We start from the raw sequence: 72,089 nt of genomic DNA on the forward strand, positions 1-72,089 counted from the left end.
CAAATAGTTAGACAATCAGATACTTTACAAAGTAATCCTCCTGATATTTCAATACTCATCTGACACCATTCATGCTTATTACAACATGATTGACTATATTCTCTATGCTGTACTTGGCATCCCTGTGACTATTCTGTAACTACCAATTTGTACTTGTTGATCTCTTTACTTTTGACCCAGTCCACCAACCTCCTTCCCACTGGCATCCTTCAGTCAGATCTCTGTTACCTATGAGTCTGTTTTAAATTTATTAGATCATCTATTCTACTTTCTACATTCCACATATACTAGTACGTGAAATCAGATGGAACTTTGCTGGAGACCAAGATCAACAGTAACTGATATAAATGTGAGGAGTCTGGCAGAAGGCTGACCAGGACTCCTTTTGACATTCACAGGATGAATATCTACATTTTGTTACCTGCTGCTGACTCAATGGCCTAAAGCAAAATTCCCCCAAACCTGACAATCTTACTGTTTAATAAACAATTACCATTGATATGTCTGTTTGCATTCCTAAAGGCAATTGTGTATTCTAGCTAATAAAAGCAGCCCGGAAAGGAGCAACAGGGAGAACATGACTGCTATGGTTAAGTTGTCCTCTGGTTATCCCAGTATTAAAAATAATATTTCATCTTGTGTATCATTTGTGCATCAGCTCTTCCTCCAAGCCTTTGAACCCTCGAAAGCCACACTGGCTGTGGACTCTCGCAGAACTTATCTTTCTCTGTCTGATTTATTTCACTTAGCATAATACCTTCTAGGCCTATCCATGCTGTCACAATGGTAAGGTTTTGTTTTTTTATGGCAGTATCATACTTTATTAAACAACATAAAGGTTTGACTCAACAAACACATCTGAGAGTGGTGATAACAAATATACATGAAAGTATATATGTTTGTTATTAAAATATCTCAATAATATTCCAATGATTAGGTACAGTGCAGGTGGGTACTTCAAATTTGGAGGGACTGTGATGCAAAGTATATGAATAACCACTATGCTGTCCATGTGAAACTAATAAAAATAATATTGAACAGAAACAATAACTAAAAAGTAAAATAAAATAAAAATATCTTGAAGTGATCATATTGGAATTCTAAGTTCCAAGGTTTTCAGTAAACCATCGAAGATTGCACACACTATAGCACAAAAATAGATGAGTTTAGCTGGGGCTATTTGTTTATATCCCTTCTTTCAGTCATAACTTCCTTCCATTTTATTGTTTCTGGGATGCAATTTATGGGTGTTTTTTAAGTTGATTTTAAAGAGAGCAGAAGGGAGAGGGATAGAAACATTGATGAGAGATAAACATTGATTGGCTGCCTCCTGCACACCCACTACTGCAAATCCAGCTATAACACAGGCATGTGCCCTCACCCTGAATCCAGACAGGAAACTTTTGGTTCATGGGTCAATGCTCAACCACTGAGTCACACCAGCCAGTCTATGGGATATAATTTATATTTAAACCAATGGACTTAAAACAAAACAAAACTCTAGTGCTTATTACATTTTTTTTTAGCAATCTCCTTTATACTTTCACTGGTTCAGAAGGTCACATGTACAAAGCTAACTTAGTTTCCCAATTCATAGGGACAACTAACAGAGAGACATAATTAAAAAACAAACTTGAGAATGTTTTCCTAAACTATTATTTAGTTGATATAATCTACTTAAATATACAATTACATATTTATTTATTTTTTTAAAATATATTTTATTGATTTTTTTTACAGAGAGGAAGGGAGAGAGATAGAGAGTTAGAAACATCGATGGGAGAGAAACATCGATCAGCTGCCTCCTACCTACCTCCTACTGGGATGTGCCCGAAACCCAGGTACATGCCCTTGACCGGAATCGAACCTGGGACCTTTCAGTCCACAGGCTGATGCTCTATCCACTGAGCCAAACCGGTTCCGGCAGAATTACATATTTAGACAAACTCATTTTATACACAAACTTTTTTTAGTAGTGGAAAATGAGAATGGATTAGAGAATTGGTAAAGAGAACAAAATCAAATGAAATTATACCTCTTTTTGAAGTTGAAATTTCTCTTTTTTCCAAGCCAGGCTCTCTACTTTTACCATGTCTATGTCATTCTTAAGCCTTTGTATATCTTGCTGTAGTTCTTCATTTACATACTAGAGGCCTGGTGCAAGAAAATCATGCATGGGGAGGGGGGTCCCTCAGCCCGACCTGCAACCTCTCACAATCCGGGACCCCTCAGGAGATGTCTGACTGCCTCATTGCCCCTAACCATTCTGCCTGCCTGCCTCATCACCCCTAACACCTCTGCCTGCCTGCCTGATTGCCCCTAACCATTCGCCTGCCTGCCTGATTGCCCCTAACCACTTGCCTGCCTGCCTGATCACTCCTAACCCCTCTGCCTGCCTGCCTGCCTGATTGTCGTTAACCACTTGCCTGCCTGCCTCATTACCCCTAACCACTCTACATGCCTGCCTGATCACCCCAAACTGCTCATCTTCCTGCCTGTTCAGCCCTAATGGCTATCCTGTCTGCCTTATCGCCCCTAAATGCTCACCTTCCTGCCTCATCGCCCCTAACCACCTCTTCCTTGGCCTCCGCTGCTGCAGCTTCATCTGGAAGGACGTCCAGAATGACATTCAGAAGGTTGTTCGGCTGTCCAGTGTAATTAGCATATTACGCTTTTATTATTATAGGTACTCCAGGTGTTCTGTCATTGTGCAGTGCAGAGGAACTCTCATCTTTTAATTTAGAGTCCATGCTTTTACAATAATTAGCACTGCAATTATCTGCACATAATGGCTTGTGGAACAAGTCTTGATTTGGCTTTGTTTCCTTATAAGTATTTGTAACAGCAGACATATCATGGCTTTTTAATTGAATCATTGCCACAGACAAGCCACAAATGAAGATTGCTTTTCAGATCACTAGACTGAGGTGTAGGTACAATGCCCAATTTCCATGAACAGTCCAACAGCAATGAAAACTCTACCAAGGCAGGCTCACCTAACACAATAACACACACAAGTGACATTCCAGGAGCACCTACCTCAGGTGATCAGAAAGAATATGCCAATGAGCCTCACAAGACACCTAATACATAAGGCCATTATACCAAGAATGCAAGGCAAAGCAGATCTACCCAATACACAGAAACAAATACAGTGAGGCAGCTAAAATGGTGATAAAAAGAAACATAACCCAAATCAAAACAAAAAAACAAACAAAAATACAAACAGAGAATTCCTCAGAAAAAAAAAAAACAAAACAACAAACAAATAAAACGGAGGAAAGATGTTCACCAGCTACAGAGTTCAAGAACATGGTTACAACGATGATCAAGGAATGTAGTGAGAACTTCAACAAAGAGATAGCAAGTATATAAAAGGACAAAGAAACCATATAAAATAACCACTCATAAAGTATATAATATCTGAAATGAAAAATACACTAGAAGGAATCAGTAGCAGATTAGATGAAGCAGAGAACAGAATCTTTTTTAAAAAAAAGTACATTTGATTGATTTCAGAGATAAAGGGATAGGAAGAGATAAAAACATCAATGATGAGCCTTAGCCAGTTTGGCTCAGTGGATAGAGCATTGACTGAGGGTCCTGGGTTTGATTCCAGTTTATCCTCAGTAGGGGATGTGCAGGAGGCATCCAACCAATGATTTTCTCTCATCATTGATGTTTCTGTCTCTCACTCCCTCTACCTTCCTCTCTAAAGTCAATAAAAATATTAAAAAACAACCATCAATGATGAGAGAGAATCATTGATCATCTGCCTCCTGCACGCCCCACATGCCTAATTTCCAATCCGTGGTATTTGGGGTCATATTTTTTTTTCATCTGCATAGCAAAGTCTTGGTCTTCTTTCACTTCAGACATAACTACTGGGGTCCTTACTTTTTTATTTTCTGTATCATTATAAAAACTCTCCTCATTTTTGTTTAAAACATGTTCAGAGCCTGAAACCCTGGCATATATCCTGACATGGATCGAACCGTGACCTCCTGGTTCAAAGTTTGACACTCAACCACTGAGCCATGCCAGCTGGGTGAAAATAGAATCTTTGATTTAGAAGACAAGATAGCAGGTAATATCCCATTAGTGCAGGAAAAAAACATTTTTAAATGAGGCTAGTTTCAAAGACTTCTGTGACAACAAAAAGTATAGCAACATCCACATTATAGGAGTACCAGAAGGAGGAGATAGGGAGGAGATAGGAGATAGTGTTGACCCAGGAAACAAGAGGTCACTGGTTTGATTCCTTTTCAGGGCACATGCACAGATTGTGGGCCCAATCCCTGCAGGGAACATAAAGGAGTCAGAGGATTGATGTTTCTCTCTCATCAATGTTTATATCTCTGTGTCCCTCTCCCTTCCTCTCTCTCTAAAATCATTTTCTCCAACCACAATGGTATCAAACTAGAAACCAATTACCAAATTAACGCTGAAAACACACAAACACATGGAGGGTAAACAAACTGTTACTAAAAAGTGAATGGGTTAACAATGAGATTAAGGAGGAAATCAAAAGATACCTAGAGACAAATGAAATGAGAATATGACAACCCAAAATCTATGGGACATATGAAAGCAACCCTATATTCACAACAATATAGGCCTACATCAAGAAACAGGAAAAATCTCAAATTAACAATGTAACCTTTCACCAGGAGACATGTTTTAAATGAGTCTATTGGATTGTTTTAAAAGGGGTAACATTATCTTCATTTGACTGATTGATTGATTATGACAGTATTCTTTTTTTAATGATTAAAGTTCACCAAACATAAAGTAAACCAGTAAAAAATTCAGTAGCATTTGCCACATGCACCATGCTATGAAATGATCACCTCTATTTAGTTCCAAAACCTTTCAATCTCTCCAGAAGGAACCTCATTCCCATGAAATAGAGACTTCCCATCCCCCCTACCCAAGTCTCTGACAACCACCTGTTTGATTGATTTGTGTCTCTATGGACCCACCTTTTTGTGGACATTGTATATAAAAAGAACCACGCAATAAAATAAATATATTTTCTGCTCTGGCCTGTGGGGCTTGGTGGTTGGAGTGTTGTCCCATGCATGGAAGGGTCACGGGTTCAATTCCTAGTCAAGGCATATACACAGATTGTCATTTCATTCCCATGATTGGCCATGCAGGAGAAAGCCAATCAACGTTTCTCCTCTCATCAATGTTTCTCTTTCTCTATCTCTCCCAGTCCTTTCCTCTTTCTAAAAATCAATTCAAAACATATTTCCTCACTGAAGGATTTAACAATAATATGACTAATTTTGCATTACAAACATAAAACAATGCTAGGGAAGCCACTAGAAACTTTAAGAGTAAGTGATACACATAATTCAATTCAGAACAGGAAAATTAATTTCACAAGAGATCACTTTACCTTCAAGTCTTCATGGTCTGATGTAGGGCATGAATCAATAATGCGAGATTTGTAGTAAAATATACAACACAAATGAGTGAGTCCATTTCTTTGAAAAAACAACAAAACAATTTAAGTGAAAAATCAGCTATCTATATATCAAATAAAGATTCTTAATATAATTAACACTGGGCCTTAGTTTTTTTTTTTTTTAAAAAAACACTTTCCATTATCTATTTCTGCTGCTACCCCTCCCAACATGTGAGCTATTTAATTAAGACACACTCTGCCTGAGATTAATTTGTTTTCACCAATTAATGGCGGACATAACTTTTATTCCCTAAACTGGAACACATCTGATGACCTAAGTCAAGGTAGGAAGATACACTGTCCCTTCCTCATCATCTGTCTCTGGTCCAAAGACTAAAGGATGTCAGTCAAAAATGGCAGTCTTGCTCCTTTAGCATGGAAACCACCTATTAAGGAGAACCCATTCCTTCCTTTTACCTTAAAACTATACAGGAAGTTCCTGAAATGGTTAAATGTTATATATCCAAATGTCAAAAAACAAATGCTTATGTTGCTAGCCTTCCCACTCCCAGATCACCCTTCTGCAGGCTCCAGAACATTGACATCTTCAGCTTATGAGGGCACAGACTCCTGAAACAAGGGTGGGAGCCCAGCGTGTGGCTGAGACCACATGCTCCTCAGGGGGACCATTGCCCTGAGACATGCCTCTGCATTCTCAGCCACCACAAGTGGATGTGGGGCCAGCCCTTTTGGAAACTCTGTCCTTCCTGCCAGTGTAGCTGAGGCTTCTTCTGTAGATCTTGGGTATAAGACTAATGTTCAGCTAGTCTTCAGGTTGGTAGTTATATAATTTAGTTGTCGTTCCAATTTGGCCCAGGGAGGAGGTGAGTGTGACTTTCACCTCTTTTGCCTCCATCTTGGAGCACCCCTAACAAATTCTGCACTTTAGGGGCTCACTGTTAGGATATGGTGAGGTGAAATATTTTAAGTGAGGAAGGAAGCATCTGTAATGTTAAAATTCAGCTAGTAATTTAATTTTGATAGATTTAGCATCTAATAAATTGTATAATTCCAATAGTGCCAAAATTAGGTGTGAGGGTTCATATTTTTATTTTTATTTAGACCAACGCAAGTTATTATTATTCCTTACTTCTCAGTTTCAATCCTGTGATTGGAAGTAACTAATCATAAATTAAGAATCCTAACAGTTAAATTTTAATTATATTCTAACTTATCTTTGTCCATACTTGATTACTCAAGGATAAATTATTTCAAAAACATATACCCCAACAGCAAAGACATCTGAAAATAAAGCAAGCATATTCATCTTCCACCTTTGCATCTAGAAAAAATGTCTCAAGAATTACAAATAAATAGGGCATGTGACAAAGAGGACACATCTGCATATTCAGGACACCGTTCTGTGCAAAAGGATGAGGAAATGTGCGTCAAACAAGGCACATTAGAGCAGAGGAAGAACTTACTACTTTCGGAAGATGAGTCAAAGCAGAGGTCACATGAATTTTCTGTAAAATTCAAAATGACTGAGTGCCCTGAGGAAGAGCCACTACGTGATAACTCTAAAGAAGGAGCAAGCTTAAGACAAATGCCTTCTAATTTGACAGGTAAAATGCTTGATTGTGAAGGAAAGATGCATTTGGAATGTCTGTCTCTGCAGCATTACAAACATTTCCTGAAGGAGAAGAAACCTCTCTCAAAATTGTTTCTCCATCTCAAGCAGACCCTCGGTCCCTAGTAGACCCTCCCTGGTCATCTTCTGAAAATGATCACAATGCCCTGAGAACCAGAGCCTGGAAGAGGAGCTCACAGGACATCTGGCTGTGAAAATCAGCAGGGCTTCTGCCCTGCCGGAAGAGGTGGGAGTCTGCTAGGAACCCAGGAGCCCTCTTAAAGTTCCGGTACACAAGGTCCCACCACTCACCCTGGGGCCTATGAAGAAAGGGTGGCTCAGAGTGCACTGGGAGTCATGTGAAGAGAGACTGCTTTGTGTGGCTTTGGGAGAGAGCTGAGGGGATGGCCTCTGGGTGCCCTCCCTGTGCTGAGTCCCTCTCCCAGATGCCATCACCCCTGGGTCAAGCCCTCCCTTCCTTATAGCCTCAGCCTGGGGAACGTACATCCTGAATCCTTGTCCCCGACCCTGTAAAGCTATACAGTACAAAGGAGCCAGCTGCCTGGGCCCATGGTGTAGACTTTCATGGAGGTCTCTTAAGGAGGTCGGGATGGACTCAGGGGGTATCAGAGATTGAGTCGTGTGACTTTGGGTTGGGGCTTTTATTCCCTTGCTGGTCTAACTGAGGCCACCATTCAATTCTGCTGGCCTTACCCTAATGACTCCCTGAGGCCCATCAAACACAAAGGTCCACAGATACCTGGTGGGTGATAACTCCCTGAGGCCCATCAAACACAAAGGTCCACAGATACCTGGTGGGTGATAACTGGCATTTGTGTACCAACATGGTAAACACCACTGGCACCTACCTGATGACTCACTTACCTCATGCAACTCACATACCATGGTAAACACCACTGGCACCTACCTGATGACTCACTTACCTCATGCAACTCACATACCAACAGGAGCTCTTTCAGAGACTGGCCCCAACAGAAAGCTGGTAGGTGGAGGTGGATCTCGGAGTGACTTGGGCTTTTTTGCTCAGCTGCCCCATGGGCTTGGTGCTGGTAGAAGGAGGCATTGCTCTGCAGCTTGGCCCCTTCCAGGTGCACCCAGGCCCAGCAGAGGCAGTCACAAGCTGGATCGCTTTGTTGTTCCACACAGGTAGCCCAGGGGAAATCACAGGCAGAGGCTGACATTGACTTGCAAGAGAGTCCCTCCCAAGAGGCCCCAGAACCAACACACTCAGTGGGGGGCTTCAGAGCATGACCCAGTTAGCTCCACAAGCAGAAACCCAAACAGAAATCTGGGCAGGCACCACACCGAGCTGGCATGAATTACTTCACATGGGGTCAGTCTTTGAACAGCAGCTTGTATACTGTGTGTAGCAGCATGAGGATCAACCCCAATTAGCTGATGTGCTTCCCATGTACCCAGAGAGTTGAGCAGGGGAAGGACTAGATGTCACATCAGTAATGGAGTTGGGTAACACACCTATGTAATGAGTGGATCACTCCGACACCATTTAGTTTGTTTTCCAGGGAAATAGCTCCTATTTTTTTTTTTTCCATTTGAGCCCACCCTAGGACTCTAGGACCTAAGTCCCACTCTGTGAGTCAGAGTTCAGGTTGATGCGACCACAGTCCTATTTGTGATCAAAAGAATCTTTCCAGTGGCTCCAATGTTTTAAATATCTTTGTAAAGAAAACTTGAATGGTTCTATTTCCTTCTATTAAACAAAGAAATAGAAGAGTAGCAATCTCTTCAGGACTTCCTTGAGCCTCATGTTTTAATCTGCCTTTCTAGAGAACTCCCAACATCCTATGGCCTTCCTTATTAAAACTTACCTTTAATTTGTCACAAACACCAATATTCTCATCTTCAATCCCAACCTAGTGTTGTTCCTCTTGAAACTTGGGATTCTCCTGCTAATTCCATTTTTACCCCCTATTGACTGTGTTCACTACCACTCCCCATATTTCTATTATGAAACTTTCCTACAGATTTGATAAAGAAGGTAGTGTATTACACTTAGCAACCTGAATTTATGTCAGTTTCACCACCTTATATATCCCAATGAGTCACTTTAATCTCTTTTCATTTCCAGTATTCTATGCCAACAATTAGTTAGCCATGATATTAAACACAGGTTGAATAGCTAGAGGCAGTTTTGTTTAATTAATTACGAGGCTTCCTTAAACTACTGAAATTCTATGTGCCTTTGATTCTGTCTATAGAAAAATGGAGAACACCATAGCTGGCAGCATTGGGGGAAAAAACACAATGAAAGAAACACTAAAAAAAGCAGAGAATAAAATAAAATAAATCAAAAATTCATGGAAGAGGAAAAAATACCATAGGATCAAGGAAAATACCTCATACAACTAGGCAAAGGTCGTAGCCTAAAGAGAAAACCAGGCTGGGAAGTCAGTAAATAGAGGAATTAATTAGAAATATCCTCTAAATACACGCTGAATTTAATTAATATAACATGAACTATACATAGATATTCTTTACTTACAGGTAAGTACAGTGGGGCCTTGACTTACGGGTGTCCCAACTAACGAGTTTTTCGAGATATGAGCCATCTCTCGGTCCATCTTTTGCTTTTAGTTGCAAGCTAAAATTCGGGTTACGAACCAGCTTCAGATACCCCACCACTAGTTGGTGCAGCAAATGTCACAGTGAACGCCACAACATCAGCCCAGCATCACGTGTCTCACTCGTTCACAATTGATTTGACATACTAGTAATTTGAGTTATGAGCTCCGTCACGGAACGAATTAAACTCGTAAGTCAAGGCCCCACTGTAATTCATTCCAAGAAAAATAGATATCATTTTACCTAACAACGCTTGACTGATGAGGCCTTGCTTAGGTACAACCTTTGGTTCTGTGGCCATAGCTAACTGAGAAGGGCCCTAAAAGCTTTGGTAGGAAGAGCAAGGTCCTATTTACCACTACAATTGTCAAGGAGAGTAAGATAAATGCTTAGATTAATTAAGCCTCTTAGGAAATCTCTAAATCAGAGTTAACACACAATCAGACTTCACTTTCTGAGTCGGTCTGATTCACATTTATATCTCAATGCCAGCGCTATATACGAACTTATCAGTGTATGCTGAGGGACAACAGAATAGACTAGGAAGTCAAACAGGTTGACAGTCAAATCATGGGTTGGCCACTTGCTAACTATAGAATCATGGGTCAATTCATCCACCTCCCTGAATTATAGTTGCCTCATTAATAAAAAGTAGGCTACAATACACAGCTACATTGACAGCTATTGTGATGATTATATAACACAGGTTATATATAATATAGGGTCGAGCACATAGTAGAACACTCTAGAACTTTTAGTTTCTTTTCTCTGCTTTCCCTTAGGTAACTTATAGTTTTTAAAAACCCATAAAATCCTACCTGCATAAAGCGTCTTCTTCAGAGAGCTCATGCACTATTAAGGAAAAAAGTAAAATACATTTCATTTTAAAACAACAATAGAAAAATACAAGACACTAAAAGTATCAGAGTAATGCTTTGTTATAAAGTATTCCTTTAGGACCACACACAAAGATTATACCAGAGGGACTATTAATTATATTATTAGCAGGCCATTAACAACACTTACTTTCTCCTTTTAAATATATCAAATCCAAGAATAAAAGAGAATGGGCTCTTTCAAAATTTGATACCTACCTATCAACTGCTATCTACAATGAACATAATCCCAACCAAATCCCATAAGGCTGACAGAAAATAGCAACATTAGTAGAAGCAGAATCCTATATAATAAAAACCTAATATGTTAACTGTCTGGTAGTCTGGTCAACTGTTCAACCAATCAAAGCATAATATGCTAATGATATGCTAATGCAGCTCAACTGCTCGCTATGACCTTCACTGACCACCAGGGGGCAGACACTCTAACCAATAGGTAGCCTGCTCCAGGTGCCTATTAGGAATGAGTGAGATGGGCCAGACACACCCTGGAGCCCTCCCGAGGTCCCTCCCAGCCCTGATTATGTACTGGTGGGGTCTCTTGGCCTGGCCTCACCCTCTCATAATCTGGGACCCCTTGGGGGATGTTGGAGAGGCAGTTTCGACCCAATCCTGCAGGCCACTCCACTCAGGAGGGCACCAGATTCAGGGCTCAGGGATGGCAAGTACGAGCCTCTCTGGATAGGGACTAACTGGGCAGTGGGGCAGTATGAGCAGGGGTGGCAGGTAAGAGCTACAGGCAGAGTTGGACTGTGGGTTTCAGCCCGATCCCCACAGGCCACCCAAAGGGACTCCTCCTGTGCATGAATATGTGCACGGGGCCTCTAGTCATAGAATAACAATGTCAAACTTAAATAGCATTAGTTTTCTGGACTCCTTCCCTTAGGAGCAGTTACATTATTTTGCGTAGCACAGTATGACTTCTCCAGCTCTTCAGTGAATACAGCCAGTTTAGGATGGAACACTCCATCAAAAGGAAGCTTGGTCACTAGACACTACACTTTCCAGCACAGCAAAACATAGGAAGCAGACTCTTTCTGGCCCCATTTCCAATCTATAATAATAAAAGTGTATTATGCTAATTAGACTGGACATCCAGACGTACTTCCAGATGACCTTCCGGATGAAGCCATGGCAGCAGTGGCCGAGGCAGAGACTGCTGTTGTGGCGGGCGGGGGCCGAGGCAGCCTCCAAAACGGCGGGTGCCGGATCCATTGCACCAATTTCATGCATCGAGACTCTAGTTGCAAGGTAAGTAGGAGAGACTTTGTGAGTCCAATTTGATAAAGTAGAACCCATGAGACTATTTCCTTCCATTGCTACAGTGTATCTGTCCTAGCTCATAGAGCAGGGTGGTCCAGACAGTCAGTGCTCTGCAGTAGAGCGTGAGGTCATTTTTCTCAACCCTCAACATTAGGTGGCAAATGACTACAGAAATCATTCTCTTTCAGCTTGTACCGCAAATGTCATCATAGCCTATGATGATGAACAACAACAACAAACCACAAAGTTCAAAGAACATCTTGGATAACTACATCCAATTACCTTAGCATTTTAATTTTTTAAACACTCAAAAAGATACCCACTGCATAATTCCTGCTATACAACACTCAGGAAAATACAAAACTATGGAGACAGTAAAAAAAAAAAAGTTCAGTGGTTTCCAAGGGTTAGGGAGAAGGTAGGAATGAATAAGCAGAGCAGGGAGAATTTTTAGGATAATGAAACAATTCTATACGATACTCTTGATGGTGGATATGTGTCATCATACATTTGTCAAAACCCATAGAATGTACAACACCAAGAGTGAATCTTCAGGTAAACTATGGGCTTTCGTTGATAATGATGTGTCAATGCGCGTCCATCTGTTGTAATAAATGTACCTCTCTGGTGCAGGAAGTCAAAAATGAGCAAGGCTGGGTGTGTAGAGGCTGTGGGGTTGATGGGAACTCTGTACATTCAGCTCAATGTTGCTGTGCATCTAAAACAGCTCAAAAAATAAGGCTTATTAATTTTTCTTTAAAAAATGTATCCGCTGAATCTGCTATTACTATATATCAACATATTAATGCTATTTTCAAGACACAGTCACCTTAGAAATTAACATAAAGATCAGAATATGGGTATTATCCCAAATTGAGTGAAGCATATGGAAAGACATAAATAAAGCCAATAATCTTAATTGTAAACTAGGACAAGAAAATAATTGGAAAGTATACCAATCTTACTTGGTTATAAATGGGGATTTAGTGCAACACAAATAAAAAGTGATTTTTTATTTGTAATTAAAAGACACTTTTTATTCTAATTTTAAATCAGAAATAATTATGCTGATTTATCTAAAAATTATCTGAAACGGTAATTTGATAAAAAGAAACGTTTATCATTCCCTAATATTGCACTAGTAACTTACGTACAAATACCTGTTAAATACTCACCGAGAGTCACAAATGTAATCAGCATTGCAGGCAATTATGGATGATGCGACTGAAACTAATACCATGTTATATTACTTGCTTTTAAAATAAAATTGTAGGTGAGAGCCAAAGATTCAGTCAGGGCTATACCTGCTGTGCAGAAACATTTCATGCAGCAGGCTCAAGTCTGCTCTCCTTAGAAAGTCCTACTTAAACGCATAGCCTTCAGTTGGTGTCTGAAAATCTGAATCCGAGCAGGGTTTTCACATCTTCCAAACTGATAATAGAGGCTCCCTGTGCCTAAACATTTTGTACAACCAATGGTGTTCACGTTGAACACTGGCTTTCCTTTTGGAAATCTGGAATTTTGGTACATTCTATGGGAAGATGCCTATGTGGTTAGCATGACATAAAAACCTTGGCACTGAGTCTAACCGGACTGGTAGATGACATAGTTCACGTGTGTTGTCAGAATTTGACCCTGGAGTAATGAAGACCTCCTGGTAACTCCGCAGGGAGAGGACTCTTGGAAGCTTGTGCCTGGTTTCCTCCACCCTTTGTCACAGGCAAACCTTTTCTCTTTGCTGGTTTTACTTTGGTCTTTCCCTGTAATAAATCTCAGGTATGAGCACAACTATATGCTGAGTCCTATAAATCTCTCTAGTGAATAAGCAAACTTAGGTGTGGGTTTAGGATCTTTAACAAAATTGCATTATGTGAAGTTGTTATTATTTGATTTGAGGTGTTATACATAATTACAGTCAGAAGCTGATTGCACAGAATACCTGTCTTTGATTTTGTTTTGCTCAGTGCTTGTTTTGGAGATTCCTGTAGATCTGCAGCTATTGGAAGAAAGGCATAGAAAGGGATAAATAAAACAATGATGTCAGAAAACAATGTGAAACAAGCAACAACCCTATTTCCTCAGAATAGAAAATACAGAGCCCTAATGATTGGCAACATGTTCTATAACATGGAAGTTCCACTCAAGAAAAGGAAAACATCACACTGACAATTTTCTTCAACTAAGCAGGGCTTAATCCCTTTTCAGAATAGTTATGAATCAATCAAGCAACTGTGATAACTACAGAAAAACAATAATTATCATATTAGTATAATAGTATCCGTGTGCTTACAGAATTCTTCCCTAACTTGTTGCTAATTTATAATAAAACTAAAATCATGGTTCACCTGTTTAAGGCAGTTATTGGCAGGCCAAGTCAAAGTCAAAGAAATTATATCTAAAATGTAGGGATATCCATGGATATTCCATCAAACTCAACATGTATGGAAACTTACTGCTCTTTCCAGTTGAACTGTTGCCCTTTCTTGCTCATATGAAAAAGTCCTAGTCTTCATGTCCGACCTAAATGCCAGTGCACTACCTGGGAACCTATCAGTCACCTTAGATTTCTTTCTCCTCGCCACTTTTTGCATGCAATCACCAGGAAATCATATGAACTTAGCCTCCTACTGTCTCCACTTATTTTGCTACTGTCAACTGCCCTAGTCAAATATGGGCTCTTAAGAAATGGCTTTCATAGGGAGGGAAATACCACCAACTATTATTGTTCCATATTAAATTAATAAGATTTTTTTAAGCAGAAAAAGTGAGAAAGACATAGACCTAGAAAAAAACCAACATTTCAAATGGAGTAAATATAGCTTCCTGACTCATTTCTGTATGAATGGGTGAAAACTTCATAATGGACTGATGCTAGTCCAAGGAGGCAAAAGCTTCCCTTGTCTCCATGTTTCTTTATGTGGTTTCCTTTTTTGTACCCACTACATGAGGGGTCAGTCAGCAAAGGAGGGCCCACAGGCCAAATACAAGCTGCCATCTGGTTTTACAAATAAAATCTCACTGGAACGCAGCCATGCCTGTTCACTTACAGATTCTCTAGGACTGCCCTCACACCACAATGGCAGACTTGAGTAGATATGGCAGACCACATGGCCTAAAATCAGGCCCTTTACAGAAAAAGCCTGCTGATCCCTCCGTCCTATCACAACCAGAGGGCCATAATCAAATCTCATCTTGTTCCTCTTCCGCTCAAAACTCCCATGAATCCCTGCAGTAAACACTGCTGGCTCCCTACGTCAGTCTTCATTCTTGCTGGACAACCACAACTGTATTTGGACATTTACTGTCCTGATACACAAAGAAGGTGGTGTCTCCCCAGCTCCAAAAAGGGAAATGATTATACTATGCTCATCACAGTACCTAGTTTACCAATAACTGGTTTAGGAATAAGCATGTGATGTAACTCAGGCCTATAAAACTTTACTCTAAAGTGGTTCTCAACCTGTGGGTCGAGACCCCTTTGGGGTCGAACAACCCTTTCACAAGGGTTGCCTTAGACCATCGGAAAACACAAATATAATTATATATTGTTTTTGTGATTAATCACTATGGTTTAATTATGTTCAATTTGTAACAATGAAAATACATCCTGCATATCATATATTTACATTATGATTCATAACAGTAGCGAAATTGCAGTTATGAAGTAGCAACAAAAATAATTTTATGGTTGGGGGTCACCACAACATGAGGAACTATATTAAAGGGTCGCGGCATTAGGAAGGTTGAGAACCACTGCTAGAGGAAGTCAACTGAAAGTCTGTCCATTTTCTCCCTAATTATAGGAAACACATAGGCCAGGCCAGTGTGGTTCAGAGGCTTGAGCATTGTCCCATGCACCAAGAGGTCGCTGGTTCTATTCCCACTCAGGCCACATGGGTTTCAGGTTTGATACTCAGAAGGGGTGGGCAGTAGGCATCAGATCAATGTGATGGTTCTCATTGCTATTTCCATCTCTCTCTCCCTTTCCTATCCTCTCTCACTAAATATCAATAAAACCATATTTTTTTGATGTGTAAATTAATTTCTCAAAACATTTTAATCACATAAAGAGTTCAATTACATTTCAATCTTGGTTATTATTCTTTTTTTTAAATTTGTTTTATTGCTTAAAGTATTACAAAGAGTATTACATATGTCTCCTTTTTCCCCCCTTAACTTTCCCCCAGCCTCCCCTACCCCCCAGTGTCTTGTGTACATTGGTTATGCTTATATGCATGCATACAAGTCCTTCGGTTGATCTCTTACCCCTCCCCCTCCAACCCTCCCCAGTCTTCCTGCTGTAGTTTGACAGTCTGTTCGTTTTTTTTTTAAGTTAAAGAAAGCATTTATCTCAACATCACTAACCAAGGATATGCAGATGAAAGCCTTAATGAAGTACCAGCTCACTCCTCTCAAAATGGCTGTCATCAAAATATAAATAACTAACAAGTTTTGGTGAGAATATGGAGAAAAGAGAAAGCCTCGTGCACTGTTCAAGTGATTGTAAATTGGTACAGTCACTATGGAAAGCAGCATGGACACTCCTCAAAAAATTGAAAATAGAACTGCCATTCCACTTCGGGATATGTATCCAACAGAAACATGAACACGAATTTGAAAAGATACTCACACCCATATTCACTGCAGCAAGATTTACAATAGCCAGGATATGGAAGCAGCATAGATGTTCTTCCATAGATAAATGAATAAAGAAGGTGCAGTATACACCTTGGTTCAAAGGTGTATATATATATATACACCTTGGTTCAAAGGTGTGTGTATATATATATATATATATATATATATATATATATATATATGATTATATATGTGTGTATATACATGTATACTCAGACATAAAAAAGAATGAAATCTTGCCATTTAGGACCACATGCATGGACCAAAAGGGTGTTATGCTAAGTGAAATAAGATAAAGAAAGACAAACACTGTTTGATCTCACTTACCTGTGCAATCTAAAACAACAAAACAAACAAAACAGAAACACACCCTGTAGCTACAGAGAACAAACTGATGGTTGCCAGAGGATAGTTGAGGAGAGGGATGAAATAAAGAATATGAATAAGAAGTGAAAACTTCCAGTTATAAAATATGTAAGCCACTGGGATCTAGTGCACAGCACAGAGAATGTGTTAATTATTGTAATAACTTTGCTCGGTGACAGATGGTTACTAGACTTTTCATTGTGAACCCATCATAAGATATGTGAACGTCAAACCACTATGTCATACACCTGAAAGTAATATATTGTGTGCCGAGTAGACTTTAAAAAAATTTAAAAATGAACAAAGCAGTGCTTTGGCCTTCACATATTGCCATATGAGAATAGGTTGCTTTGGAGCCATAGCCAATTACTGACCAGGAAAGCAGACATAAACACTGACAACCTCACAGCTGAATAAGGGACAACACCTGGGATCCTTATGTCATCACTGAGCCACCAAAACAATCCTGGTTCCTATTGTTTCAGCCTCTTAATTAGGCCACCTATTATCTGAAGCTAACAGCATTCTATCTGTTAAGTTCTCAAGATCTACAAGATAAGATCTAGTCCTTTCTGTAGTACTAACGGCTTTCATAAGGCTGCCTTAGCTAAGCACTCACCTCAGTCCCAACCTTTCCCGTAGTGCACATTTTCACATTGAAAAGGTACTGCTCGTGAATCCCATAAACTTCACGTGTACATCTTAGCTCTTGCCCTGCTGTTCCTGCTGCCTAACGTGTAATCGCAATACCTGTTCCCCCTGCCAAACATAACCCTTCTGCCCCTTTACCTGGCAAACTTCTCCTCCATCTGCATGCTTACTTTAAATCCCACCCACATTTTAATTTTTTTAATTTTTATAGTGTGTGTGTGTGAATTTTAGAGGACATTTATTAAAGTTGGGGATCGTGAAACAAGAAAGGGATGGGGAAGTGAGCCTAGGCTCACTAAGTAGTCAGACAAAAGAGGGTCTTGGGGACAGGTTTAGAGGGTTTGCCCGGGATAAATTGCCACTGACCACTGTTGCTCTGGTTGTAAGCCTCCTGGGGTCCCTCAGAGTTTGGGAGATGCATCCCTGTGGGAAAATAAAGGGAGGAAGGCCTGGGGTGCAAGCACACCTTTATTTTTATTTGATTTTTAACTACTTAAAAACATTGATTAGAGAGAGAAAAGGAGAGAACTTTGACTTACTGTTCCACTTATTTATGCATTCATTGGTTGGTTCTGGTATGTACCATGCCCAGGGATGAAACCCACAACTTTGGCATATTGGTAACAATGCTTTAAGGACTGACCTACAGGGCCAAGGCCTCACCCACATTTTTAAAACTCTAATTCTCATCATGGACTTAAAGTGACTGGCACATACTACACATCAATAAAAAAAAAGATAATTATAAAGTCCTAGTGCATTCTACCACCTGGTAAGCACTGAATAAAGTATAGTAAGTAATAGGAATGACAATGACATTAACAAATTCTTAGAGGGCAGGGACTGTGTTTTTAAAATATTTCAATTCTGCAACATAAGAATGTCATTCAGTACCTAAAAGGCACCTGAGAGTTAAATAGTAGACCAGTAAGTAAATTAATAATTAAATTTTGAAAAAAAATGGAAAATCCTGCTGAAAAAAAACACACAAAAAAACCAGAAATAAACCAGGGACGGAGCTCTCATATTATGAGAAACTTCAGGGTCAAAACACCATTTCATCCTTGCATTTCCTAAAAGTTGCAAAACCGGCCTACACAAGTCCTCTGATGAAGGTCTACCAAGTCCAAGGTGTCCTCATACATTTCCGATTGCACAATGAACTAGGAGCCACATCTGGGTAGCAATATGGAATTTTTGTCATTGTGAAACACTTTTGTACTTTTATTGTAATTTGTAGAGTCCTGAATTGGGTTATTTGAATACTTATTATGATTACTTTCTGATCAATGGTAACCGAGCATCTTGTTCTAAGAAATGACAATGTCCTGACAATTATCCAACAAACAGAAGGAAACATCTTGTTCTACTGAATCATCATATCTCATTCTGTTTTGACCTCTGAGGAATAAAGGTGATAACAGTGAGATCGTGTTGGCATTATATATGAAATACTCCATGATTCTCCACAGGTTTGGCCTTTCTGACTTCTGTGCTGTTGGTAGGTATCTTTGAAAAATAACCTCCTTGGGCCCTGCCAGCACAGCTCAGTGGTTGATCATTGACCTATGAAACTGGAGATCAAAGTTCGATTCACGGTCAGGGCACAGGCCCCCTTTGCAGGCTCGATCCCCAGTGTGGGGTGTGCAGGAGGCAGCTGATCAATGATTCTCTCTCATCATTGATGTTCCTATGCCTCTTCCTTGTCCTTCCTCTCTGAAATCAAGAAAAACAATCTCATTGAGATTGTCGCACACTAACTAAGTGCTGTAGTTCCTATTGTTTGCCATTTGTTTGTGGTACCAGGAAAGTATTGTTGAGTTCCCAGTTTTGGTGACTTTTTTAGTGAGACAAATCACTACGAAAAAACAGGTTTTCATTTACTCAATGTAATCTACTGGCTGTAAAAACTAAACAAAAGATTCATTTTTAAAACAAGTCCAATTAGTTACAAAGGGAATATAGAGGAAACATACAACAATGTAACTTAAAGTCATTTTTCTTTTTTACATAAAGATATCATATAGAATTTTAGGGTTAAGGACTAAATAAATGAACCTCTTTTCAAACACTGTTGCCCCAGGTTTTAAAATTACCTATAGCCGAAACCGGTTTGGCTCAGTGGATAGAGTGTCGGCCTGCGGACTGAAGGGTCCCATGTTCGATTCCGGTCAAGGGCATGTACCTGAGTTGCAGGCACATCCCCAGTAGGAGATGTGCAGGAGGCAGCTGATTGATGTTTCTCTCTCATCGATGTTTCTAACTCTCTGTCTCTCTCTCTTCCTCTCTGTAAAAAATCAATAAAATATATTAAAAAAAAAAGAATAGTTTAGCTCAGTGGTTGCCAACCTTTCAGACTTCACGGACCACCGTGGTCCGTGGAACACCAGTTGGCGACCACTGGTTAAAAAAATTAAAAAAAAAATTACCTATAATTAACTGTTTTAATAATACTGAATACTATTCTATTAAGGAAGAGATTAAGAAAAACTATACATGCAACTTACACATTTGTGGGTTTTCTTTTATTGCTCTTTCATTAGCAAAACTTACTCTTAATTCACCCATGGTAGGACCACCAAGAGTAATTCACTATCAGAAGTCTTACCAAGATTGCTACCATCAGAAGATCTTATAGGTCTTTCTTCTTTATATTTCGAAGGTAGTTGTTGTTCGCTATCAATAAAAAAGGTTATAAATAATATTACTCTGTCAATACAAACATAAAAATATTTCCCTAATATTGTAAATTCTTAGAATATTTCAGATAACATCAGAGTCAATATTAAAACTTTAATTCTACTATACACTTCAAACTTGTAAGTTCTACAAACTTCTTATGAAGCATGTAATTTTTTTTTTTTTAAAAAAAGCATGAAACAGTCATGATTTGAGGGTAATATATTTGGTGAATTAACTAGAGTTAACTTGACATAATGGCAAGTCTCTTGAACTCAGACATCCCTGTTTTATAACCAACAGCTACTTTTTGTCAAGCAAGTCACTTTTCTATGGCTCAAGGTCCTCCTCTACAAAATAAGAGTTTTACTACCTTACTTTTGAAGGTTGTTTGAATAATTAAACGAAATAAGACAGCAAAAAGAGATGCTTGGAGAAACAGCAAGGCAAAGGAAAACTCTCATCATGAGCTTTATTTTTTGAAACTAATTTAGAATCCCAATGGAATCCCAATGTGGGTTTTTCATAGTTTCTAACATTCAAATGTTGCAGTTCTCAGAAAATATTAACTAGAGACCCGGTGTACGAAATTCGTGCACTCGGGGCAGAGCGGTCCCTCAGCCTGGCCTGTGCCCTCTCGCAGTCCAGGAGCCCCCGGGGGATGTCCAACTGCTGGCTTAGGCTTGCCCTCAAGCCAGCAGTCGGACATCGTTAGTGCTGCAGTGGAGGTGGTAGAGCAGTGGTTCCCAAACTTATTTGGTCTACCGCCCCCTTTCCAGAAAAAATATTACTCAGCCCCTGGAAATTAATTTTTTTAAAATTTTAATAGCAGTTACTCATTGCCCCCAAATGCACCTGTGGCCATCACCGTCCCCCTGGATTGCTGCAGCGCCCACCGGGGGGCAGTAGTGCCCACTTTGGGAATCACTGTGGTAGAGGCTCCCACCACTGCCACTGTGCTTGCTACTCATGAGGCCATCTCAGGGCTTCTGGCTGAGTGACACTGCCCCTGTGGGAGTGCAATGACTACCAGGGGGAAGCTCCTGTGTTAAGTTTCTGCCCACTGGTGGTCAGTGTGTGTCATAGCAATCGGTCATTCTGCCATTTGGTTGACTTGCCTATTAGCATTTTATTACATAGGATGGAACTACTTGACAGTCAATGTGCCCCACTGAGGGGTCCTGGATTGAGGGAGGGCACAGGCCAGGCAGAGGGACTCCACTGGTGCACAATTGGAGCCGGGGAGGGAAGCAGGAGTTTGGCCAGCCAGGGAGGGACCACAGGAGAGCTCCAGGGCATGTCTGGCCAGTCTCACTCAGTCCCAATTGGCTGGACCCCAGCAGCAAGCTAACCTACCAGTTGGAGCATCTGCCCTCTGGTGGTCAGTGCACATCATAGCGAACAGTTGAGCAGCCTTAGCATATCATTAACACATTATGCTTTTATTGGTTGAACGGATGACAGACAACCAGACACTTAGGATATTAGGTTTTTATTATATAGGATTTTGGTTATTACCTATTCTTTCTTTGTGGTTTGTAATTCAGGGTTTTTTAGCTACTATATAACTTGCAACTAAATGTATGTATAAATACATTACCTCATGAAGTCAGATAACACAATGTTCCCTTATTTTTGTTGTGAATCATGCCGACTGCAGAAAACTAATAGAAGTCAGGACGTGGCCTGGACCACTACTATCCCTTCCCTATCTACTCGCACTGTGAACCAGCAGATCTTTATGAGAATGATGCTTAATATCTCTGTCCACACCCAATTGGCTTGGATGACAGAATCCTACCTGTCACTAATGGATACTGATGAGTCATGATGAGGCCTTAGCAATTGTAAGGACCAATAACCTACTCTTGAATCAGAGAGTTCTAACTGGCTTCCATGCGAGGCATAATTTAAAATATTTTGAAACCTGAGGTAAATTAAACTCACTTGGGAATGTTTCATTCTTATGGCAAAGAGATCCTTTGAGGGGCCAACCTCAATTATGGAGTCTCAGGCAGGCTGCTGCCTACTTCTCTGGGAAAGGCAACATGGGACCTTCCATTACCTAAACAAAGATGTTCTAGTGTCCTTGGGGGGCAGATCTGGTAACAAAGGAGAAAGTCTGGTCTTTTCCTGCAGCTTTATTTCAGTCTCTCTGACAGCTTAGAATAGTTCCAACTAAGCCCTTCATTGTTTCACTGGCCCCAGCTTTAATAAATGTACCCTCCAAATATAAAACAAGGAATGAACAATTGTACCTTTCCATGTGATTGATTTTTGAAGCTCTAGTTACTAAAAATTCCACCATTTTCTCTCTGTTTTCATATTTAGCAAGTGAAAGTGGTGTGAAGTCATCCTGTATAAACAGAAAAACAGTTTATAATTTATTAAATTATATATATATATATATACATATATACAAACTGCACATTAAAACTTACAAAAGATCCACTGAACTTACACATATAATATAGAATGTAAATAAAAAGTAGCCCCTTTTGCCCTGGCTAGTGTTCTCACTGGTTAGAGCATTGGCCTGCTCATGGAAGGGTCCAGGTTTGATTCCCATTCAAGAGGTTGTACCTGGGTTGCAGATTTGGTCCCTTGCCCTGGTCTGGGTCTATGCAGGAGGCACCCACACATTAATGTTTCTCTCTCTCACCCCGCAATCCTTCGCTCCCTTCCACTTTCTCTAAAATCAATGGAGGATGGGAAATACTCTGGTGAGGAGGAAAAAATAAAATAAAAGGAGCCCCTATCTTCTCACCCCTGTGCAGTCACTGGCTGTTCTTCCCTTTAAAATGTCCTCCACTGCCTCTTCAACAGATTAACTGCAGCATCCTTCTCCAACTCTCACTTCCAACATTTACAGTACGGGTTCCCAGAATCTGTGTTCCTATCGTGGTGTCCTGTTGTTATTTTGTTGCCTGTGGACTGGGGCTTCCTCTTCCCTCTTGCACTCCCCCAGCTCCCCTTGCTGGGGACTAGGCCTCCTCCTCCCACCCATCCCCAGCAGCACCATTTCCTAAGCCCCTGCCAGCACAGCAGCCAGGCCCCAGCATCACTTCACTCCCCCAGGCCTTCAGCCTTAGTGGGCTCTGAGCCCATCTCCCACTCCCAGGCACTAACAGGAAGTTCTTCCTTCTGGGGTGGAAGGGTAGCTGGGAGGCAGAGCTTTGCCCCCTACCATGGACACTACATTTCTCCAGCCCTCCCTGCCTGGGCTTTGGAGTGTTTCCATGGTGATAGGGCCTGATCTATTATATTCAGTGTATGTATGTGAGAAAGAAAATCTTTGTGTGAAAGGAAGGAAGGAAGGAAGGAAAGAAGGAAGGAAGGAAGGAGAAAGAAAGAAAGAAAGAAAGAAAGAAAGAAAGAAAGAAAGAAAGAAAGAAAGAAAGAAAGTCCGGAAGGAAGGAAGGAAGGAAGGAAGGGAGGAAGGAAGGAAGGAAGGAAAGAAAGAAAGAAAGAAAGAAAGAAAGAAAGAAAGAAAGAAAGAAAGAAAGAAAGAAAGAAAGTCCTTGTTGCAGGCTAGTGGGGCTCAGTGGTTGACTGCTGACCCTTGAACCAGGAGGTCAGGGCACATGTCCAGTTTGTGGGCTGAATCCCCAGACGAGATGGGCAGGAGGCTGCCAATGGATAATTCTCTCTATATATATCTCTATCTCTCTCTCCCTCTCCTTTCCTTTCTCTTTAAAATTAATAGAACATATAATTTTTAAAAGGCTTGAAACTAAAGTAAAAACATGTATTTCAAATATTTTGTAAATAAAGTTACTTGATCTATACCTTATTTCTTGCTTCCATATTTGCCATACAGGAAAGTAGCTTTTCCACTATCGCTGTATTGTGGCCAAGGACAGCATAGTGAAGAGGAGTGTTGCCATGGATGTCCATTACATTTGGATTGGCACCATGGTCTAGAAGAATGGTTGCACATTCCTCTTGGTCATATTGTATAGCCTGTCAGTATTATGCCAAGAAGTAGATTATAAGTTCTAGGAATTCAAAGTAAACATTCCACAAGTTTCACCAATGTCTTCTAGTTAAATGAGATAAACTCATTTTTATTCTAAGTAATTAAATTAAACCCCCCTCATGTTGACATAGTTGCTAATACATACATGAATGAGAGCTGTTTTGTTGTCAATGTCACAGAGGTTCAATAGGCAATGTCTGCGTGTTAGCAGTCTCACCACTCTCGGATGGCCCTTGCAACAGGCCACATGCAAAGCAGTCCTGTGAAAGTGAGAGGACTGCTTAGAGAATTAGAGGGCACCAGATGAAAGCATATAATATCCACATAATTGTAAACATTTCTCTCTATGCCTTCAAAGCAAATATTTAATTTTCTTCTGGAGACAGTACAATATTTATTAGTTTTTGTTACTCACCACATTAGTGAAGGAAAAGCCTATTTGAATACGGAGAGGATGACCTGGGAATTCAGCTCAACTTGGTTCTGATCCTGTTTTAATTGTCACTTATTAGCTGTCACTTGGCCTTTCTGGGCCTCAATTTCCTCATCAACAAAATGGGGATAAAAATAATAGGAATCTCACAGGACACCACTGTTTCTTTTAATGAGAATCTATGCAAAGTGTTTACTACAGTAACTTGCACATAAAAAACAGCTTAATAATTGTGATATTAGTATCATTATTACTATTACCGCCACTTTACAAAGACAACATGTCAGTTAGCAAACTGATATCATTATACCTACTTTGCATATGTGTTTTAAGGATTAGAAAGAACACAGAATTTCAATTATTCTAAAATGCTTATATTCTCTCACTTTAACATCTCTGACATTGGAATCCAATTTTTAATTCAGAATGTCTTACAGAAGGCCAAGAGACATATGTAAAGATGCTCTAAGTCACTAATCACCCAAGAGATGCAAATTAAAATGACAACCAGGTACCATCTCACACCTGTTAGAATGGCTATCATCAACAAATCAATAAACAACAAGTGCTGGTGAGGATGTGGAGAAAAAGGAATCCTTGTACACTGCTGTGGTGGGAGTGCAGACTGGTGCAGCCACTTTGGAAAACAGTATGGAGTTTCCTCAAAAAATTAAAAATGGAACTTCCATTTGACCCAATAATCCCACATCTAGGAAAATATCACCAGAAATAAGAAACACCAATCAGAAAGAATATACGCACCCCTATGTTCATAGCAGCACAATTTATAATAGCTAAAATTTGGAAACAGCCTAAGTGCCCAGCAGCAGATGAGTGGATTAAAAACCAGTGGTATACCTGCACAATGGAATATTATCTATCTATACTAATAAAAGGGTAATATGTTAACTAGACCAGATAGACCAGACATCTTTTGATGTCCTTCCGGATGTCTTCCAGACAAAGCCATGGTGGTGGGGGCTGAGGCAGAGGTGGTTAGGGGTGATCAGGCCAGCAGGGGAGAGTAGTTAGGGATGATCAGGCTGTCAGAGGAGAGAAGTAAGGGGCAATCAGGCAGGCAGGCAGGTGAGGGGCTAGTTGCCAGGGGTCCCGGATTGTGAGAAGGATGTCCGACTGATGGTTTAGGCTTGCAGGTGAGGGGCTAGTAGCCTGGGGTCCCGGATTGTGAGAAGGATGTCCGACTGATGGTTTAGGCTTGATCCGTGCCAGTTTAGGCCCGATCCCACAAGCCTAAACCGGCAGTCAGACATCCCCTGAGGGGTCTCAGATTGGAGAGGGTGCAGGCGGGGCTGAGGGAACCCCCCATGCACGAATTTCATGCCTCTAGTCCTATATATAATAAAGAGATAATACGCAAATTGACCCTCACTCCATCAGGCCATCACAAGATGGCTATGCCCACAGCAGAGGCAGGGTTCCTGTAACAAGCCGTAATGAGCGATCAGCAGGGACCTGGGGCTACATGGTGCTGAGTCGGGGTGGGGACCTGAGACTGCGCCACCCGCCTGGCGGGGGTAGATGGGTGACGTCAGGCCATGCCCCCTGCCCTGGTGCCAGGCCGGGGGACCTGAGGCTGCGCGCCCCCCCTCCACCCGGCGAGGATTGATGGTGGTGGGGCTGGCTGTGGCTGGATCTTGCACAATGGGTCTGGGTTCTGCCAGGTCTGGGCCTCATGCGATTTCAAGGTGCAGCGGGTGGCTGGGAACTTGACTCTGGGTCCCGTGGTATTCTCCAGACTCTGAGAGGAGGAAGATTTTCATATACATTTTACTAATTTTCTTTCAGCTCTGATACTTCTTTTATAGAGAAAGGGCAAATAGCAATATTAAAATATTTCCTCTAATTAATTCCCTTTTAATGTGCACGAGTTTCATGCCCTGGGCCACTATTCTGTATTATAAAAAGGCCAGTGGACATAATGCCTTCACGCTGTAATGACCAAATGACCAGTCACCAGGAGGTGCATGGAGCACCTCTCAGTCCCTCCCCCACAGCCCACAAGCTCCGATCACAGCAAGGCTGGCGGCCAGCCGGTGGCTGGGAGATGGGCGGGTGGTTGTGGAAAGTGGGTGCAGTGAGGCGGGCACAGTGAGGCTCACGCGTGTGGGGGGGGTGTGCCGATTAGCGGAGCGCACGTGAGTGGGCAGGGACACTCAATTTTGTGCGCTGGCCTCTAGTATAAACATAAAAGCCTAAGCGACTGCTCGATCAGTAAATATGATGTGAACTGACCACCAGGGGGCAGAGACTGAACACAGGAGCTGCCCCTGGTTGTCAGTGTGCTCCCACAGCGGGAGTGTGGCTCAGCTGATGGACAGGCGCCAGCTACAGGGCTTACGGCTGGCCGCCACAGCCCGGAGACTGCAGCAGAGCAGCAGAGCAGCAGGAGCAGCGGTGGGGGCAAGTGCAGTGGGCTGGGCTGAGCCAAAGTGGCAGGCAGGAGCGGCAGGTGGCGTTGGACGGCCTGTTTCGGCCGATCCCCACAGGCCATGGTTCTCCTATATTTTCTATTTTATTACTTTTTTAAAGAAAAAGACCCAGTTAGAGAAAGAAAAACATCACATGATCTCACTTATATGTGTAATCTAATGAAGAAAACATACTGATGAACAAAATAGGGTAACAATCAGCCCGATCAAGCTGGGGAGGTTCAGCTGAGAGGCAGTCTGCAGCCAGGAAAGACAGAGAACTAAAAAATGCGGATGGTTAGAGATTGAGGCTGAAACCTCCCCCTGGGCGCCAGCGCAGCGGCGAGACCGCACCATCTTGGGTTGCGGTTACTGGTTACCGGCATCCAGAGAACGGCTACTAACCCAGCGCCTACCAACCCGGAGGCAAGGACTCGCAAGCAGCGCGACTACAAGAGCCCAGCGGAGACCTGCATCCCTCCACGGAAAGGTTAAACTTACCCCAAAGGTGCGGTTTGCAGTTCAGGTTGGAGCGAGGAACGCGCGCGCGCGCGGGCGCAGGGGGAAATCTGCGCACTCCAAAATCCGCGCACATAGAGGCCAGGGTAATCCGCAAGTGGGGAGGGCTCCCGCAGGGCTGCTGCCAGAAGGTAACACTATAAATGAGCCCATAATTGGACTGGATGCAAAAAGGGCTACCTCAGAGTTTCTCTGATAGCCGGCTACTTGTTGCCAGGGGCTTGAGCGCGCGCAGACCCAACGCACAGACATTTTGCGCAGTTCTGGAGGGTGGAACCCTGCGAGTTCGAACAGCTTCCCAGGCTCTTGTTTGCACACTTCCTCTTACTTCTGTGAGTTTGATTGTTGGCCCAGTGGATGTGATTGCCCAGTTGGGGTCACTAGCAGAGCTTGTAGGGGAAGACTGTTTTTGGGGAGCCGGGGAAACAGAGCTGGGAGTGGCGCCGGGGAACCAGCTCTGGGCGGAGCTGGTTCAGGTACAATACAGAGCTCCTGGTCGGAGAGAACTTATACCCTCGGAGGTCAATCCAGAAACACTGCCACCCAGAGGCAGAGCCACGAACTGACTCTTCTGTAAATACAGATAAGGCAATAAGGGGATTTTACGGCCGGCCTTATAATCAGGACTGTGGCTTACAACACGGAGGAGCAGTGTACCAGAGGGAAACTCAACATTCACCTGAATTCCGGGCGTGCCAATAAGAAGAGTAGAAGATCTCAAGCACCTGCATTACTGCACATTTTTATTTTTATTTTTTTAAATTACTTTTTCTCCTTTTAACTAAGAAAACATTTTTTTTCTGTTTTTCTTTTTTCTTTTTCTCCATCACCTGATTTTGCCTTTTCAGCTACTACATTTTTATTTTTAACTAGTATTTTTACCGCTACCATTTTACCATTCTTTTAAGTGTCATTTTATTTTGTCTTTATTTTATTTTGGGACTAATGTTCTCCATTCTATTTTCATCGTTCCTTTAGCAACATTGTTCTCTACCTCAATTTGCCTCTGTGCTAAACAATCTTCCCCACTTTTTCCCTTTTGCTGTCCTGTTTCTCTTACCCTACTCCAGCTTTTGATTTTCCCTATTCTTTTTACCCCCTGTCAAAATTTAACCCTGCTTATATATCGTACGTCCAATCCCCTGTTCTAAATCCTTATACACCTTTCCCTTATCTTCCTTCACTATCCAATTTATTTTTTCTCTTCTTCTTCTTCTTTTCTCTCTCTATTGTCTTATTGTTGTTTGCTTGATTGACGAGTATATTGGGGTTTTTTTGTTTTTGTTTTTGTTTGTTTTGTTTTTTTAGGATTGTTTGTGAGGTTAGACTGCTTATTCTTTTTATTTTCCTGCCCCTCCCTCTCCCCCCCCTCCCCTGGTTATTTCTGTGTTTCTGTTTCCCCTTGCGGTTGTTTGTAGTTTGTATTCATCTCCAGGAATCTGTTGCTGTAATTTGTTGGTATTAGTGGTGGACCTATAGGAGTTTTCTCCTCATAGGAGTTTTCTCCTCATATAAATAGTCTCTTCCCCTTTTATACTTCATTCTCTTTTCTCTCTTACTTTTTTTTCTCCTTTTTTTCCCCTCCCTTTTCCAATCTCATCTTTGCACTCCTTTTTTTCTTTCTTTCTTTTTTCTCTTCTACCTTTTTCTCTTCTTTCCCCCTTATCTCCCAACTCTCTTAGCTCGGGTGGCCACCTTTATTTGGGGTTAGTAATATTGTAAATACAATAGTGTTCAGTGCCTGGTACGTTGTGCCTTGTTGTGTTGTATTTTGTGCCTCTAAATCAACGCAACAGATTCAAGCAACAGCGGCCTCCTGATCACCACACGCTCTGCCTGGGGAACAGTTGCTGCGTCTGAAGCCTCCCTCCACCAGCCAGAAGAGCCACCACAACTGTGAACAGCACCCATCAGAGGCCCTGCTATCAACAGAGGAGCCGCTGCTACCACAACCGCCCAAGGAGCAACCACAGACCGAGGAGCCACTGCCACCCAGGGAGCAGCCACTGCCACCCAGGGTCCAGCCACTGAACGATTCAACAACTAGTAATGGCAGTGAGATCAAACATGGGTAGACAAAGAAACCCCCAAAGGAAAGAAAAGGAGGACTCGCCAGAAAAGCAGCTAAGTGAGACAGAGATATGCAACATGACGGAAAAAGAATTCAGAATAAGGTTCCTAGAGTACATGCACCGGATGTTCAAGAAGCAAGAAGAAACAGATGAAAAACTCAACTACGTATGCAAGAAGCTAGAAGAAACAGGTGAAAAAATCAACAACTTAAGTAAGTCCCAAGAAGAAATGAAGAGCGACATAGCTGCAATAAAAAACACCATTGAAAGTATCAACAGTAGACTGGGAGAAGCGGAGGACCGAATCAGTGAATTAGAAGACAAGGAAGCAAAACACACTCAAACTGTACTGCAAATGGAGAAAAAAATTAAAAGGCAGGAGGAGAGCCTAAGGGAACTTTGGGACAACATGAAACGAAGCAACATACGAATAATAGGGGTGCCAGAACAACAGAAAGATGAACATGGATTAGAAAACCTATTCGAAGAAATAATATCAGAAAACTTCCCTGAGGTGGGGAAGAAAAAAGTCACACAAGCCCAGAGAGTCCCAAACAAGGTGAACCCGAAAAGACCCACACCAAGACACATCATAATTACCATGGCAAATGTTCAGGATAAAGAGAGAATCTTACAGGCTGCAAGAGAGAGGCGGAAAGTAACATACAAGGGATCTCCCATTAGATTATCAAATGATTTCTCAACAGAAACACATCAGGCCAGAAAAGAATGGACGGAAATCTACAAAGTGATGCAAAGCAAAGAACTGAATCCAAGAATACTCTATCCAGCAAGGCTATCATTCAAAATTGAAGGGGAAATAAGAAGCTTCACAGACAAAAAAGGGCTAAGGGAGTTTATCACCACCAAGCCAGCCATGCAAGAAATGCTAAAGGGACTGGTGTAAAAAGAAGAAACATCAAGCTCAGAAAGAAAACAGCCACACACACACACAAAAAGAAATGGCTACAAACAAGTACCTTTCAATAATAACTTTAAATGTAAATGGACTAAATGCTCCAACCAAAAGACATCGAGTGGCTGAATGGATAAAAAAACATGACCCATACATCTGCTGTCTACAAGAGACCCACCTCATTAGAAGGGACTCACACAGACTGAAAGTGAAGGGATGGAAAAATATCTTTCACGCAAATGGAAAGGAAAAGAAAGCAGGGGTAGCAATACTTATATCTGACAAAATACATCTCAAAGTGAAGGCCATAACCAGAGATAAGGAAGGCCACTTCATAATACTAAAGGGATCAATACAACAAGAAGATATAACCCTGGTAAACATATATGCACCCAATGCAGGAGCACCCACATACATAAGAAAACTTCTGGAAGATGTCAGGGGAGAGATCGACAACAATACAATCATAGTAGGGGACTTTAATACACCAGTGACATCACTGGATAAATCCGCTAGACAAACACTCAGCAAAGAAACAGCAATCCTAAATGACTCACTAGATCAGATGGACTTAATTGACATCTTCAGAACACTTCACCCCACAGCTGCGGAATATACATTCCTCTCAGGTGCTCATGGGACATATTCAAAAATAGACCACATATTGGGTCACAAGCAAAGTCTCCACAAATTCAAGAAGATTGAAATCATAAAAAGCTTCTTCGCAGACCACGATGGCATAATGTTAGAAATAAACTACAATAAAAACAACCCAAAATACTCAAACACTTGGAAGCTGAATAGCATGTTATTAAATATTGATTGGGTTACTGATGACATCAAAGAAGAAATTAAAAACATCCTGGACACTAATGACAATGAAAACACAACAATCCAAAACCTCTGGGACACAATGAAAGCAGTCCTGAGAGGAAAGTTTATAGCTCTACAGGCCTATCTCAAAAAACAAGAAAAAATGGTAGTCAATCATCTAACTCTACAACTCAAAGAATTAAAAGAGAGCAACAAGAATACCCCAGAGTGAGCAGAAGGAAGGAGATAATAAAGATTAGAGCAGAAATCAATGACATAGAGACCAAAAAAACAATACAGAAAATCAATGAAACCAAGTGCTGGTTCTTTGAAAGGATAAACAAGATTGACAAACCCCTAGTTAGGCTCACCAAGAAGCAAAGAGAGAGGTCCCAAATAAACGAAATCAGAAATGATAGAGGTGAAATAACAACAGACTCCACAGAAATACAAATGATTGTTAAACAATACTATGGGCAACTCTACTCCAACAAACTAGACAACCTGGAGGAAATGGACAAATTCCTAGAAAAATACAACATTCCAAAACTCAAACAGGAAGAATCTAAAAACCTCAATAGGCCAATAACTATGGAAGAAATTGAAGCAGTCATCAGAAAACTTCCAGCAAACAAAAGCCCAGGGCCAGACGGCTTCACAGGGGAGTTTTACCAAACATTCAAGGAAGAACTAAAACCTACCCTCCTCAGACTACTACAAAAAATTCAAGAGGAAGGAACGCTTCCAAGCTCATTCTATGAAGCCAGCATCACCCTAATACCAAAACCAGGTAAAGACATCACAATGAAAGAGAATTACAGGCCAATATCCCTCATGAACATAGATGCCAAAATCCTCAACAAAATCTTAGCAAATCGGATCCAGCAGTACATCAGAAGGATCATACACCATGACCAAGTAGGATTTATCCCAGAGATGCAAGGATGGTACAACATCCGTAATCAATAAATGTGATACATCACATAAACAAATTGAAAGAAAAAAACCACATGGTCATATCAATTGATGCAGAAAAAGCATTCGACAAAATCCAACACCCATTTTTGATAAAAACTCTCAGAAAGGTGGGAATAGAAGGATCATACCTCAACATAATAAAAGCCATATATGACAGGCCCACAGCCAACATCATACTCAATGGACAAAAACTAACACCATTTCCCCTAAGAACAGGAACAAGACAGGGATGCCCACTCTCACCACTCCTGTTCAACATAGTACTGGAAGTATTAGCCATTGCAATTAGGCAAGAAGAAGAAATAAAAGGCATCCAAATTGGAAAAGAGGAAGTAAAACTGTCCTTATTTGCAGATGACATGATATTATACATACAAAACCCTAGAGACTCCATCAAAAAGCTACTAGACTTAATACATGAATTTGGCAATGTAGCAGGATACAAAATTAACCCCAAGAAATCTGAGGCATTTCTATACACCAATAGTGAACTTTCAGAAAGAGAGATTAGAAAAACAATCCCATTTACCATCGCACCAAAAAAATTAAGATACCTAGGAATAAACTTAACTAAAGAGGTTAAAGACCTCTACTCAGAAAACTACAGGACGTTGAAAAAAGAGATAGAGGAAGACATAAACAGATGGAAGAACATACCATGTTCTTGGATTGGTAGAATCAACATCATTAAAATGTCTATACTACCCAAAGCAATCTATACATTCAACGCACTCCCCATTAAAATACCAATGGCCTTCTTCAAAGATCTAGAACGAACTCTCCAAAAATTCATCTGGAATAAAAAAAGACCCCGAATAGCTGCAACGATCCTGAGAAAGAACAAAGTAGGCGGGATCTCAATGCCAGATATCAAGCTGTATTACAAAGCCACTGTTCTCAAAACTGCCTGGTACTGGCACAAGAACAGACATATAGACCAGTGGAATAGAATAGAGAGTCCAGAAATTAGCCCGAACCAATATGCTCAATTAATTTTTGACAAAGGAGGCATGAACATACAATGGAGCCAAGATAGTCTCTTCAATAAATGGTGTTGGGAAAATTGGACAGATATATGCAAGAAAATGAAACTAGACCACCAACTTACACCATACACAAGAATAAACTCAAAATGGATAAAGGACTTAAATGTACGACAGGAAACCATAAAAATTCTAGAAGAATACAAAGGCAACAAAATCTCAGACATATGCCAAAACAATTTCTTCACTGATACAGCTCCTAGGGCAGTTGAAACTAAAGAGAAAATGAACAAATGGGACTACATCAAAATAAAAAGCTTCTGCACAGCAAAAGAAACCATCAACAAAACAACAAGAAAACCCACCTCGTGGGAAAACATATTTGCCAACGTCATATCTGATAAGGGCTTAATCTCCAAAATTTATAGGGAACTCATACAACTTAACAAAAAGAAGATAAACAATCCAATCAAAAAATGGGCAAAGGATCTAAATAGACACCTTTCAAAAGAGGACATTCAGAAAGCCAAGAGACATATGAAAACATGCTCAAAGTCACTAATCATCCGAGAGATGCAAATCAAAACAACAATGAGGTACCATCTCACACCTGTCAGAATGGCCATCATCAACAAATCAACAAACGACAAGTGCTGGAGAGGATGTGGAGAAAAAGGAACACTTGTGCACTGCTGGTGGGAATGCAGACTGGTGCAACCACTATGGAAGGCAGTATGGAGGTTCCTCAAAAAATTGGAAATGGAACTCCCATTTGACCCTGTGATCCCACTTCTAAGAATATATCCCAAGAAACCAGAAACACCAATCAGAAAGGATATATGCACCCAGATGTTCATAGCAGCACAATTCACCATAGCTAAGATCTGGAAACAGCCTAAGTGCCCATCAGTAGATGAATGGATTAGAAAACTGTGGTACATCTACACGATGGAATACTATGCTGCTGTAAAAAAGAAGGAACTCTTACCATTTGCAACAGCATGGATGGAACTGGAGAGCATTATGCTAAGTGAAACAAGCCAGTCAATGAAGGAAAAATACCACATGTTCTCACTCTTTCGTGGATAATTAAGACCATTATAAACTTTCGAACAATAATAAATACAGTGGCAGAGCTGCCTCAAACTGATTGTCGAACTGCAGCGGGAAGGCCAGGGAGGGTTGGGGGACAGGAGGGAGGGGAGTAAGAGATCAACCGAAGGACTTGTATGCATCCATATAACCATAACTAATGGACATAAGACACTGGGGGGTAAGTGAGGGCAGGGGCTTGTCAAGGGTGGGGGGGGGGAAGGACACTTATGTAATACCCTTTGTAATACTTTTAGCGAAAAAAAAAACAGAAAAAGACCCAGTTAGAGAAAGAAAAACATCACATGATCTCACTTATATGTGTAATCTAATGAAGAAAACATACTGATGAACAAAATATATCCAGAGCTTTGGATGCATGGAATAGATCAACAGATATCAGGGTGATAGTGGGAGGACAGGAAAAGATCAACCAAAGAACATATATGCATAACCCATGGACACAGACAATAATATGGGAAAGTTGCCTGGTGGGGTTGGGTTTGGGTGGAGGGAGGACAAAAAAGGAAAAAAATGGGAGAAGTCTGTAATACTGTCAACAATAAAACAAAAAGAACATTTTTAAATGTTTTTTAAAAAATTAGTTTTAATTGATTTGAGAGAGAGAGGGAAGGAGAGGGAGAGAGTGAGAGAAACACCGAGGTGAATGAGAAGCATCAATTGGTTGCCTCCCATAGGCACCCCACCCAAGCAGTGATCAAACCAGAAACCTGGATAGGAGTCTTGACTTGAAAAGAACCTGAGACCTTTCAGTGTACAGGAGGGGTACCAGCCGATGCTCCCACCAACTGAGCCATACTAGTCAGGGCACTATTTTGAATGTTTCATTTTTATAACCACACAACTAAAAAGATTAATCTATAATCATTTACATATTATATGTAATAAAGCTATATGAAGTAAAACACATATGATGTGCTTACAGGCATAGGTGAAAAACAACTCAAGTGCCCATCAGTAGATAAGTAGATGAAAAAGATGTAGTACATTTACACCATGGAATTCTACGCTGCTGTAAAAAAGAAGGAGCTCTTATACCCTTTGCCACAGCATGGATGGATCTGGAGGGTATTATGGTAAATGAAATAAGCCAGTCAGAGAAAGACAGATACCATATGATCTCACTTACATGTGGAATCTAACAAACAAAATAAACTGACAAACAAAATAGGAGAAGAGGCATGGATACATGGGCCAGACTGACAGATCTCAGAGGGAAGGGGTGGGGGAACTGGAAGAGATTAGCCGGAGAACATATGTGCATATGTGCACAGCCCATGGACACAGACAGCAGTGTGTGAAGGCTGAAGGGGGCTGGGTGGAAGGGCACTAAGGGGGTGAAATGGGGGACATCTGTAACAGTGTCAACAGTAAACACCAACTAAACATAAAAATATTCCCTTTACTTCTGAAGAGGCCAATAGTTGTCAGAAGATACCAAATCTCAAAAAATTTTCCAAAAAACAGAAAGTGAGAAATCAATTCATAATATTTACTAGAATGTCTGTATATGTTCATTAAAGGAAATGTTCATCTTATATAATAAAAGGGTAATATGCAAATTAACTCTAAAAGCAGAACTGGGAATGACTGTTCACTATGACACACACTGACCACCAGGGGGCAGATGCTCAATGCAGGAGCTGCCCCCTGGTGGTCAGTGCGCTCCCACAGGGGTGAGCTCTGCTCAGCCACAAGCCAGGTTGCCAGCTGCCAGTACAGTGGTGGTGGTGGGAGCCTCTCCTGCCTCCTCAGAAGCACTAAGGATGTCTGACCTCAGCTTAGGCTTGCTCTCCACTGGCAAATGGACCTCCCCTAAGGGCTCCTGGGCTGCCAGAGGGAAGTCTGACTGCCAGCTTAGGCCCAATCTCCCTGGGAGTGGGCCTAAGCCAGCAGGTGGTCATCCCCCGAGGTGTCCCAGACTGCAAGAAGGCACAGGCCGGGCTGAGGGACCCCCCCAAGTGCACAAATTTTTGTGCACCGGGCCTCTAGTTTATAATACAAATGCTCAGAAATAAATTTTATCACATTTTGCACATATTTTTCCATAACAGAAGATCATAGTCTGTTTGTATGTATAACCAAGCTGAGTCTTTCTTATTAATACACTGCTATTTTAAGAAGTGCTGAGTAAAACAAATTCTGTAATTTATCTAATTATTTCATAATGATATTTTAGTATAAAGAGAATTGATGGGTATAGAGAATACATATGTTAAGTGTGGTACTCAGCATCAAATTTCCTATTTCAAAATCAAAAGCAACTTAAATTGGAAGTAGCAATATAAAGACAATTGCTGGTCAACTTCACAAATTTTGTGGATGGGAAATATTATTTAACTCCTCTTTTAACTTATTCCTTTTCTTACCAGGAACACTAAATATTTTTTCCTTTGTCTGCTGGTCACTTATACTTATGCAAAAAGCACTTTGTCCACTTTCAAATTAGAGTTTTTTCTTGTTGATTTTAAAGGCTTCTCTGTAAAAGGAAGACATACTTTTTCCTCTGATACACATACATTGCAAATATTTTGCAAGCACATTTTCTTTGATTTTGATATTATTATTTTCGGATACACAGAGGGTTTGAATTTTTTATATTGCTCAATCAACCTCCTGAAATCTTGCTCTTGAAGTCTTGGTCAACATTTTTTTAAAAATGCATAAATAAACCTTTGTGCTTTCTTCTGGTACTTTTCTCATTTTCTATATTTAAAATTTTTAATTGGAAATTTATTTTAATCTAGTTATTTTCCCCCAATACTTTACAGAAAATGTCCACCATTTTTAATTGACCTTTTTCTACAAACATGAAATGTCACCAGTATCAATTTCTAAGGTCTTACATATATTTGGGGTGTTTGGGCATTTCCCATTCTGTTCCAACTATTTATCTGTAAATAAATACTTTCTGAAAGTTTATAGCACCTGATGATAGCTAGAAGGCTAAACCTGTGTCTACTATACAAAATTTTCTTAATTTCACCAGATCAATGAAAGATAGCATGTAACTGAAACAATTTTAAAACATATTTACTTGGTTGTAAAATTGATAAACATAGGAAGAGCACACATTTTGAGAAAGTGAGTCTTCTTAATCAGGACCACAGCCATCTTCCCACCTCAAAGTTCCTTCTGAGGTCCCTCCATAAAGAACACAGGTGCACACTGATATAAAGCGGGTATTGGATTTTATCCAAAGAACTTTTAGCTCAGAAGGTGATTGATTATGGGAATTATTTCTCTCATTATGCATTTTTCTATAGTATGTAACATTATAGTGTAAAAATGTGTACATCCTATATAATAGAAGCCTTATATGCAAATCGACCAAACAGCAGAATACCAGTCGCTATGATATCACTGACCACCAGGGGGAAGATGCTCAATGCAGGAGCTACCCCCTGGTGGTGAGTGTGCCCCCACAGGGGGAGTTCAACTCAGCCAGAAGCTGGGTTCAGGGCTGGTGAGGGCAGCGGCTGTGGCAGCAGCCTCTCCTGCCTCTGTGGCAGCACTAAGGAGTAGTGCACAGGCTGGCGGTAAGGAGTGAGGGGTCGTGGACTGTGAGAGGGTGCAGGCCAGGCTGAGGGACTCCCCCCTTCCCTCAGTGATCAAATTCTGTGCACCAGGCCTCTGTCTAATACAAAATACTCTATATACTTAATTGTGTTTCCATTATTGATATGCAGTTACATCACTTAAAGGTTGTCAGTGAAGTGTTCTGTAAGAGGCATTGTGAGAGGGTCCTTATGTTGTTGTCTTTGCTCATAAAGTTGGTCTGAGGGCTAGACCCCAGGTCAGGTGTCCACCAGGGAGGAGCTACAGTGACCTGGCTGACAGGAGGCTGCTCCCACCTGCTGAGACCTGCAAGGGTGTCTCTCCCAAGTCCACCCACCTCCTCCCAGTGGACCCCAGGACCCCAGCCTCCCAGTCCCCATTACCTGCTCATCCTGTCCCTATCGTTCAGGCCACTTTTCCTGAACAATAGGATTTTCTTCACTTTCCGCACGTTGCCCACGCTGGCAGCTTTGTGGATCGCTCCCATATCTGTGTCTCGAAAGAGAGGCCTTGGGGTTCCCATGCCACTCCTCCCAGGATTGGTGGGGGAGTCCATGGCCGCCAGCCTGGGACTTTTCAGAAAAGAAAACACCTTCTTCATGGTGGAGAGTCAAGGCTTCAGAGAAGCCTCACCTTCCCTCCACTTTTCCCGCCTCCTGAGCTCAATACTAGCTCTCTAGCCAACCACCTCACGCCACAGCATTCAAGCAGGGCAGTTTGGCAGTTTAGCATCTCTCCCCTCGGAATCGCAGTAACCAAGCAACGGCCTCTGACATCACTAGGCATGTGCATAGGGCCTTGTGGTCAAGGGCAGCCAGAGCCCATGTGCAAAGCCCAAGTAACTCAAATCGCAGAGACTGCCTGGTGGATGTGCCTCCCTGGTTAGAGCTTCTGCCTGAGCACCAGAGGGTGGCGGGTTCCATTACTGGTCAAGGGCATGAACCTAGGTTGCAGATTAGATCCCTGGTCCCATCAGGTGCATTCGGGAGGAAGTCAACCAAAGTCTCCTTCACATTGGTGTTTCTCTCTCTGCCACCCCCACCCCTCCTCCTTCCCTTCCTTCCACAAAGAAACAATTAATGGAAATAATATACTCCGTGAGAATTAACAAAAATTAAAATTAAAAAAATCTCAGTGATTGTCTGTGGGCAGGTCTGGGTTCTTTTCAAACATCCCTGGGAGTTGGCCAGGTGTTTCCAGAGGCTTGCAATAGTTACCCCGGTGAAAAAGCAGTCTTTGCTTATGACCAGGGCTAGGGTGGTGTAGAACTTCAGGATGCTCAAGGTCTGGTCCCTGAGAAAACTCCCATTAAAAACACCTCTAAATCTCCCAGTGCCCCAGTTTATATCTGTTCCACATCCCTCTGGCCCCAGACAACCTCCAGGGAATTTATCAGATGCAACAACAGATGGATGTTTTCATGGTTTCAGAGATTGTGGCAATATGTGTCTGCAGGTGCAAATTTATGAGAAACCAGTGCCCGTTCTCCGGATGAAAGCACCTTTCCGCAGGCCTCTTAATCCTCCCCCTTTGGCCCACCTCTTACATTTTAATTTGTGTAAGAGGTGGGCCAAATAAATCTTTAATCAATCCCAGATTTATTTTGGAGCATGGTGTTCACATTTAAGAACTTCCTTAAAAAATGGCTATTCACCTGTCCCAAACCTTTTCTCACCTAGTTTAAAATGTCACTTTACCGTGCATTAAACTCTCAGGTTATGTTTTTTGTTTTTGGGTGGTCTGTTTTATCCATTCAACTGTCTGATTCTTTTTGCATCAGCACTGTACTATTTTAACTTCTTTATAAAACGTATTGTAGTGTTTTATAGTTACAATGTTCCCCCTCTTTAATATGCTTTTTCTGGCTCCTCCTGGCCATGTTTACCTTGAAATTATTTGAAATGAAGTTCTAATCAGTATTCCAAGTTTTAAAAGAGATCTTAGTGAAATTTTAATTAGCTTGAGAATTAATTTTAACTGATAATCTCTTGAATCAGTATATGCAGATACATATGATGTCTCTCAATTTATTTAAGTCCTATTATATGTTCCTCTTATCTTTTGGTAGTTATTTTTTTAAATAAACTTTTAAAAATATTCTTATTTATTTAGACAGAAAGAAACATCTGTTGTCCCATTTATTTATTCTTTCATGGTTGCTTCTTCTATGTGCCTGAACTGGGATTCAAACCCACAACCTTGGCATACCTGGACGATGCTCTAACCAACTGAGCTCCCAGGCAGGGCGATACTTTCATGTTTGGATTTTTGGTTTGTTTTTGTTGTTGACACTATTAGCGACGTGGTAGTATTTTTCCTTATGTAAATCCTGCCCACTTTAGACATATCAGGGATTTTTCATTTTTTATTGTGATGGAATACTTTTCCATTATCATTATAAATTATTATTATATTAATATCTTTACAGTTGACAATCAGACTGAAGAAGTTTTCAAGCTGTACTTTTGTAACTGGTGAAGGAGTTGACAGTTTATGGAAGGTTTGCAGGGAAGGCAAACTGGATGGTAAAGATTTCACCAGGAAAATGTCTTATTGAGGAATTTTATGATGCAGATAAAAAAACAAGAAAAGTAAAATGCAAGCAAGAGAGGCTGTTTTTATTGAAGGGTAAGATAATTTTTTTTAATGACATAAAATATCTATTTTTTCCTCAAATCCCTTTAGCCAAATTTTTCAGTAATTCGCTTACTGAGCTGATCATCTTCACCATTATGAGCCCTCTTGTGCTCCATACATGTTCTATATTCTTTAAGATTTACAAACTTAAAATCTAAATACTCATTTCCCCTTGCTTACATCTTTCTCTATCAGCAACTCCTGTCTTTTCATCTTTAGTCCATTTCTTAGGAAGGTAAAATAGGTTGACTCCATAGTCCACAGTAACTGGTATAAACATGTGAACACCAACAGAGACTCCTTTTAGTGTAGTAGTTGATCCAGCAATTCCAATAGGACCACACCTGCTATGGTGGGTGAAACACACAGGAGCAGGAGCAGGCCCAAGGCAACAGCTAATGCAAAACCAGCTATCTAAGAGCTCACCACATTCCTACTACATTTGCTAATGATTCCAGGAGCTAGCCAAAATGAAGAGTAACAGAAACCAACATTGCATAAAACGCACCAGGAAAATGTGAAAGTTTGGTAAACACATCTTACAGCAAGACAAACACATAGATTTTAATTTAGGGAGTTATTCTTCTGTGGCCATTTATTGCCATTTTGTTCTTTGGTTCAATAGTTCGCAAAATTGCTTGGAAATGGAAACTCAGAAGCTGAGTGCCTGGACCTTCCGCAAAAATTGCTGCTGGTGAAGGGGTCCCTGCTGAGGGACGAGTGCCTTCATTGGTAAAAGAACAATTAACCAAATCAACAACAAAAAATTCTCAAGACAACTCAGCTAAGCTAGACCAACTGGTTTTTGGGTGTGGGAGTGGTTTAAACTATGATGACTAAGCATTTGCCTCCTTCAGCAGCCCAATTAGAAAATGACCTATTGTACCTTATTTGCTCCTCAGATTTACAGGAGAGGCTCTCTGTAGTGACAGGTGACCAGAAGGCTCTGGCATTCCTGATTCAGCCTGCACTGAGGATCAAAGACATGACCCGGCTGCAGAGAGGTAGGAATCAGTCACCAGGACTCCAGGTCAGTGGACCCTGGAGTTTCTCTATGGACCAGAGATAGAGTAAACGTTAGGCCAACTCTGAGTTTCTGCGTTTCCTTGGACAAACGAGCAATTGGAATTTAAAATTTCCCATTTCTAGATTTTTGTGGAACCAATTTTGGACCCAGAGCAGATGCCCTGTAGAAAGGTATTGCTTGGAATCCTCATGCATATCTAAGACTCAAATAATGCCCTGGTTCTGCTTTCCTGCACACTCATTTAAGTTATGCTAATGGAATTCATAATGTGTAGACTAGTATTTGTTTTGTAATGAAAAATGACTGAGAGATGGATGCCTTACCAAATCCCTTAGCAAACATTTTCCAATTCCAGTTCAAAGGCTGTCATTAATGTGTTTTCCCTGTAAGAGTAACCAAGAAACATGTGGAACACTCTTCCACAACTGATTCATTCATTCTCTGGGATGTGCAAAACCAGGGCAGACTTGAAAATGACCTGATCATTGAATGTCCTTGTGAGCCAACACACAGATCCATCAGCAAGTGGAAGTCCTAACTGATGAGGTGTAAAGAGAACTTTGATCCAATCTTTGGCTAAATGCTAAGCAATGCAGACCCAGCAGCAAATCTTAGGAAGCAAGATTTAAACATTTTATAAATGGACATACATGAATGTCTGCACACTCCAGAAGGGACAAACTTCACAAATTTGCTGGAGGAAACTTATTAGACAAAACAAGGTCAACCCTTTAAAAAGAAAATCAACTCCCAGGGATTAAAAATGGTGGCAGAGTAAGAGGATGGTGCATGGACATGCTCCCAGGAACAAACTGGAATTGCAACTAAAATACAAAAAAACTTCCTGAATAATCAACAGAAGACTTGCAGGAGAGAACCCTGATACCCAAGGACCGAAAGTGGAGACTGCATAAAGACTGGTAGGAGGGGCAGAGGTGGGGAAGGGCTGGTTGGATGCCTACAGACAGCAACTGAAGTTGCAGAGAGATATCTCAGCTGTGGCAGGGGTGGGGCGGGGGGAGCAAGGGGGTGCCACTAAGAACTCTGGAATCTAATCCCCAAGCTGGGCCCCTCAGCAGAGAGCAACACAACTGAGGAGGGTACCCACATACCATCTGGCTGTAAAAAGCAGCAAGGTTGCTATCTGCCAGGGAGTGACAGCTGAAAATTCAGGCACCTTCTTAAAGGGCCAATGCAAAACATTCCCTGTGGAGTCTCCCACCTTGTGCTCTGGCAGAGGGAGGGTGGAGTGGACTGGAGCTGTGTGAGCAGAAGCCAGGATTGTAGACTCATGGATTAGAGCTCAAAAGACAAACACCCCCAGTTTCCTGGGCTGAGTCATTCTCTCATGCAGCAAAGGACATCTTTCCCACATAGACACCTGCCTTGCCTTGGGGGAAGACAGTTGACTCACCCTATTGGAAAACACCATGCCCTGAGGCCACCTAAGAGACAAAAAAATAACAATTAGCTTCCAGGCAGAAGCAACTGCCCCACCCTGTTGAAAAATCTCACCACACCTGAGGATGATTGCCTGGAGGCAATTCAAGTCTATCAGTCTCTAGACCAGTGGTTCTCAACCTTCCTAATGCTGCGACCCTTTAATACAGTTCCTCATGTTGTGGTGACCCCCAGCCATAAAATTATTTTTGTTGCTACTTCATAACTGTTATTTTGCTACTGTAAACAATCTGTAATTATATATGTGTTTTCTGATGGTCTTAGGCGACTCCTGTGAAAGCGTCATTTGACCCCCAAAGGGGTCGCGACCCACAGGTTGAGAACCGCGATTCTAGGCAGAGGCAGTCTCTGGAGGCTTTGAGTCTTTACGTGGTCAACTTAATCAGAAACAGCCTTTAACAGTGTTCTGCACCAGAGACTGAGAGCTATAGTCACAAACTCAAACAGACAGCCAAAATGAGGAAACAAAGAAACAACCCCCACATGAAAGAACTAGAGAATTATCTAGGAGAAGAGATAAATAAAGCAGAGATAAGAAATTTATCTGAAACAGAGTTCAGAGTGATGATGGTAAAGATGCTCAACAGCATGAAAAAAGATATAGTAACTGAAAAAAGAACAGTCGGAAATAAAGAATGATATAACACAAATAAAGAACACATTGGAAGAAATACAAAGCAGATTAGGGGAAACTGAAGATCAAATCAGTGAATTAGAATACAGGGTTGAAAAAATTCACTCAATCAGAGAACAACAACAAAAAAAATTAAAAAACAGGAGGACAGTTTAGGGGAGTTGTGGGACAACATGGAATGTAACAATTTTAGAAGAGCAGGTGTACCAGAAGAGGCAGAAAGGGAGAAAAGAATAGAGAACATATTTGAAGAAATAATGGCAGAAAACTACACTAACCTGGTAAAGGAAAAAGGCACATAAGTTCACGAGGTATAGAGAACCCCAAGTAAGAAGAAACAAAACAGGCCCATCCCTAGACACATCATAATTAAAATGCCAAAATTTAGAGACAAAGAGAGAATCCTAAGGGCAGCAAGAGAAAAGCAAACTGTTCCTACAAAAGAGATCCCATACTGCTGACACCTGATTTCTCATCAGAAACCCTTTAAGCCAGATGGAAATGGCATGAAGTACTCAAGGTAATCAAAAACAAGGACCTGAAACAAGATTACTATATCCAACAAGGCTATCATTCAATATAGATGGTCAAAGAAAAAACTTCCTAGACTGAAAAAAAAAAAAGGCTAACCAAGTACATCACCACCAAGCTAGCATTAAAATAAATGCTAAAGGAACTGCTGTAATGAGAAGGAGAAACACAGAGAGAAACCTAGGCATACAGAATTAAAATGGCAATAAATAAGTACCTATCTGCCGGCCAAGATGGTGGCAGGCAGCCAGGCAGCTTGAAGCGAACAGGGAGGCTTGCTTGCTCCAGTGACAGCAGACTCCAAAGTTCCCCGCCTGACTTGCCGGCCTCTCAGCTGCAACTCTAAGCAACTATGTTGCAAATATAGAAGCTAAACAAAACCCCAGAAACCTGCTTTAGTCAGCCGGGATTCAGCCAGCTGGACTGCAACATTGTATCAAATACAGAAGGTAAACAAAGGCCAGAAACCTGCTTTCAGCAGCCGAGGCCTCAGAGGTAAAGCTGGCCCAGAATTAAAAAAAAGAAAAAAAGAAAAAAAGGAGAGGTTGGGAGCTTCAGTCACCCGCCAGCCTGAAAATGGCCCTCAGGCCCTCAGCCAGACTGGCCAGGCACCCCAGTGGGGACCCCCACCCTGATCCAGGACACCCTTCAGGGCAAACCAGCCAGCCCCCACCCGTGCACCAGGCCTCTATTCGATATAGTAAAAGGGTAATATGCCTCCCAGCACCAGGATCAGCGTGACAGGGGGCAGCGCACAAACCCCCTGATCACCCTGCAGCTCTGTGTGAAACAGGGTGCGGGGCCACAACCTTCCTTTCCGCCCTGCTCTGTTCATGACAGGGAAGGTGCCCGAACCACCTGATCAGCCCTGCTCTGTGCCTGATAGGGGGTAGCTCCCCAACCCCGATCGCCCTGCGGCTCTGTGTGTGACAGGGTGCGGCGCCCTAACCCCCTTATGGGCCCTGCTCTGTGCATGACAGGGGGCAGCACCCCAACCCCCTGATCCGCCCTGCTCTGTGTGTGACAGGGGGCAGTGCCCCAACTCCCCTATCGGCCCTACTCTGTGAGTGACAGGGGGGAGCACCTCAACCCCCTGATCGGCTCTGCTCTGTGCGTGACAGGGCCGAGCTCCCCAACCCCCTGATGGGCCTTGCTCTGTGTGTGACAGGGGGGAGCTCCCAAACCCCCTGATCGACCCTGCTCTGTGTGTGACAAGGGGGAGCTCCCCAACCCCCTGATCAGCCCTGCTCTGTGCGTGACAGGGTACAGAGCCCCAATCCCCCTGATGGGCCCTGCTATGTGAGTGACAGGGGGCAGTGCCCCAACCCCCTGATCAGCCCTGCTCTGTGTGTGACAGGGGGTGGCCCCACAACCTCCCCATCGACCCTGCCTTGAGTGTGACAGGGGGCCGTGCCCCAACCCCCCAATTGGCTCTACCCTGAGAGTGACTAGTGGTGGCATCACAACCTCCCAATCCACCCTGCTCTGTGCATGATAGGGGGCGGCACCCCAACCCCCAATTGGCCCTGCTCTGAGCCCGACCAAAGGCTGCACCTAGGAATTGGGCCTGCCCTCTGCCACCGGGAGCAGGCCTAAGCCAGCAGGTTGTTATCTTCCGAGGGGTCCCAGACTGCAAGAGGGCACAGGCCAGGCTGAGGGACCCCCCTCCCCCCCCGAGTGCACAAATTTTCATGCACTGGGCCTCTAGTAAGACAATAAAAGACAGAACTTGGCTGGATATCCTGGCTAGAGATCCTGGCTAGGCTGCTGATCAACTGAATGCTGTCTCCATGTCATTCCTTTTTGGCTGACTCCGTCCACACCTTTGGGGAATCCTGGTCCTCCTGGGGTTGGACCCCAACACCTATCAATAATAACCCTAAATGTAAGTGTGTTAAATGCTCCAGTGAAAAAGCATTGGGTAGCTGAATGGATACAAAAAAACAAAGGATTAAAAAAACAACAACAACCTAAATAGCTTATGAGAGTACAAAGGGACAGGCCTAAAGAGAGACTTTCAGTCCCAGCAATTGGAACCTGAGAAACACAATAGTACAGAAGACTGGGATCTTAAGCCAGCCAAAGGAACACTTCACTTTTTCATTTTTATTTTTTTAGTTTTTATTATTTTGTTATCTCTTTTTTTCTTTTTTTCTTTGTTTTCCTGTTTTTGTTTGTTGATTTATTTTCTATTTCTTTTTACATTATTAGAAATAAACTACAATAAAAACAATCCAAAACACTCAAATATTCTGAAGCTGAATAGCATGTTATTAAATATTGATTGGGTTACCAATGAGATCAAAGAAGAAATTAAAAACATCCTTGAAACGAATGACAGTGAAAACACAACAATCCAAAAACTATGGGACACAATGAAAGCAGTCCTGAGAGGGAAGTTTATAGCTCTACCTGCCTAACTCAAAAAACAAGAAAAAGTGGTAGTAAATCATCTAACCCTACAACTCAAAGAATTAGAAAGAGAGCAACAAGAAAATCCCAGAGTGAAAAGAAGGAAGAAAATAATAAAGATTAGAGCAGAAATAAATGATATAGAGACCAATGTAGAGGGCCGCCTGGGAGGCACCTAGGCATTTTCTTATAATTATTCTCAGCTGAACTCAGAGCATAGGCAGCTACGCCCTAGGAATATGCTTCCCCAATAAGGCTGACATGTTAATCAGGCAGGGGCGGAACTAGATATGTAAATCTAGGCCTTTAAAATAAACCTGCTGTATGGCTCAGGCCGCTTTGTGCCGCCTCTCCATCAGAGAGGATGGCGCCGACCTGGCCCCAGCTTGAAATCTATTTCTGCGTCTTGGTCTTTCTTTAATTTCTTAATCCTCAGCTCCTCCGCTCAGCAAATGGACTGTTTCCTTTTCCATGCGGGACATGGAAAAGAGAGAAACAGCCTCCCCACAGACCAAAAACACAATACAACAGATCAATGAAACCAAGAGCTGGTTCTTTGAAAGGATAAACAAGATTGATGAACCTCTAGCCATGCTCACCAAGAAGCAAAAAGAGAGGACCCAAATAAACAAAATCAGAAATGATAGAGGCGAAATAACAACAGACCCCACAGAAATACAAATGATTGTTAAAAAATACTATGGACAACTCTACTCCAACAAACTAGACAACATGGAGGAAATGGACATATTCCTAGAAAAATACAACATTCCAAAACTCAATCAGGAAGAAGCTAAGAATCTCAATAGGCCAATAACTATGGAAGAAATTGAAGCAGTTATCAAAAAGCTTCCAGCAAACAAAAGCCTGGGGCCAGACAACTTCATAGGGGAGTTTTACTAAACATTCAAGGAAGAACTAAATCCTATCCTCCTCAGACTATTCAAAAAAATTCAAGAGAAAGGAACACTTCCAAACTCATTCTATGAAGCCAGCATCACCCTAATACCAAAACCAGGTAAAGACAACACAATGAAAAAGAATTACAGGCCAATATCCCTCATGAACATAGATGCCAAAATCCTCAACAAAATCTTAGCAAATCGGATCCAGCAATACATCAGAGAGATCATACACCATGACCAAGTAGGATTTATCCCAGGGATGCAAGGATGATACAATATCTGCAAATCAATAAACGTGATACATCACATAAACAAATTGAGAGATAAAAACCACATAGTCATATCAATTGATGCAGAAAAAAGCATTTGACAAAATCGAACACCCATTTTTGATAAAAACTCGCAGCAAGGTGGGAATAGAAGGATCATACCCCAACATAATAAAAGCCATATATGACAAACCCACAGCCAACATCATACTCAATGGGCAAAAATTAAAACGATTTCTCTTAAGAACAGGAATAAGACAGGAATGCCCACTCTCACCACTCCTGATCGACATAGTACTGGAAGTATTAGCCATTGTGATTAGACAAGAAGAAGAAATAAAAGGCATCCAAATTTGAAAAGAAGAAATAAAACTGTCCTTCTTCGCAGATAACATCATATTGTACATAAAAAACACTAAAGACTCCATAAAAAAAACTATTAGACTTAATAAATGAATTCAGCAATGTAGCAGGATACAAAATTAATGCCAAGAAATCACTGGCATATCTATACACCAATAGTGAACTTACAGAAAGAGAGACTAAAAAAGCAATCCCATTTACCATCACACCAAAAAAATTAAGCTACCTAGGAATAAACTTAACTAAAGAGGTAAAAGACTTCTACTCAGAAAACTACAGGACATTGAAAAAAGAGATATAGGAAGACATAAACAAATGGAAGAACATACCATGTTCATGGATTGGTAAAATCAACATTATTACAACGTCCATACTACCCAAAGCAATCTATAAATTCAACGCACTCCCCATTAAAATACCAACAGCATATTTCAAATACCTAGAACAAACTTTCCAAAAATTCCTCTGGAATAAAAAAAGACCCCAAATAGCCACAGAGATCCTGAGAAAGAAGAACAAAGTAGGTGGGATCTCAATACTAGATATCGAGCTGTATTACAAAGCCACTGTTCTCAAAACTGCCTGGTATTGGCACAAGAACAGACATATAGATCAATGGAATAGAATAGAGAACCCAGAAATTGTCAAGACAGTCTCTTCAATAAATGGTGTTGGGAAAATTGGACAGATACATGCAAAAAATGAAACTAGTCCACCAACTTACACCATACACAAAAATTAACTCAAAATGGATAAAGGACTTAAATGCAAGATGGGAAACCATAAAAATACTAGAGGAATCCAAAGGCAAAAATAATCTCAGACATATGCCGAAGCAATTTCTTCACTGATACAGCTCCTAAGGCATTGGAAACTAAAGAGAAAATAAACCAATGGGACTACATCAAAATAAAAAGCTTCTGCACAGAAATAGAAACCATCAACAAAACAACAAGAAAACCCACTGCATGGGAAAACATATTTGCTAATGTTATCACATTTATAGGGAACTCATACAACTTAAAAGGAAGATAAATGATCCAATCAAAAAATGGGCAAAGGACCTAAATAGACACTTTTCAAAAGAGGACTTTCAGAAAGCCAAGAGACATATGAAAACATGCTGAAAGTCACTAATCATCTGAGAGATGCAAATCGAAATAACAATGAGGTACCATCTCACACCTGTCAGAATGGCTATCATCAACAAACGACAAGTGCTGGAGAGGACTTGGAGAAAAAGTAACCCTCCATTACCACTGGTGGGAATGCAGACTGGTGCAGCCACTGTGGAGGACAGTATGGAGTTTCCTCAAAAATTTAAAAATGGAACTCCCATTTGACCCTGTGTTCCCACTTCTAGGAATATATTCCAAGAAACCAGAAACAGCAACCAGAAAGGATATATGCATCCCAATGTTCATAGCAGCACAATCCACCTTAGCTAAGATTTGGAAACAGCTTAAGTGCCCATCAGTAGATGAATGGATTAGAAGACTGTGGTACATCTACATAATGGAATACTATTCTGCTGTAAAAAAAGAAGGAATTCTTACCATTTGCAATGGCATGGATGGAACTGGAGAGCATTATGCTAAGTGAAATAAGCCAGTCAATGGAGGAAAAATACCACATGATATCACTCATTTATGCATAATAAAGAGCATTATAAACTGATGAACAAAAATAGATACAGAGGCAGAGCAGCAATGAACAGATTATCAAACTACAGTGGGATGGCCAGGGAGGGTTGTATGCATGCATATAGGCACAACCAATGGACACAAGACACTGGAGGGTAGGGGAGGCCGGGGGAAGTTCAAGGGGAAAAAAAGGAGACATATGTAATACTCTTTGTGATACTTTAACCAATAAAACAAAATTAAAAACAAACAAACAAACAAACAAAGAAATAATACAAGATCTCATATACCTGAAAATTGTATTATGATATCACAACCAGGAGTTGATTTTGATAATTCATGGATTTAATTCAGGTTTCCCCAGTTTCACTGTGGTGTGCGTGTGGTATGAAATTTTTTCTGTGTGTATCCATCACCACAATAGTCAACATGCAAAAGGCTTTCATCACCACAAGGATGCCTCTCTGTGTTGCCCTTTTATAACCACACCCTCTACACCCTCTTCCCTCTTGTTCCTAACCTGGGCAACCACTAATCTGTTTTCTATTTTAAAAATTTTATTAATCTTTTGTTCTGCAGTTATTTCATGTGCATTAATTTACTTTCTTCTGCAGGTGTGTGTGTGTGGGTGTGCTGTAATGCATGCATATGTACTCCTCAGAATACTCAGAACTCATATATACTGGTTAAAGTTTATTAGAGCATACAACATTTTTAAATGCACTTATTTTTTAGTTGTTTTATCCCCTCTTAGTCCTACACACTGGCCTTTGTAAATAGACACTTGCTTTTTACCAATATGTAATTTTTGGACAATATACAGCTAAACTAAATCATTTTTATAAGGGGGATATGATTGACATATTAAAATTTTGATACTGAAATACGGAAGTATAGAAAACACAGAATACAGAATATTCTGTAAAACACAGAATATACACACTTAAACTACAGAATATAGAGTTTTAGTATAATAGTGGCAGGTTTTCTCTTCCCGTAAGAGTACAATGTAGAATATATTATGGAATATAATCAACCCAAAATGTTAGGCTAAGTGATCACCGAAGTATACCAGGTAAGTGACTTAGATATGGCATTGAATTTATTAAATTTAGAAAGAGAGGAAGGGGGGGGCGTTTGGTTGGTTTTTATACTTACTTATGCATTCATAGGTTGATTCTTGTTTGTGCCCTGACCAGAGATGGAACCTACAACCTTGCCTATGGGGACAATGCTCTAACCACCTGAGCTATCCAGCCAGGGCTAATATGACATTTTAAACAGACACCTATTTCCACTTAAGAAAGAATATAATACAAAAGGAATATACCAATGCCTTAGTTATCTGCACTTTAATAATAACTTGATGAAACAGTAAGATTTTTCTTTTCCTTAGAAATTTATTTTAATATATTTCATGTTTTCTAGATTAAATTTAACACTCCGGTGTGGGGTGAATTTCCCGCCAAAATATAAGATGGCTCTGTCTTTTGGTTTTGTTCCATCCACCAAAAGGGTGGATTACAAACAAATATTTGGTAATACGCAGTTACAATCGGCCCGAGTTTACACGTTTCCCGCACTCCACCGCAAATCTATATGAACCGAGTTAAAGAAGGCTCCCGCGGAGTACGCGCAATTCACGCGAGCCGACTTAACTCGTTTCCCCCACTCCAAGTGTTAAGCACTTCTTTAATTATTTTTAAATTGAGACAGATAATAAATATTCCAATTGAAGCATTTCATCTGATAGCTATTTAAAAATGAAATGTGATACTATTCCTTTTTGAATAATGACTGTAATAGTAGAGATAATACATTGCTACTTTTACCAATTGTAGAATTTGAGAAAATTAAGGTGTTTGCTTAGTGATAAAATATAAGAATCATGTTTTATGGCTTATTGGAATGCCAGACCACGCTTAGGTTGTTTTGAAATCTTTTGCAATAAGCTAATACAAGTTCCAAGAAAATTATTTTAAACTGCCCAGCTAAATCAAATAAACTTCTCTGAAGCAGATATTTTTATGAGGGGGAGTAAAGTTTAAAATACTTTGTAATAGATTACATATAACCTACAGGAAAAAGCATACATGGCTGTTGCATAACACATTATACATTCATCTGTATGAAGCTAATTTGCAAGTCAAGTCAATTTAATGGATTCAGAATTCAAGAAAATAAGTAATATGTGTTGACATAAAATTATTTTAAATTACATGTGTCGGGGGCAAGGTTAAAATCTTAAGATTAATGAACAAGCACCTTCATTTGATATGAGAAGAAAAATCCTGTGTTAAGCATTTATAATGTACTTAAAACATATCCTAATAGATAAATGTGCCTTCCAGGTACATGATTCTCTTACACAAACTGCTATTCCATAAGATAAAAATAACTAGTGGAGCAACTTCAAAAAACTTAACATACTATGCTATTTTACTTTGATGCATTTTGTCAATATAAAATGAGTCTTATATTGTAAATGTATGATAACAAAGCCCTGTCTTTTTAAAAAATAGGGATAGAGGGGTTTTTTACAAATGTTTAAGTGGAAAACATTATATTTCTTGTCTGATCACTGTGGCTAGGAATTGCATTACTATGCATGAAAGCAATATCCATGTCTTGTTCTTGATCTTAAGGGAAATCCTTATAGTTTTTGCCTGCTGAGTCTGATGTTGGCTGTAGGTTTTTTATATATGGTCTTTACAATGTTGAAAGATGATGTCTCTATTCCCACTTTGCTGAGAATTTTTATCATAAATGGATGCTGGATTTTATCTAACGCTTTTTCAGGATCTATTGACACCACGATCATGTGATTTTTATCTTTCATTTTGTTTATGTGATGTTTCACATTTATTGCCTTGCAAATATTGTACCAGCTGTGCATCCCCACAATAACTCCCACTTGATCATGGTGTATGGTCTTTCTAGTGTATTGCTGGGTCTGACTTGATTATATTTTGTTGAGGATTTCAGTATCTACTGGAGGCCCTATGCACAAAAATTTGTGCACTTGGTGGGGGGGTCTCTCAGCTGGGCCTGTGCCCTCTCACAGTCTGGGACCCCTCGGGGGATGACCACCTGCTGGCTTAGGCCCGCTCCCTGGGGGATTGGGCCTAAGCTGGCAATCAGACATCCCTCTGGCAGCCTGACAGCCCTCGGGGGATGTCCATCTGCCAGCAGGGAGCAGACCTAAGCAGCAGTCAGACATCCTTAGTGCTGCTGAGGAAGCAGGAGAGGCTCCCACCACCACCACTGTACTGGCAGTCATCACCCTGGATTGCGGCTAAGCAGAGCTCCCCCATGTGGAAGCTCCTGAATTGAGCATCTTCCCCCTGGTGGTCAGTGTGTGTCATAATGACCAGTCATTCCCAGCCTTTCTGATGTTAGGGTCAATTTGCATATTACCCTTTTACTATATAGGATAGAGGCCTGGTGCATGGATAGGGGCTGGCTGGTTTGCCCTGAAGGGTGTCCCGTATCAGGGTGGGAATCCCATTTGGGTGCCTGCCAAGCCTGGGTAAGGGGCTAATGGCTGTATGCAGCTGGCCACACCCCCTTCAGAGTGGGGTTCCCCACTGGGGTGCCTGGCCAGTCTGGGTGAGAGGCTAAGGGCTGTGTTCAGGCTGGCCTGCGACTGAAGCTCCCAGCCTCTCCTTTTTTTCTTTTTTTTAAATTCTGGGACTTATTTACCTTATATAATTGAAACTCTGTTGCCTTCACTGGCGCTTCCAGCTCTGAGGCTGCAGCTGGCTGAAAGAAGGTATCTGGGGTTTGTTTAGCTTCTATAATTGGAACATTGTTGCTTCTGAAGCTCAGAGCCGGGCCGTGGCAGGCAGGGAACCTTGGCTTCCTCCATCACTGGAGCAAGCAAATCTCCTGCTCGCTTCAGCTGTGTGGCTGCTGGCCGCCATCTTTGTTGGCAGTTAATTTGCATATCTCATAGATTAGCTAATGTGAAGCATAACGGAGGTATGGTTAATTACCCTTTTGTCTTTTATTAGATAGGATGCTCATCAGAGATACTGGCATATAATTTTCTTCCTTTGTAGTCTTTATCTGGTTTTGGAATTGGAATAATGCTGGCCTCACAGAAAAAGCTTGGAAGTCTTTACTCTTCTTGAATTTTTTGGGATAGTTGAGAAGGACAGGTGTTCATTCTTTTTTAAATGTTCAGCAAAATTCGCCTGTGAAGCCCTCCAATCTTTCATTTGCTGAGAGATTTTTGATTACTGAACCAGAAAATCTGAATAGTCTTATTACAATGAAGGAATAAAGTCTTCCCTGTTCAGTTTTGGAAGTTTGTATATTTTTAGAATTTGCCCATTTTGCCCAGGTTGTCCAATTTGTTGACATATAGTTTTTCATAGGGTCTGCTTATAATCCATTGTATTTCTGTAATGTCAGTTGTTCTTTCTCTTTCATTTCTGATTTTTTATTTCAGACCTCTCTCATTGTTTTTTTATGTGTCAGGCTAACGGTGCATTAATTTTGTTTTACCTTTTCAAAGAACCAGCTCTTGGTTTCATTGATCCTCTGTATTTTTTTTTTCAGTCTCTGTCATTTATTCCCAATCTGATCTATATTATTTTTTTCCTTCTACTTACTCTGTGCTTTGTTTGTTGCTGCTTTTTTTTTCTAGTTCTTTTAAGTGTTGGGTTAGACCAGGGGTGGGCAAACTTTTTGACTCGAGGGCCACAATGGGTTCTTAAAATGGACCAGAGGGCCGGAACAAAAGCATGGATGGAGTGTTTGTGTGAACTAATATAAATTCAAAGTAAACATCATTACATAAAAGGGTACGGTCTTTTTTTTTTTAGTTTTATTCATTTCAAACGGGTAGGATCCAGCCCGCAGGCCGTAGTTTGCCCACAGCTGGGTTAGACTGTGTGTCCCATCAATTTGGGGTTGTTCAATTTGGGGTTGTTGTGTGTTCATTTTCATTTGTTTCCAGGTAATTTTTGCCTCTCCATTGATTTCATTGTTAACTCATTCATTGTTTAATGACATGCTACTTAGCCTCCATGTGTTTGAACATTTTAGAATGTACAATGGGATAAAGACAATCTCTTAGTAAATGGTGCTGGGAACATTGGAGAGTTACATGTAAAAAAAAAAAAAGAAACTAGACCACTAACTTACACAAGAATAAACTCAAAATTAATAAAAGACTTAAATTAATGTCACAAACCATAAGAAGCCTAGGAGAAAACATAGGCAGTAAAATTTCAGACATCTCTCATAGCAATATTTTTGCCTATATGTGTCCTAGGGCAAGGGAAATGAAGAAAAATAAACAAATGGGACTACATCAAATTAAATAGCTTCTACATAGCAAAAGAAACCATAAAAAAATGAAAAGGAAACTCACAGTATGGGAGGAAATATTGTGCAAAAATACATCTGATAATTTCCCAAATATATAAATAAAGTATACAATTCAACATCAGGAATAAAAAACAATCCAAGTATAAATAGGGAAAGGGCCTTGGCCAGTGTGGCTCAGTAGGTTGAGCATTGTCCCATGGACCAAAAGGTTTCCTGTTTGATGCTCAGTCAGGGCACATACTCAGGTTGCAGGATCCCCAGTTGGAGTGTGTGCAGGAGATAACCTATTGATGTTTATCTCTCAACATCGATGTTGCTCTCTACCGATGTTTCTCTTTTCCTCTCCCATTCTCTCTCTCTAAATCAATAAAAACATATTTTTTAAAAATAGGCAGAGGACCTGAATAGACACTTCTCTAAAAAGGACATACAGATGGCCAATAGACATGTAAAAAATGCTCAATGTCACTAATCATTAGAGAGATTCAAATTAAATGATGAGATAACACCTCATACCTGTCAGAATGGCTACTGTCAACAAATCAACAAACAAGTGCTGGTGAGGATGTGGAGAAAATGAAACCTTTACGCAGTGTTGATGGGAATGCAGACTGGTGCAGGCACTATGGAAAATCAGTATGGAGTTCCCTCAAAAAAATAAAAATGGAACTGCCTTTTGAGTCAGTGACTCCACTTCTGGGAGTATATCCGAAGAAACTGAAATACCAATTCAAAAGTATATATGCACCTCTATGTTCGTAGCAGCATTATTTACAATAGCCAAGATCTGGAAATAGCCTATCCGTAGATGAGTGGATAAAAAAGCTGTGGTACCTTTGCATAATTGAACACTATGTGGCTGTAAAAAAGAAGGAATTCATACCTTTTGAGACAGCATGGATGGACCTAGAAATTATTATGCTAAGTGAAATAAGCCTGTCAGAGAAAGACAAATACCATATGATCTCACTTATATGTGGAGTCTAATGCACAGAATAAACTGACCAGCAAAATAGAAACAGAGGCATGGATACATGAAACAGTCTGACAGCTGTCAGAGGGGCAGTGGGAGGGGTGGACTAGATGAACGAAGGTGAAGGGAATATCAAAGAATGTACATGCATAACCCAAGGACACAGACAGCAGTATGATGATGGCCAGAGGGAAGGGGGGGTGATTGGTGAAGGTGGGCATAGGGGGAAGAATAGGATTATCTGTAATAGTGTCAACAATAAAAAAATGAAGCTCAATTAAAAAATAAAAACAACTTAGTATGAAAGTCTCTGTCATCAAGGAGTAGATAATCTAAATGGCAAGCCAGAAAGTCCAACTCCAAAGTTCTAAAATGGACTATTCATGTTTCCTCTTCTAATGGATTAAATATATATTATTAGATTTCACATTCTCATTACTGCCAAGGTGATAATGTGTGACTCATTTCTCAATTCCATATTCAATTAGTTGACAAATAAATACTGTTCTTTACTTGCAATATTCTATTTGCATTACCTGAGCCAAGTTCAGGCCATTAAATATTTTCCCCAAACAGTGGCCACCATCTTCTTTATTTTATTTTTTAAACATTTTCATTGACTTTTAGAGAGGGAGAGAGAAACATTGATGGGAGAACACATTGAAAGGCTGCCCCTTGCATGCCCCTACCTGGGATTAAGCCTGCAACCCAGGCATGTGCCCTGACCTGGAATCAAACTGGAAACCCCTCAGTGCACTGGACAATGCCAACCAACTGAGCCACATCAGCTTAGTATGTTTAAGGGAAAGGATACAATGTACCCAATAACCTATATTAATATTTTCTTAAAATTATACTCTGAGAGAAAGGCTAGACACATGTAAATGGGCCCCCATATTTTTACAGAAATTTCAGCATACCTATAGTATATCAAAAGGGAAAATACTGCACTGAAAATATAATTCAGGTCCCTGGATTCATTTTGCATTCATACCACCTCCTCCTGCAGCACTGGCTTCTTCCAGATATATGGCCAAAGTTTGAATCAGACATTGCTTTCAAAGTAAGTTCCATGGACACCATTTCTAGATTTAGATACTTCCTTAAAGATTCTGAGCTGCTGGGAACTAATGCTGGATATGCTGAAACAGTAGAGCAGATGAAAGGACCACACTCATTTCAGCTTTAAATAACTTGCATAGAGGGAGAACCAAGATGGCCGCATACAACTAAAAGACAAAAGAGACATCATCCAGAACTACAGGAAGGCTGGCTGAGTGGAAATTCTACAACTATAAGGAAAGAGAAAAGTACACTGAGACTCAGAGGAGGTGCGGTGCGGAAATAAAGTGCAGAGGTACGGAGGCACACGCAGCAAGGGCTGGCAACTGAGGACGCAGCTGTCTTTTTGAATCAGGAGGGAGTCACAAGCTCCTGACTGCTCTGAACTAAAGTTCCGGGAAAGTCTCTGGGGACCCAGACTCATACAGGGAGAGGCTAGACCAGCCGTGTGCAAACTAAGGCCCGCGGGCCAGATCCGGGCCGTTTGAAATGAATAAAACTAAAAAAAAAAAAGACTGTACCCTTTTATGTAATGATGTTTACTTTGAATTTATATTAGTTCACACAAACACTCCATCCATGCTTTTGTTCCGGCCCTCCGGTCCAGTTTAAGAACCCATTATGGCCCTTGAGTCAAAAAGTTTGCCTACCCCTGGGCTAGACTGTCTGGCAGTGGGCTGAACTTGGAACCCGAGGGCTGCTTTCTCTCAGCAGTGCTTGCAGTGATTACTGGATGCTGAGACGCCTGGCCTCTTACGGCAGGGCTGAGGATCACCCATAGCTGCTTGATCTGCCCTGTTGATTTCCTGAGACCCTGCCCCACCCAAGCTGCAGAGGCTTTTGCATATGAATGCCGTGGCCCTTTGCAATCTGAAAATTACCTAACAAACTGCAGCTGGGCCAGACAGACCCAGAACTTCCAAGAGAAAGCCCAAGGCCCCAGAGCAGCTTGCATTGCTTCACAGCTGGGCCTCATCTGGGCACTTCAAAACCCCAAACAATGAAGGGGAATCTGAAGATCTCTTCGTAGCTCCTGCTGGGTAGCCTCAGGAAGAGGCTAAATTAGCACCTCCTTAGAGATCCAAGAGCCAGTGTACCCAGTGGTCAAAGTGGGACCATCCATATTACAACTCCTCAGATCCATAAGGGACACACTCAGGGGGCAGACTCAGTGAGCACCAAAGCCTCACTGAAGCAAGTCTTGCCACAGAAGGGTGTCTTTAGCACAGAAGTTCTCCCACCGTAGACATAGCTGATTCTCACAGCCAATCTGCCTGGAAGTCAATTCCTCCCAGTGATACCTACAACAATCAAGGCTTAACTACAACAAGACTGCACAAAGCCCACAAAAGGGTGCACCAAGAGTGTCCACCTAAGGTAATTGGAGAGGCTGAGCCACTGGGCCCTATAGGATACCTAGCACACAAAGCCACTCTACCAACACAGGGAAGCATAAAAAAGGCGAAGACAAAGAAACAGGTCACAAATGACAGAAATGGAGGAAAGAAAACTATTGGATATAGAGCTAAAAACCATACTTAAAAGGTTTTTCAAGAATTTTCTAGAAACCGCCGATAAATTTAGTGAGATCCCGGAGGATATGAAAAAAGACCAACTAGAAATTAAGCATACACTGACTGAAATAAAGAATAATATACAGAGATCCAACAGCAGACAAGAGGATCGCAAGAATCAAGTCAAAGATTTGAAATACAAAGAAGCAAAAAATACCCAACCAGAAAAGCAAAAAGAAAAAAGAATCCAAAAATATGAAGATACTGTAAGGAGCTTCTGGGACAACTTCAAGTGCACCAACATCCGAATTATAGGGATGCCAGAAGAAGAAAGAGAGCAAGATATTGAAAACCTATTTGAAGAAATGACAGAAAACTTTCCCTATCTGGTGAAAGAAATAGATTTACAAGTCCAGGATGCACAGAGAATCCCAAACAAAAGGAATCCAAAGAGGACCACACCAAGACACATGATAATTACAATGCCAAGGGCGAAAGACAAAGAGAGAATCTTAAAAGCAGCAAGAGAAAAACAGTCAGTCACCACAAGGGAGTACCCATACAACTGTCAGCTGATTTCTCAACAGAAACTATGCAGGCCAGAAGGGAGTGGCAAGAAATATTCAAAGTGATCAATAGCAAGAACCTACAACCAAGATTACTTTATCCAGCAAAGCTATCATTCAGAATTGAAGGTCAGATAAAGAGCTTCACAGATAAGAAAAAGCTAAAGGAGTTCATCACCACCAAATCAGTATTATATGAAATGCTGAAAGGTATTCTTTAAGAAGAGGAAGAAGAAAAAGGCAATGGTAAAAATTATGAACAGCAAATACATATCAACAAGTGAATCTAAAAATAAAGTGAATAAAATAACTGATGAACAGAGTAAACTGGTGAATATAATAGAACCAGGGGCATAGAAAAGGAGTGAACTGACAATTCTTGGGGGGAAAGGGGTGTGGGGGTGCAGGAAGAGACTGGGCAAAAATCGTACACATATGGATAAGGACAGTGGGAGGAGTAAGGGCAGAGGATGGGGTGGGAACTGGGTGGAGGAGAGCTATGGGGGGGGGAAGAGGAACAACTGTAATAATCTGAACAATAAAGATTTAAATAAAAATAAATAAATAAATAAAAAATAATAACTTGCATAGAATGGGTGGGAAAGTCCCAGTTGACAGATGCCAATGGAGTACATTTATTTATTTATTTAAAGTAATTATTTATTGTTGAAAGTATTACTTATGTCCCCCTTTCCTCCCCTTTGACACCTCCAGCCCTCTCTCGTCCCTCCCTTTCCTGCCCCAGGCCTTTAGCACCCTATTGTCTGTGTCCATGGATTATCCATTCAAGGTCTTTGGTTGATTACCTCCCTCCCCAATCACCCTCTCCCACCTTCCCTCTGAGATTCTTCACTCTGTTCCATGCTTCAATGTCTCTGGGTCCATTGTTAATCAGTTTATTTAGATACTTAGATTCAATATATGAGTGTGATCATGTGATATTTATTTTTCTCTGATTGACTTATTTCACATAGCATACTTTCCAGGTCCCTACATGCTGTCTCAAAGGGTAAGATATTCTTCCCTTTTACTGCTGCATAGTATTCCATGGTGTAAATGTACCACAGCTTTTTTATCCACTCATGAACTGATGGGCACTTGGGCTGTTTCCAGATCTTAGCTGTTGTAAATTGTGCTGCTATGAACATAGGGGTGCATACATTCTTTCTGATTGGTGCTTCAAATTTCTTAGGATACATTCCTAGAAGTGGGATCATTGGGTCAAATGGCAAATCCATGTTTAATTTTTTGAGGAAACTCCACACTGTTTTCTGTAATGGTTGCACCAGCCTGCATTCCCACCAGCAGTGTGCTAGGGTTCCTCTCTCTCCACAACTTCACTAACACTTGTCATTTGTTGACTTGTTGATGGTAGCCATTCTGACATGTGTGAGATGGTACCTCATTGTCCTTTTGATTTGCATCTCTCAGATAATTCATGACTTTGAGCATTTTTTCATGTCTCTTGGTCAACTGTATGTCCTCTTTCGATAAGTGTCTATTTAGGTCCTTTGGCCATTTTTTAATTGGATTTTTTTTCTTCCCTTTGTTAAGTTGTATGAGTTCCTTATATATTTTGGATATTAACCCCTTATCAGATGTATGATTGCCGAATATGTTCTCCTATACAGTGGGCTCTCTTTTAAAAGAAGTATGGTATTCCACATTGCTACTATTTAAAAAACAAAACAAAAAAAGCTTCCAGCTTTTAATTACATTACAGAATTCATCACATATTTTATAATTACTGAACAGTTAAACAACAAATTAGGAAAAGTGTTTAGGATAAATTATATGTAGTTTTACCAAACATAGTTGCATTTACATATTTCATTAAAACCAGTCTCTTGAGATTAACTGTAAATACAACGGAACTAAAATCAGAGCATAGATTTAGCAGGAGAAGCTGGGAATGAATAATGTGAGTTCGGTATCCTGCTACACGGTGCACCTTCCTGCTACAGTGGACAGAGAAGAAACCCGTAAGTGCGCTGAGCCCAGGGCTGTTGGCACAGAGCAGCGACCCAGCACCAAGTGGCAGCTAGCGGCTCTGTCCCTCCTCACTCGCCTTCCTGGGCCTCTGACAAGCCATCCTTCAACCTGGGAGGCCTCCCCTTCTCCCCCAGAGACAATAATTTCCTGCAGGGGGTGGAGCCGCCTGCAGACTGGCTCCCACCTCCCGCCGGAAGGAGCGCCCCCCTGGGAAAGGCGCTGCCAGGCAGTCAGGCGGAGGGGTCTTGCTCCCGGTCCCACCCGCGCTCACAGCCCCGCAGACGCGGGGAAAGGTGGTGGGCGGAGGGGAGCACGGCGAGGAGCAGAGGCCGGAGCCCCGGGGGCCGGAGCCCCGGGGCCGGTTTCTGCGGGGCCCTCGCTGGCCGGGCAGGAGGAAGGGGATGGGGGCGAGGCGAGGGGGCGGCCCGAGGTGGGAGCACCCGCCCTCGCGGCCCCGCGTGTGCTCTGCGTGCGCCTGCTGCCCCCGGAGGAAGAGCCGCGTCTCCCACCGGAGATGGGAGAAACCCGGCAACTTGGGGAGAAGAGCCTCCCCGCCCCCCCACACCCGCAACACGCCCTGGGAAAGAGAAAAGTGGGCGCTGCGGGAGGAAGGCGGGCACTCAAGTTCCTCCCGAGGGTGCGGAGCCCAGCAGCAGCGGCGGGCGCTGTGTCCTCCGTCCTCCCTCTGCCTGGGTCTCCGCGCAGCTGGAGGACCCTTGGGCGACGCTGGGGAGGAGCAGGGGCAGCGAAGGCGGGCGGCGGGGTGAGCGCAGCCGCAGCAGGGAGTGAGGCTCCAAACCAAGGGCGGGTGACCAGGCACAGAGGTGACCTGAGCAGCGCCTGCCCTGACCCGACCTGCGGCTGGGAGGGACTTGATGGTGACCACCCGCTTAGAGGGAGGAAAGACACCAGAAACCTCAACCTCAATAACCATGTGGCCACAGATGCTACATAGCAGTGACCACTAATAGGCAAGGGCTCTCATTGCGGTGAATTAACACCCACATACTTTCTGAAATGGCAATGGCCTGTACATTCTTTAAATACTGTAAAATTTTCTCCATTTAGGTCATTCTGTATATGTAAGATACCAGGAATATTCCAGATTCTCATACATCTTTTTCAGCATTCTTATATCTTATTTAGCTAGTTCAGGAAACTAGTCATGGTTAATCAAAAACAAAACATACAACACACACACACTAATGTTCCACACACAAAAAACAACTCTACAGCTTTGCAAATATTCTTTTATTTTACACTTCCTCTGTTGTATTTTAAAGACATAACATAAAAATGAAGGTTTAGAAATGTTTCAAAATAAGATGACTTAAAATAATACAAAGTCTGATAACCACATAACCTACTTTAACACTACCATTTGAAAAACACTTCAAATCAAAATGCCACTCTAAGCCAAAACTTGTACAGTTTGGATTATAAAACTATGCTCACTTCCTAAATTATATTTGGATTCCTTAGTCTAGAGACCATCACTATCACAATCTCTTTACTCTTTTAAGAATTATTCAGGATCTGTAATAGGCATTTTTTACATCAATCATTTCTACTGACATTAGCATACTAAAAGCTAAAATGAAAACGTTTTAATTATTTTAGTAATTCATTTAAATCTATTATAAAACTATTATGTTAACATGATAAAGATTTTAATGAAAAAATAATTATATTTGAAAAAGAAAAACATTGAAAAAGATGGTACTTAAAGATTTTTATTACATTTATTGCGTTGACATTGGTTAATAAATGTATGTTTCAAGTGTACAATTCTATGGTAGGTCATCTTTATTCTGCATTGTGTTCACCACCCAAGTTATCTGCCACCGTAACTTCAAGTTATTCAAGAGGATGGAGTAGATATTAGTACCTTACAAGAGATTGTAGAAGGCATGAAGCAAAACAAATGGAGTATTGAAAATATTGCCTTTGGTTCTGGGGAGCTTTGCTACAAAAATTAACAAGAGATCTCTTGAATCATTCCTTTAAGCGTAGTTATGTTGTAACCAATGGCCTTGGGGTTAATGTCTTCAAGGACCCAGTTGCTGATCCCAACAAAAGGTCCAAAAAAGGTTGATTATCCTTATAGCAAAAGGCTAATATGCACATTGTCTCCTCAAACCAGAGTTCAACCAGCGGGTGGCTGGCCGGCCAACCACCTGTGGCCCCTCCCCCTGGCCAACCCCGCTGATCAGGGCAGGCCTGCCAGACCCCACTCATGCACAAATTTGTGCACCAGGCTTCTAGTCTTTATAATAATAAAAGTGTAACATGAAAATTGACCAAACGGCCGAACAGCAGAAGATCTGTCCAGACAACTTTCCAGATAACCTGCCAGATGAAGCCAGGGCTGTGAGGGCTGAGGCAGCCGCTGTGGCAGCCAGGGCTGCAAAGATCTACCCTTGCATGGATTTCATGCATCGGGCCTCTAGTCTTTACATAAAACACAAGAGGGAGATTTTGTTACACTTGAGGAAGGAAAAGGAGACCTTGAGGAATATGGTCATGATCTTCTCCATACTGTCTTCAAGAAGGGAACCTGACAAAAAGATATTGATTTGATGAAGTAAGAAAAAATGCAAAGCTGAATAGTGAACTGGAAGAGCACCTCATTAGGCTTATGACTGGGCGTGTGTCCTTGCCTCTACGTGTGCGTGTACATGCACGCTGGTATACACCGGTGTGTGTGTGTGTGTGTGTGTGTGTGTGTGTGTATGATACATACTGTTCATTGTACAGATTTTATGATACATTACAGCCAAATTATTTGATGGTTTTTAGACATACTGTCCTCCCCGCCCCCCGCCCCCCCCCCCCAATGTTTAGGTGATCTCAATTAGGCAATGCACTTGATCACATAAAAGTTTAATGCTAAAATAAACTTTTTAGGGCCCTTTTCCAATAGATAGTAATTTAATCTGGTACTGATATTTTCTCAACAGAACTGAGAAACTTTTATAAATAACTAAAGATCAAATGAAGCAGATTTGCATAAAATTGTCATGATGGCTTTATGTTTAACTTGTATTTTTGTACAAACAAGATTGTGTATGATATATTTAAAGTTTCAGTGATTTAACAGTCTTTCCAACTTTTCAGGATTTCTATGAGCACAGACTTTCAAGAAAATACTTGAAGATAAATTACATTGCCTTTTGTCCATTAATCAGCAAATAAAACATGGCCTTAACAAAGTTGTTTGTATTATTATACAATTTTAAAATTATGTCGGGACACACCCTATAGAATTACTCACCTCACTGCCCCTTGTAGAATATATATTAATCATTCTACATTCAAAAAAATAATGGCTCTTACTGGAATGTCTAGGCACTCTACAGTGATTATACCTGTTGGTCATTGTATTGTACCAATGAAATGCCAAATTTGAAAGGCCTGTACAACAGTTTTATATGTCAAATAATGCCTGTGGCTATAATCAAGATTTTAAGGAGATAATGTTTTTAGATAGAATTTCTGAGTCCCCTATAGAATATATACATAAATGTAAAATATTGACAAAAGTGGAGGTAGTGTATTTTAAAGTAATTACACTTCTGAATTTATTTTTCCTATTCTATAGTTGATATGACTTACTGGAATGGGTAGTGAGTATACTTTAAATTTTTTGATTGTCATATTTTTATTAAGTTTTTTAAAAATTAAATTGAATGTTAAAAAAAATAGGTCAGACCTGGCTTAGATAATCCCTCCAGAAGAGATCATTCCAGCAGACCAACATCCATAACAAAAACAATAGCTCAATGAATAGGATAGTCTTTCCTTTTCCCTTCCTTCCATATTGCTCATCTTTTCTGTGCCTTCCCTCCAATCTTCACCATAATTTCTTGAGCATTTTCCCCAGGTTACAGCATACAGTGAGTGGTGTCCTTAAAAGTCACTCACTTTTGAGTGTTTACATGGATCTATCCTGATTTCCCCTCTCAAACTGGCCTGATATTCTGTAGCCAATTTGTATCTTTGTCCCACCAAGTGACTGGAGGCCCTCCTTGTTTTCACTAGGGGGTCTTTCTGCAGCTTTCAGATACACCCTGTAGGGATCAGTCCAGGCAGCTGGGATCCTGCCTCTCTTCCTCACTCAATTTGATGGGGCCCAGGCACTCTTTCTGATCTAGTAACAATGAAACCACAACCCATTTCCTGAAACCCTGTTTAGGAGCAGGCGCATCATCCACATGTGTCTATCCTGACCTTACAGAGCTCAATGCCCCTTCACTTTGTGGAGTCTGACCTTCAAACTCTTTGCCTTTCTCATGAGGGAATCTGTTCTTCCTCCAGCTAAATCAACCTTATTGTTTTTATGGCATTCTTAGTATTATTCTATCGCATTTATTTTTATAGCAAGGCAAACAACATAATATCATTTGGCAAACAACATAATTATTATTGATTCATGTAAGGATCTTCACTGGATGCTAAAAATAGGAGGTGAAATTTTGAGGCGTAACAAACTATTTATAGACAGAGTACCTCCACACAAGATGTTTGTGACATACAAAAGGTAAATAGTACCTTTACTCTGGACAAACATAGCAGACACTTGTTAACCACATGATCATAGTCAATACTGGCAGTAATGGAGCTGAGCACATGCCTGCAGATTTGCTGCATGGGAAGAAGTCAGCATCTGTTGTGAGATTCCTGCCCACATGGCATAACGTGAAGCTACATGAGGAAACTTCAAACAAACCTAAGCAGAAAGTCTGCAAATAACTGGCCTATACTCTTCAAACTATAAATGTCATGAAAAGCAAAGGAAGCCTACAGAACCGTCCCAGATTAAAAGAGACTAAAGAAACAGGACATTGGACATAACACATCATCTTGGATTTACCTGGAATATAAAGGATATTATTGAGACAATAGCAAATATCTGAGTAAGATCCAAGATTAAATATTAATACTGACCCAATTTTAATTTCCTGACTTTGATAATTATACTACAATTATGTAAGATAATTCCCTTTTCTTAGGAAATGCACACTAAAGTATTTAGGAGTAAAGAGGCATCGTGTCTGTAACTTACAAATGGTTCATATATTATATCTAACCAACCTACATTTACATTTATTTAGGTAATAGACAAGAAGTGAGAAAGGAAAATATAATTGTACTAAAATGTTAACCTTTGGGGAATGGTTTCCAGGAATTCTTTGTACTATTCTTGTAGCTCTTCTATCAGACTGAAACTTCCAATACCGAATATTTCTAAAAGAAAAATTCTAAAAATTATTTTAACAAATTATAACCCATTAAATGAAATAAACATTGAGTTTGTATTGATAAATGAATCAAAAGTTTAATGAAGAAGAGATATTTACACTGGCTCCATAAACCTTCCCTGTAAAGCAATACTTGTGAAGTGAAAAAGGAAATAGTACAGAGAAGCCAAGCAGATACTGCCTTCACTGATCAACATTAATATCCCCAGGAATGGCAAATCAAAACTGTAGGTCACATCACAGGATGCAATGAGAAGAGTATGGGACTACCTCTGTGTTGCTCTTGCTAAAAATGTCTGATCTAAATATTATCATAAGGAAACATCAGAAAAATCCACATTTAAGTACATTCTACATACTTTAGTGGAACTTCATTTTCAAAAGATTCAAGGTCATGAAAGTGAAGGAAAGACTAAGGACCTGTTCCAGACTGAAGGAGAATAGACACCAGCCCTCACCGTAACCCATGGATCTGAACGGGGTCTTTATGCTCTAACAGATACTACGGACCAGTGGCAAAAATTGAAAAAGATGCGAGGATGAAATTATGGAATATATTAGGGTGAATTTTCTGATTGTGAAGGTGGTATGGTAGGCAAATGGAATGTTCTAAAGGAATAAGGCTTGGTGGCACAGTGTCAACAATTTACTTTCAAATAGTTCAGGGCAACAGAGTTCTTTGTACTTGGACCTTTCTGTAATTTTAAGACTCTTTCTAGAAAAAATCAATCAGTAAGTGGAAAGGTAGAAAAGCCTTGGGCAAACTTTATTTCCCCCATGAGGAAAGATTTTGGAATCAGCATTTAAAATTACTTAAGTCTAGCCCTGGCCAGTTTGGCTCAATGGATAGAGCATCAGCCTGCAGACTGAAGGGTCCCAGGTTTGATTCTGGCCAAGGGCACATGCCCAGGTTGCAGGCTCAATCCCCAGTAGAGGGTGTGCAGGAGGCAGCTGATCAATGATTCTCTCTCATCATTGATGTTTCTATCTCTCTCTCCCTCTCCCTTCCTCTCTGAAATCAATAAAAAATATACTTTTAAAAAATTACATAAGTGTAATGGCACTATAATAATTTTAATACATCCAATTAGTGGCCATAGCAGCAGATATCAAAATTATGTTTATCAAAATCGTTAGGGCCAAATATTGTGATAAAATCGGAATATATAAAAAAAATCTGGGAGAAGCAAGATGGTGGCGATATAGGCAGACATGTCCCAGGTCCTGTCCCGGAGCAAATGTAGTAAGCAGCTGAAACTAATAACACCCACCCTGAACTGGCGAAATTACTCAGCTGGTGAGATGGTTTGCAGCCGGGAAGGGCAGAGCTCCCCTGGAAAGGTAAAAAACCAGGGATTGGGCAGGAAAGTTTGCCAGAACTCTGAGCCCAGAGGGTCGGAGGGAGACCGCGTAGCAGACAGCCCTGTCTCTTGGGACAGACACAGCCCCTGACTGGGGAAAGGAGTTCCTCGAGATTGCTGGCACTGGGGGATTTGAGATTTGGATTCTGTGATTACAGAGGACTGAGCCTAAAGGGGGCAGCCTGAGGAACTGACCAGATCATGCAGTGCTGGTAAGAGAGGAGCGTTTCCGAGGCAGGCCGGCGTTTGTTTGTTTGTTTGTTTGTTTGTTTACACTGAACCCTGCTCATAGGACAGTTCAGATACAGACACTCACCTGTCCTGAAGAGAGGGAGAAGGTGTGGACAAGTGGAATCTGGGTAGAGGCTGAGGAGAGAGGGGGGGCCGTGAGAGGTGGCAGCGAATTGGGTGCTGAGACACCCCTCGGCCAGGACTGGGGCAGCCATTCTCTCTGGAGTGTGGAATTCCTTCCTCCAGCCCCCAGGCAAGGAGCACAGACACACCCAGATTCCACCCTGTACGAGATAAAGGATCAAAATAATCTGATTAGTCCCTGAGAATTACCAGGGTCTGGCCTATAGAGGGACTTTCAGTCCCACCAACAACACAGAGCAAGGTAAGGATTAAAGAACCAGCTCTGGGCAGTTGACCTCCCCAAACCACTCGGCCCAGGACTGGGGCAGCCATTCTCTCTGGAGTGTGGAATTCCTCCCCCCAGCCCCCAGGCAAGGAGCACAGACACACCCAGATTCCACCCTGTACAAGATAAAGGATCAAAATAATCTGATTAGTCCCTGAGAATTACCAGGGTCTGGCCTATAGAGGGACTTTCAGTCCCACCAACAACACAGAGCAGGGTAAGGAGAGCCGACTTAACTCGTTTCCCCGCACTCCAAGTGTTAAGTGCAATAGAGAAAATATACCCTTGCTGCTGGATAGAGAAGCCATACAGCCTCAGAGGCCAACCCCAAAACACTGCCACCCAGAGGCTGAGCCACAAACTGACTCTTAGGTGAACACAAATTAAGGCAGTCTGGATCACAAATACGACCTGCTTTAAAATCAGGACTGTGATTTACAACACGGAGGAACAGTGTATCGCAGGGAAATTCAACACTCTCCTGAATACCTGGCAGGACTAAGGCGAGCCAGGCTGAAGAGTAGAAGAACTGAAAGACCTTCACTACTGCAAATTTTTTCTTTTTTTTTCTTTTTTTGCCTTTTAACTAAGAAACCAATTTTTGTCTTTTTCTTCTTTTTCCATCACCTGATTTTACCCTTTTAATTACTACATTTTTATTTTTAACCAGTATTATTACTGCTACCATTTTACCATTTTTTAAAGTGCCATTTTATTTTCTCTTTATTTTATTTTGGGAGTAGTGTTCTCCATTCTATTTTCATCGTTCCTTTAGCATCAATTTTCCCTACCTCAATTTTACCTCTATGCTAAAACCCTCTTCCTCACTTTTCCCTTTTGTTGTCCTGTTTCTCTTACCCTATTCCTGCTTTAGATTTTCACTATTTCTTCTTTTTACCCCCTGTCAAAATTTCACCCTACTTATATATCCTATTTCCAATCCACTGCTCTAAATCCTTATACACCTCTCCCTTATCTTTCTTCACTATCCAAATTTTTTTCTTTTTTTATCTTTTTATTGTTTTGTTGCTGTTTGCTTGATTGTTGAGTATATTATTTGGTTGTTTTTTTTTTTTTTGCTTGTTTTTTGTTTGTTTTTGTTTTTCTTTTTTAGAAAGGTTGTGAGGTTGTTTTGCTTTTTCTTTTTATTTTTTTCTGCTTATTTTTACCCTCTGTCCCTCCCGCCACCCCCCGGTTATTTTTGTGCTTCTGTTTTCCCTTGCCTCTCTTGATATCATTCGTTGTTTGTAGTTTGCATTCATCTCCGGGGATCTGTTGCTGGAATTTTTTTGGGATTAGTGGCATTTCTATTGGAGTTCTCTCCTCATACAAATAGTCTCTTCCTCTCTACTACTTGATTCACTCTTTTCACTTTTTTTCTTTTTCCCCTCCTCTTTTTTTCCAATTTCATTTTTGCACTTCTTTTTTGTTTATTTTCCTTATTTTTTTTCTTTTTTCTCTTTTATCTTTTTCTCTTCTTTCTTCCTTATCCCCTAATTCTCTTAATTCGGGTGGTCACCTTTATTTGGGGTTATTAATATTGTGAATATATTCTTGTTCAGTGCCTGGTACGTTGTGCCTTGTTGTGTTGTATTTTGTGCCTTTAAATCAACGCAGCAGATCCAAGCAACAGCAGCCTCCTGATCACCACACGCTCTGTCTGAGGAACAGTAGCTGTACGTGAAGCCTCCCCCTACCAGCCAGAAGAGCCACCACAGCTGTGAACAGCAACCACCAGAGGAGCTGCTGCCAAATGAGGAGCAGTGGCTACCGCAACCAATCGAGGAGCAACCACAGCCCAAGGAGCCACTGCCACCCAGGGAGCAGCCACTGAACGACTCAACATCTTGATATGTCAGTGAGACCAAACATGGGTAGGAAAAGAAACCCCCAAAGGAAAGAAAAGGAGGGCTCGCCAGAAAAGCAGCTAAGTGATACAGAGGCATGCAACATGATAGAAAAAGAATTCAGAATAATGGTCCTAGAGTGCATAGACCGGATGGAGGAAAAAATCAACAACTTATGCAAGAAGCAAGAAGAAACAAATGAAAAAATCGATAACTTATGTAAGACCCAAGAAGAAAGGAAGAGCGATATAGCTGCAATAAAAAACACCATTGAAAGAATCAACAGTAGACTAGGAGAAGCGGAGGACCGAATTAGTGAATTAGAAGAAAAGGAAGTAAAACACACCCAAACTGTACTGCAATTGGAAAAAAAAATTTAAAGCCAGGAGGAGAGCCTAAGGGAGCTTTGAGACAACATGAAACGAAACAACATATGAATAATAGGGGTGCCAGAACAACAGAAAGAGAACCAAGGATTAGAAAACCTACTTGAAGAAATAATATCAGAAAACTTCCCTGAGGTGGGGAAGAAAAAAGTCACACAAGCACAGAGAGTCCCAAACAAGGTGAACCCGTAAAGACTCACACCAAGACACATCATAATTACCATGTCAAATGTTCAGGACAAAGAGAGAATCTTACAGGCTGCAAGAGTGAGACGGAAAGTTACATACAAGGGATCTCCCATTAGATTATCAAATGATTTCTCAACAGAAACACATCAGGCCAGAAAAGAATGGATGGAAATTTACAAAGTGATGCAAAGCAAAGGACTGAATCCAAGAATACTCTATCCAGCAAGGCTATCATTCAAAATTGAAGGGGAAATAAGAAGCTTCACACACAAAAAAAGGCTAAGGGAGTTTATCACCACCGAGCCAGCCATGCAAGAAATGCTAAAGGGACTGGTGTAAAAAGAAAAAAGAAAAAGCTCAGAAAGAAAACAGACACAGAAAAAAAAAGAAATGGCTACAAACAAGTACCTTTCAATAGTAACTTTAAACGTAAATGGACTAAATGCTCCAACCAAAAGACATTGAGTGGCTTAATGTATAAAAAAACATGACCCAAACATTTGCTGTCTACAAGAGACACACCTCATTAGAAGGGACTCACACAGAATGAAAATGAAGGGATGGAAAAATATCTTTCAAGCAAATGGAAAGGAAAAGACAGCTGGGTTAGCAATACTTATATCGGACAAAATAGACCTCAAAGTGAAGGCCTTAACAAGAGATAAGGAAGGCCACTTCATAATACTAAAGGGATCAATACAACAAGAGGATATAACCCTGATAAACACATATGCACCCAATGCAGGAGCACCCACATACATAAGAAAACACCTGGAAGATATCAGTGGAGAGATCGACAACAATACAATCATAGTAGGGGACTTAAACACACCACTGACATCACTGGATAAATCCTCTAGAGAAAAAACCAGCAAAGAAAGAGCAATCCTAAATGACTCACTAGATCAGATGGACTTAATTGACATCTTCAGAACACTTCACCCCAAAGCCACAAAATATATGATCTTCTCAAGTGCTCATGGGACATCTTCAAAAATAGACCACATATTGGGTCACAAACAAAGTATCCCCAAATTCAAGAAGATTGAAATCATACCATGCATCTTCTCAGACCACAAGGGCATAATATTAGAAATAAACTACAATAAAAACAACCCAAAATACTCAAACACTTGGAAGCTGAAT

The 72,089-nt window shown here is 41.1% G+C and overlaps 1 protein-coding gene across 1 annotated transcript; it reads right to left on the reverse strand.

Moving 5' to 3' along the window:
* Positions 1–9,422: 9,422 nt before the first annotated feature.
* Positions 9,423–38,489, reverse strand: LOC106695357 (ankyrin repeat domain-containing protein 26-like). Its single transcript, XM_023748102.1, has 8 exons — positions 38,317–38,489; positions 24,265–24,379; positions 23,930–24,103; positions 22,399–22,496; positions 20,070–20,137; positions 13,746–13,802; positions 11,649–11,783; positions 9,423–9,448 (listed from the first exon to the last, which is right to left on the reverse strand). The coding sequence occupies exons 1-8, from the start codon at positions 38,487–38,489 to the stop codon at positions 9,423–9,425; spliced, it is 846 nt and encodes a 281-aa protein (XP_023603870.1).
* Between the last annotated feature and the right edge of the window lie 33,600 nt (positions 38,490–72,089).

The sequence above is a fragment of the Myotis lucifugus genome, unplaced genomic scaffold, assembly GCF_000147115.1.
Source record: "Myotis lucifugus unplaced genomic scaffold, Myoluc2.0 scaffold_1150, whole genome shotgun sequence".
Taxonomy (NCBI): domain Eukaryota; kingdom Metazoa; phylum Chordata; class Mammalia; order Chiroptera; family Vespertilionidae; genus Myotis; species Myotis lucifugus.

Excerpts from the sequence above, each read along its gene's own strand:
- LOC106695357 (XM_023748102.1), bottom strand. The coding sequence starts at position 38,489 with ATGGACTCCCCCACCAATCCTGGGAGGAGTGGCATGGGAACCCCAAGG. Across the intron at positions 11,784-13,745 it reads CAAAACAAAATCAAAGACAG|AGTCTCGATGCATGAAATTG; the intron begins GTATTCTGTGCA and ends CCTTGCAACTAG. Across the intron at positions 9,449-11,648 it reads ATCCGGAAGGTCATCTGGAA|GCTACGACCTTTGCCTAGTT; the intron begins GTACGTCTGGAT and ends TTTTCTCTTTAG.